The 70,695-nt window shown below is 32.5% G+C and overlaps 7 protein-coding genes and 1 long non-coding RNA gene across 17 annotated transcripts; 7 read left to right on the top strand and 1 right to left on the bottom strand.

Annotated features, from left to right (window-relative positions):
* Positions 1-2,981: 2,981 nt before the first annotated feature.
* Positions 2,982-10,086, top strand: LOC105178203 (transcription repressor KAN1). Of its 5 annotated transcripts, XM_011101621.3 has the most exons (7): positions 3,928-4,108; positions 4,243-4,503; positions 4,668-4,744; positions 5,360-5,405; positions 5,603-5,768; positions 8,541-8,643; positions 9,840-10,086. In XM_011101621.3, the coding sequence occupies exons 1-7, from the start codon at positions 4,060-4,062 to the stop codon at positions 9,960-9,962; spliced, it is 825 nt and encodes a 274-aa protein (XP_011099923.1). In that variant the 5' UTR covers positions 3,928-4,059; the 3' UTR covers positions 9,963-10,086. The 5 variants fall into 5 exon arrangements, with proteins under 5 accessions (XP_011099921.1, XP_020554564.1, XP_011099922.1 ...); XM_011101619.3 differs by having other exon boundaries at positions 2,982-4,503; positions 8,544-8,643; XM_020698905.2 differs by having other exon boundaries at positions 2,982-4,491.
* Positions 10,087-15,403: 5,317 nt separating this feature from the next.
* Positions 15,404-20,854, top strand: LOC105178201 (transmembrane 9 superfamily member 3). 2 transcript variants are annotated; one of them, XM_088885071.1, is made up of 8 exons: positions 15,405-15,752; positions 16,587-16,627; positions 16,705-17,290; positions 17,374-17,511; positions 17,645-17,801; positions 18,611-19,095; positions 20,238-20,480; positions 20,590-20,854. In XM_088885071.1, exons 1-7 carry the CDS (start codon positions 15,601-15,603, stop codon positions 20,455-20,457), a joined length of 1,779 nt encoding a protein of 592 aa, XP_088741197.1. In that variant the 5' UTR covers positions 15,405-15,600; the 3' UTR covers positions 20,458-20,480; positions 20,590-20,854. The 2 variants fall into 2 exon arrangements, with proteins under 2 accessions (XP_088741198.1, XP_088741197.1); XM_088885072.1 differs by having other exon boundaries at positions 15,404-15,752; positions 20,238-20,854.
* A 3,306-nt stretch (positions 20,855-24,160) lies between these two features.
* On the top strand, positions 24,161-29,874 carry LOC105178202 (transmembrane 9 superfamily member 3). 3 transcript variants are annotated; one of them, XM_011101615.3, is made up of 8 exons: positions 24,161-24,633; positions 25,724-25,764; positions 25,842-26,427; positions 26,511-26,648; positions 26,782-26,938; positions 27,714-28,198; positions 29,262-29,508; positions 29,584-29,874. In XM_011101615.3, the coding sequence occupies exons 1-7, from the start codon at positions 24,482-24,484 to the stop codon at positions 29,479-29,481; spliced, it is 1,779 nt and encodes a 592-aa protein (XP_011099917.1). In that variant the 5' UTR covers positions 24,161-24,481; the 3' UTR covers positions 29,482-29,508; positions 29,584-29,874. The 3 variants fall into 3 exon arrangements, with proteins under 3 accessions (XP_011099917.1, XP_011099918.1, XP_011099919.1); XM_011101616.3 differs by having other exon boundaries at positions 29,587-29,874; XM_011101617.3 differs by having other exon boundaries at positions 29,618-29,874.
* A 3,141-nt stretch (positions 29,875-33,015) lies between these two features.
* On the bottom strand, positions 33,016-42,447 carry LOC105178200 (glutamate decarboxylase). The gene is made up of 7 exons (XM_011101613.3): positions 42,319-42,447; positions 40,312-40,516; positions 36,829-37,244; positions 36,366-36,619; positions 35,648-35,700; positions 34,053-34,551; positions 33,016-33,285 (listed from the first exon to the last, which is right to left on the bottom strand). Exons 1-6 carry the CDS (start codon positions 42,402-42,404, stop codon positions 34,075-34,077), a joined length of 1,491 nt encoding a protein of 496 aa, XP_011099915.3. The 5' UTR covers positions 42,405-42,447; the 3' UTR covers positions 33,016-33,285; positions 34,053-34,074.
* A 2,916-nt stretch (positions 42,448-45,363) lies between these two features.
* Positions 45,364-48,790, top strand: LOC105178399 (uncharacterized). Its single transcript, XM_088885355.1, has 8 exons — positions 45,364-45,459; positions 45,650-46,183; positions 46,276-46,825; positions 46,919-47,324; positions 47,370-47,670; positions 47,759-48,083; positions 48,216-48,477; positions 48,568-48,790. Exons 1-8 carry the CDS (start codon positions 45,364-45,366, stop codon positions 48,788-48,790), a joined length of 2,697 nt encoding a protein of 898 aa, XP_088741481.1.
* A 2,540-nt stretch (positions 48,791-51,330) lies between these two features.
* On the top strand, positions 51,331-54,476 carry LOC105178199 (plant intracellular Ras-group-related LRR protein 4). The gene is made up of 5 exons (XM_011101610.3): positions 51,331-51,637; positions 51,969-52,685; positions 52,777-53,690; positions 53,801-53,984; positions 54,176-54,476. The coding sequence occupies exons 2-4, from the start codon at positions 52,052-52,054 to the stop codon at positions 53,945-53,947; spliced, it is 1,695 nt and encodes a 564-aa protein (XP_011099912.1). The 5' UTR covers positions 51,331-51,637; positions 51,969-52,051; the 3' UTR covers positions 53,948-53,984; positions 54,176-54,476.
* Positions 54,477-58,923: 4,447 nt separating this feature from the next.
* On the top strand, positions 58,924-60,674 carry LOC148786962 (uncharacterized). Of its 3 annotated transcripts, none has more exons than XR_016067497.1 (3): positions 58,924-59,079; positions 59,594-59,660; positions 60,437-60,674. It is a non-coding gene; the product is annotated as an uncharacterized LOC148786962 (long non-coding RNA). The 3 variants fall into 3 exon arrangements; XR_016067495.1 differs by having other exon boundaries at positions 58,924-59,072; XR_016067496.1 differs by having other exon boundaries at positions 58,924-59,072; positions 60,467-60,674.
* A 5,379-nt stretch (positions 60,675-66,053) lies between these two features.
* On the top strand, positions 66,054-70,440 carry LOC105178198 (uncharacterized). The gene is made up of 4 exons (XM_011101608.3): positions 66,054-66,505; positions 66,954-67,742; positions 69,346-69,393; positions 69,477-70,440. The coding sequence occupies exons 1-4, from the start codon at positions 66,317-66,319 to the stop codon at positions 69,795-69,797; spliced, it is 1,347 nt and encodes a 448-aa protein (XP_011099910.2). The 5' UTR covers positions 66,054-66,316; the 3' UTR covers positions 69,798-70,440.
* Positions 70,441-70,695: the final 255 nt, after the last annotated feature.

Here is a 70,695-nt window from a genome sequence, read left to right on the forward strand (position 1 = left end):
ATTTAATTAGTTACAAAGAATTGATTGATGCATGAATATAATCAATGAAACATATATGAATTCATTTATTTTCAATACATATGTACTAAATTTGTTAAATTTAAAAAGTCTCTCTTTTAATTAATAAAATATTAATTTATCGATAAATTAATATCTCTTTAAATTAATAAAAATTCATGGTCCCAAGATTATTAATTTATAGAGGTTTTACTGTATATGCCACCCTCTATATATGGGGTCCTTGTTTTAATTCCACCCCCATTATATATAATAAATGCAATTAAGCTGCATTTCGATCCAATCGTAAATTGACTTTCACGATTTAATCCCGTAACTTTAAAAATAGTCAATTTTGGTCCGTTTTGCCTTGAAAAATGCATGTGTTGGGCACATGGCCTCTAAAATTTTAGCTTTCCAACTATATGTTTAAACTTGCAAAATCAAAATTGCCATCCTCTTTCCCAATTACCTAGTGACGAGATAAACACTGTTGTTATCCAGTTAATATATATTTTTGTGACAACTTTAAAATTATCAATTGATGTGTTATTACTAACACCATAACTTTTGTAGTCACAACATTAACCATAAGTAAAAATGACATATTTTTTTTCATAGATAATATCATGTTAAATAATTATTAACCGTGATAAAAGAAAAAGTAAATTTTCAAATTAGTTTTACTTGAATCGTAGTAGATAGAATTGATTTACCATGATTTTTAAGTAGTAGTAATTTATAATATAAGTAAAAAATTACTATATATATATACATATATATATATATGGTAGTGTTCTAAGTATGAAGAGTGTTAAGGATCCCCATTACTAAAATAATAGAATTATACCCTTCGATTCAGCCTAGGGTTTTGAAACTAAAGGCCCAAAACATGAACTTGAATGAGGGTTTCATGTGGAGGAAGACATAATAAAACCTAAGATGCCAGACAAAGTTGTTGAAAGATTGGAAGGGAATATTTTGGAGTATGAAAGGGGAATTTAGAAGATAATGTGGGAATAGTCACATGCTAAATCTATTACATGTGCAGCACTGGCAAACAAACACACCCTTATAATTTGTAGGTCTCTCACTCAAGTCAATGGTCTACTTTGTACCCTATCTTCTTACATTAGTGTACTTAGGTATCAAATATAATACGTATATATATATATAGCTAATTATGACCTTCAATATTATAATGTGTGTGCACTAATGATGTCCTAATTTAATGATTAAAAATTACATCTCATAAATAAGTTTGAGTTTTATCAAACATGTAATATTTATCTTATTTAAACGTGAATTTATTGTAATAAATATTTGTCTCATTTAATGCGTGTTTATTATAATATTAATTTATTTTAATATGAGTTTATGGACAAAAAATAACATGTTGTGATATGTGCCCTTGTGGATGCTTAATAAATATAATTTCGTATTGACAATTATAGGTTTTGTGAAGAAATAATTTGGCAATTTAGTTTACAAATTAATCAATTTTCACAGATTGAGAACCTTTTTGTCAAAATTTTCAAAACTCTAAATTTTATCCTTTCACACAATATAGGTGGGGAAATTGTGTAAATTTCGCATTTTTGGCGATATGTGGACTGAATATGCTGTTTTATTTATTGTAATCCTCAACTATATATAAATTTCAAATAAAAAAGAAGAAAAACCACATCTATTATTTACGAAATCAAAAGTGCATTTTTCTTGAAGTAATTTAAATTATATCGCCAACAAGGTCCAACTCAGCCGATAAAGTTGAGGCTCTATGACTTTAAGGCCGTGAATTTGAACCCACCAACATGTGGGGATGTTGTTCAACTTCAATAGTAGTTGATTGTTCTATTTTAATAATAATTATTGACCAGATATAGTTATATGATATCGGAACTGAAAAAAAAAAAAAAACATTTATGGGAGTCAAAAGCATGTGATTTTGCAACACAATGCAGCAGTGGTCTGCTCATTTTAAGATGAATGTGGGATTTCTTTAATGTCCTTGCAAACTCAAGTTAAGAAACATACAGAGAAAAAAGAAATGATGTGTGTTCGTGTGAGTGTATATTTTTCTGTCTGTATGTCTATCCTTGTACGGGCAGGAGAGAGAAAGAAGACAGAGAGAGAGCGAAGCGGGCGGGGGGAAAAGGAATCAGATAAGTGTAGGGTTACTTTCTGTTTCAAGATTTTATATCCCGTCGTCTACGGGGAAAGAAGGAAATAATGCAAAAGTGACAATCTATCTTTTTATGCTTTAATAATTTCTTTCTTGTTTTATTAACCCCTTTTTTCTCTGTGTTCTATTTACGGGGAAAAGTGCAATTTTTTGTCTATTTATTGACAACGAAAGATAATAATTTAAAATATTAGTACATTAAGAACACACTTATTGTCTAGAATTATTAATTTGACCAAAAAAATATCCCAAATTTGTAGTCGTCGAGCAACTCGTGCATTGCGTTTGTGGGCTGAATTCGTAAATTTTTGGCGATAAAAGTTCACAATCTGCCCTTTTTTTATTTAAATTACTGTCATTTATCACTAAAATGAATTTTAAGTGGATCAAAAAGTGCCATCCATCATACTTCACTGTTAAAAATATAACATTTAATTATGATTAATTATTATGATTTATAATAAATAATCATAGTCAATAGTTATGGGTTACGATCACACAACTATTGTTTACCGTAATTTTTGCAAAAAAGGCTAAAATATTAATTTTTATTATAGGTATTAACTAATTTTACATCAATTTTATTTAATTATGATTGATAATAATTGCCCCACGATTTTTACCGATACTAATTAATATTTTAGTCAATAGTTCTACACGATTTTTATTGATATTAATTAATATTATAGTCAATAGTAATTTTTTTTTTTTTTTTTTTTTGAGATGCTTGTTGGATGAAAATTTACAATATTTTATTAATTATTCATTAGCTTGTGTTTGACTGGCGAAGGAGAGGCCTGGTTCTAGTGTCATTTTCGGAGATATACTCTCGAGGAATTACACGAGACACCAAATCCCTCAACCCACACACTCCTCCCTCTTCTCCTTTCCTGGGATTCCTCATCTTTTCCTCTGATTTCTGCTCACTTTTTTCTCAATTTCAAGAGGGCGTCAACGCTCGTTCTTTCTGGGTTCTATCCTTTAGCTTTGAAGTTACGAGTCCATTGTCTTTTCACAACTTTTACACCATAATCTCTGTTAGAGAATGTAATCCCTTCCACAAATCTCAAAGAACCAACAAAGAAAACTGAGGGTTTGTGTGTGGATTCTCTCCAAGTACCTGTTGTCTGACATCAATTTGGATTTGGTGGTGAAAAAGATAAAGGGGAGAGAGAGAGAGAGCTCTTCCACTCTTTTGCTTTACTTCACTTCTCTCTCAGACACTATTATTCATCCATCTTTAGCCTTTATAGAATACCTAGGTCTCTCTTTCAAGATTTTACTGTACTGACTCCTCATAGGAGTTTAAGCTCTTACTACAAAAATCTTCTCTTGTTTGGAAGATTTGTCAATCTCTGTTCCCTTTTCCTGTCCGTGTGTTTTTGAACATTTGACTTTAGTTTCAAGATTACAAAATCTAAAAGAGAAAAGTCATCAAGAAAATCACGAGGAAAGAAAAATGCCCTTAGATGGGGTTTTCATAGAGCCCTCCTCAAAGCCAGTACCCGATCTTTCTCTCCACATTAGTCCACCCAACTGTAATTCCTCCTCACCAATCTGCAACACGGCGAGTGAAGTGGCGTCGGGCATCCATCGTTCTACGAATTCAGCCAAGCCCAGGAGCTGCAACTCCTTGATTGAGCTCTCCTTGGCTAATCCAGCGAACGACGAAATCCGGCTCCAACAGAGCTTCGGTGGAGGAAGAGCTCATCAAGAAGAGCAGCCACATAGCTATTATCATCATATCTGCCACTCCAACAGCCAACTGAATCAGATAAATCATGGGGTTTCCCTACTAGATGTATCCGATGGCTTGAGTCCTATAAAGAGTTTTCCAGTTTATCCGAATCGGCCGTTTCCTTTCCTGCCTGTGGACCATGCCAAGGATCCAAAGATGTGCTTCTACCAAACGCCCTACCCCTCTTGGTCATCCACTCTATCTTCTCCTTCTTCTTTATGTTCCTCTCTTTCCTCTCCTTCTCATCAGTATTATTCCGGTAGTTTGGATCATCATATACCATTTTTAAATCCGGGGCCTAACGCCTCATCCCCGACGGCAGCTTACAGGGTACCGAGTGGCGGTAGTGCTGGTGGTGGTGGCAGGTTTAATGGGCTCTCCTCGTATCAGCTGCAGCATCATCACACTCATCATCAGTATGGTATGGGCCATTCTCTTGAGGCGTCTCATCATGGGATTATGAGATCAAGATCTCTTCCGAAGCTGCCGGCAAAGCGCAGCATGAGGGCTCCCAGAATGAGATGGACGAGCACCCTTCACGCCCGGTTTGTTCATGCAGTTGAGCTTCTTGGTGGGCATGAAAGTAATTAAAATACGATCTTTCTCCATTTTCTTCTGGCTTAATTAAAATCTGTGTTTAGCCCCCATTGTTCTTAACTAGGTTTTTCCCCTTCCAGGTATGATTCTTTCTTTATGGTTTGATTTGCACACACAGTTGTTTTACTTGTGACTGGTCTCCAATTTCAGGGGCTACTCCAAAGTCAGTACTGGAACTCATGGATGTCAAAGATCTCACTCTTGCTCATGTCAAGAGCCATTTACAGGTAGAGCAAATTGATCACACTTAATTATTTACTCTCAAACAAGAGAGAGAGATCTGAATTTATGACGTCTGGTTGTTTTGTGTGGGGTTGGGGGGAGGGGGAGAGACTCTCCGTCTATTCCTCCGGCACAGTAGCCGATGAATGCAGAGTGAGTGAATGGTGGATTAAAGAATGGGGGAGAAGTCTTGGGCTGACAGTCTGATGAGAGAGAGAGAGAGAATTGAAGGAGAGGAATGATAAAAAAGAGACAAAGGCGAAGTCATGATATCCCAATAATACAGCTCATTACTACCTTATCAGACATCAACCTCGTGATTAATAATGAAACCAAGACATTTTACTCAGAAGCCCAGAACAAAGTCTTACTGTACTTTCAGTAGGAGCTCCACACTCATCCTATACATACACATATACATGCATCTATATATAGAGAGAGAGAGAGGAAGAGAGAGAAATATATCCCCAGTTCATCACATATACACATAACACATACATAGAGATAGAAAGGAGGAGACTGAAATTTTAATTAATGGTTGCTAGCTAGTAGTTCTTTTGCTATCATCAATGACTTTTAATTCTCATAAATTGTCTGTATATATATCCTTCCCAATGCAGATGTATCGAACTGTTAAAACCACTGACAAGCCTGCAGCTTCCTCAGGTATATATATATATATATAATTCCGTTAATTGCCAGCATTTTATCCTTTAAACTGCAGAAAAAATTCTCTTAACAAACCCATTTCATTAATTAATTGAATCAACTGTACATTCTTCCAAATAGGTCAATGGCATAGATCAATGCTTGCATACAATCATTTTGATGGTTTATTTGTTTATTTTTACTGATTCTCAAAGGGCATTCAGATGGATCTGCTGATGATGACCTCTCCACAATAGGCAGTGGTGGTGATGGGGCTAGGCTGCAGCTATTCATAGACCACAGAGGGCCGTCCGATGGATCTTCGCCACAGGATGCTGACTACCCCTCCTCCGCCACCACATTGTGGAGCAACTCTTCCAGGTATTTATATATATAGATAGGGTTTCAAGTAAATTATATATTGAAACTCAAGAAATTAGCCTCTCTGAAAAAATAAATTACCTCAATCTGTTTTTTAAAATAGAACAATTTATGCACCTCCTCGTACGATTTCGTGTAACACACGCACTCTTTTTTATATTATTTGTTTTAAATTTTAATTATAAAATTATAAATACTATTTCATGTAACACGGTGAAGGGTGCAGCGGTGGGGAGGTGAAAGGGTGAGGGGGAAGGTGGGGGCAATATATACTTGTAAGGAGATAAATTGCTTTATTTTAAAAAATATGAGAAGACAATTTGATATTTTTTTTATAAGATGGTATATTGTACATACCTCATATCACAACGGGGTAGCTTGCATTTTTCCTATATAATATATGCATGTGCTAAAATGTTCTCCTTTCTAATGTTTTAATTTTTTAAATAAAATAATCATTTAACATGGTATTTATTCAACATAATCAAACAAGATAAAGTCCTGGATTCAAACGCCGTTTTCACCTATTTAGTAAAAAAATACCTGCTGATGAAGAGACATGTTAATTAAGATATTAAAATATTAAATGATTCTCCTTTTTAATACTTTCGAAACTTTTGAATTAAATGATCATTTAACAATATAGCTAAAACAAAAATATATACATTTGTGTATGTAGATTTGACTAGATAGATTAAGATATATATATATATATATTTCATGGAAGATTTTCAGCTGAGGAGGCTGGTAGCTTTTGAAGTTTGATGGTATTGGTATTCTTAAAAAAGGACAGAAAAATACAATCAGAGGCTGAATTAAGATAAGAAAATAAAGCAGTACTGCTGCGCTTTTTTACTTTGTCCTAATTGGAATTGTTTCTTTAACACTGTTCATAAAGTATTCAATTCTTCAAACCTTTGTTCTTATTCTCTTCACACCCATATATATATTGGACTAGAACATGATCAGTATCTTGACTTCAGTGCTCTTGTTTTCTTAAAGTGCTACAAGTTTTGTCTGTTCTTGATATTTTATTTAGTTATTCTGATATAGGACATTCTTTGGACGGATTAAAGGTAATTTTCGTCCCATAATTTTAGGTCATTCTCTTTTTAGTTCCCTAAGTTACTAGAGTTTCATTTTAGTCCCGTAAAACTGAAAAAATCTCAATTTTGGTACAAATTTGATCGAAAAGTTGAGTCACTCGTCAGAAAAAGTCAGATGCCAAGCATGTGACTTTTTAAATTGAGTTTGCATTGTGATTGGCTGAAAAAGATGATGTGGTGAAGACATGACCTAAAGTTAGGGGACTAAAACGAGAATGACCTGAAGTTAGGAGACAAAAATTGCCTTTAAGCCTTTTATTTTCAGCCAATCACAATGCAAGCCCCAATTTAAAAAGTTACATGCCTGGCATGTGAATTTTTCCGGCTAGTGACTCAACTTTCCGACCAAATTTGTACCAAAATTAAGATTTTTTCAGTTTTACGGAACCAAAATAAAACCCTAATAACTTAGAAGACTAAAATAAAAATGGCCTAAAGTTAAGGGATGAAAATTACCTTTAAGCCCTAATTGGACAACATTCTTGTGCAAGGGAGTTCATGCATTGTTTGTTTGATTGTACGAGGGTTAATGTAAGAGTTATAGATGTTTATTACAAAATAATATTGCAATCTGTATCATGTTTAATACATTAATAAAAGATCCAAGTTAATAATAATAGTTCATGAGATATTTGAGATGCAATACTATGTACTAGAAGATATGGAGATTGTAATTTAGTTTTATAAATATGGGTAATGTTGCTTTTAGTTTTGTATGAATTCATTCTGATAATTTTGTCCCATAATTTCAAAACTTTCCGTCATTCGGGTCAAAAATGACTGGTATTTGCTCGAATGGCTGAAAAAATTGCCCTTAAGTAAGCTAGTCACATGTACTTTTCTGGCTATTTCAATTTAGCAAATTCCAACCATTTTTTGTCTTCGATGTGTGAAATTTTAGAATAACAGGATAAAATTGCTAAAATGAATTTGTACAAAACTAAAATTGTCACCCATTATACTTATAGAACTAAAATTGTAAGTTTTTCTTAGAAGAAAATGTGACTTTTTATCCTTCTCCAGTCAATTTGGTCGAAAATTAGCATGTGACTCGCACATGACCCAACTAAATTGCAATTTCAGTCTTGTATCTTAAGGGGGTTTGGCATTTTCAATTCTATAACGTAGAGAGTTGGTATGTTTGGTCCTGCGTGAATTTATAATTTGTAGGACTAAAATTGCAAGTAAATTGCCATTTGACCATAAAAGAACTAAACTTGTCAAATTTATAAAGTTATATGACTAAATTACAAAAATTAATTCGTATAAGACTAAAAGTACCCCTCTAAATTACATGACTAAAATTGTAATTTTTTCTTTATTTAGCAGATGTATATATATATATATCCCCATTTCAGGAATGGTGTTTCTGGTGGTTCTGTGAATTGTGGTTACTTTTCTTATTGACTTGATATACAATCTCCTATTAGTTATTACAAGAAATGTAAAACATCACAAATTAGTTCTGATACATTTGTTATATAATTGGTCAGTATTACTTTTTTTAAAATATACACAAATCACATGAAAATTGCATTACACTTGCAGCCATAATCAGTTCAGGTATAAAAAATTCAATTTGAATTAAAAATTTCCCAGAATAGTTTGAATTGTTGTGTTGTCCTGATGAGCATTAATGAATTCTGTTAATTATGTTTGTTTTCAGTAGCCGAGAAGGTTGGTCACAAACAAATGCTGCTGGTGAATCGCATGGACTCGTAAGATCATCGTCCTTTCCATCACCCTCCAATTCGGGTCGCCTGATACAGGTACAGATCGATCTCCCTTTTTATTTATTTAGTTTGTGCAGTGATCAATCCACTTCAATTCATTATTTTGGAAACACAACATTATTTATACCCCTCAACCTTAATGTTATTGTGTGTGTGTGTATATATATATATATGTATGATTTAAATATATTTTTGGTTCTATAATTTTGACATTGTGATACTTTTATTCTTTATCTTTTTAGAAATGCAAAGTAGTCCTGTAACTTTTTTACTTTCGCGATTTTGGTCATTTCGGTGTCGAATTTTGCAAAAATTATCGCAATAAATCACATGCGTCTCACGTGGTTCATTTGACTTGGGGCTTTTGTAATTCTGATTGGTTCGCTTTTATCAATATGGACTAAGAATTATTAAAAAATGACGTGACACGTGATTTATTCCGATAATTTTTGTAAAATTTGTTACAGAAAAGACCAAAATTGTGAAATGTCAAAAAACTACAGGACTCTTTGCAACCCTTAGAAAGAAAAAAGGATAAAAATATCAAAATCACAAGAGGCACATTATTTATTACGGTAATTTTTGTAAAATTCAGTACCGAAAAGACCAAAATCGCAAAATATCAAAAAATTACAGGATTAATTTACAACCCTAAAAAGATAAAAAATAAAAATATCAAAGTACCAAAATTACAAGATCAAAAATATATTTAAGCCTAGATAGTGTCCTTAAAAATAGTAATATTGTCCACGATAATTGAATTTTTTTTTGTTTTGATCTTCATATTCTTTTCACTCGTAGAATCTCAATATATATTAAGCATTGTCATAAATGCATAAACATTGCATTTTGTCGTCTCATAAGTTAGGGTCAGTATATTTCTAGTCCCATAGTTTATGAAAAAATTTAAAATTAGTCGCTAGTTTAAAAGATTCTCACATTGAATCCTCATTTCAACTTTCATAAAAATTTGACGGCAAATTATGCATAGCACATCATGTATCAATTTTCGATCCAAGCTAAAAAAATTAACGGCCTCATGACTTGCATTCGTATTTTGCCTTAGTTTTAACTTATGAGGCGAAAAATACAATTTTTCCTTATAAACGCTTAAATGCACCTTTGGGTGCCTAAACTAGTCAGTATCTAGTCAAATTTTGTGAAGCATTGCTGGATCAAATATGTGCATGCATCTTCCTTCAGCCTAGCTCATACCTTGCGACAAATTGCAGGAAAGTGAAATTTCACATTCAAAGAGCTGCACGGTGTCCGATCCTGAAAATTACAAAATCCCGAGCTTGGAGTTCACATTGGGATTGAGCAGACAGGAGTGGGGTGAAAAGGAGCAGAACTAGCTTTATTAGCTCATATGAACAGTAATCTCCGCGTTGGGATAGAACTATATGTGTTCTGCTCTATTTAGGTCTTCTTTTACTTTATTTATAATATATTATATATATATATCATTTCATATCTATCTTTTTTTTCAGGGTTTAATGCAATTTACCTTTCTATATATTATAAATGAGCAAATTATTTCTTTACGAAAAAATAATATCAATTTACCCTACTGTATTGTTCTGTCTCTAAATTTTGGTCTCTGATACCCTGTTTTCTTGTAGTGACCTCTCAATCTAAGGAGGTAAATTACTTTATTTTGAAAAACGAAGAGGGTAAATTATTGAATTTTTAAAAATACAGAAAGGTATATTGCTATTTTGTTTTTTCATATGAGATAATTTTACTTATTTACAATATCACAAAGATTGTTTGGATTTACCCTTTTTTTCTCACCTGGGTTGATAACATTCATAAATATTTTTTTTTTTTTTTTTTGTGTTGCTCCATTTTGGGGGAGCCTAGATCAGGGTGGTAAGGTTTATGGTGGAAAAAATATAAATTTAGTCCTGTCATTTAAAGGATAAATTACTTTGTGCTAGAACAATGCTTTCCTGAGTAAACCTAAGGGACACTTTCATTTAGAGTGCGACCATCCTCATTGACCGCAATTGTTATGCCACTTTGTCAATCATATGATACACAAATATTCTCCCAGGCAACATAAATAAATAAGTCGGCAGATTCACCACAAAGGAAAGATCTGGTAAGAAAGAATACCATAATAGGATAAGTGAGGTACATATCAAACAGTTTGGAAAGCAATATTCCTTAATACCCAAGGAAATAGGTACATATGTACTTCTTCTGACATAACTATTTAAAAAAAAAAAAACAAACAAACAAACTACAGAGGATGAAACACAAACCAATTTGTGATGTAAATCAAATCTCGATTGCTAGAATTGGTTTGTGATCTGGCCCACAACATAAAGTTTTCAAAAAACGTCCTTAGTGTTTGACACCCCAGAATGATTTTGCATCTCCTAATAGTTAGTTCACAACTTCACATGAAAGAAGCTTTGTAGTACTTTAAGGCAGACCAAGTTGACGAACTGCAATGGTGTTTCTGCCAATTCAAAGTTTACAACCAGCAACAGAAGGAAAAACCTTTAACACAAAATAATTTTAGTCGAGCATGACAAACATATCCTTAATATGATTTGATACGTTCCATTTATGTTAGTCATATAAATTGAACAAACAAAAATAATTATTGTTCAAAGGGACACCAGTTTGGTTGACAATAGGCAAACTAATGCATGCCAAGAGATAACATATAACTGCCCATAACAGGGGTAGAAGCACTTACGGAGTGAGGGTGAGGGTCGGATATTTTGGGCCCTAACCCAATCTGTTTGCAGGTTAAACTTTTAGAGTTATTTAAAATTTTTAGGTATCGGGTCGGTTCAAGTAGGGGGTTCCTACCCGATCGCATACCTAATCCTTAAAAGAAAAATTAAGTAACATATGTTTAAACTTTAAGTCTTTAACTAGGATAGTTTTTTCTACTTTCATCGCCTCCCAATCTTCCACTTCTCCTCATTCCTTCGAATCTTCTTCTTCCCTTCAAAAATCCCTTTTCAAATCTTCTTTTATTTTCCTCTTCTTCACAATTTGTATTTATATAAAACCTAAGATGTCATAAAAAAAAGATAAAATAAAGTTATCAACTCAAAGGTTAGTGTTTAAAGTTTGATTTTCTTATGTTTTTAGTTTTCTTTGTTTTATTTTCACATTACATTGTTTAGTTTAGTAATTGAAAGTTAAGTTTGTTAGTTTTTACTTCTCTTTGTTACCTACAACTAAATGATTAAAATAGTATATTGAAATATTCATAATTTATAAATCTAAAACTAAAATTTTAATAGATTAAAAGCAATAAAATAAATAAAAGAAAAATAAGAGATGTTACGTTACTTATTGTTTGGAATAAATTAAAAAAATAAAAAATAAATAAATGCCCGATTTAATTGTATACCTATCGAGTACCTCAAAAAGTTCGGTTAGGAGTTGGATAGCTTAAATAGCTACCTGAAATTTGGGTATCTTACCCAAAATACCCGAAGTAGGGTTGGTTGTCGGGTCGGGTAATGGGGGTTCAGATAATTAGGGGTGGGTATCGGGTTGGGTAGTGCGGATTCGGATAGTTAGGGTCAGGTACCCAAAATTTCGAGTAGTTGGGCGAAAGACTGGGCTTCACCTAGTTTCTAAATGAGGTTTTTCTTGATCAAGCCAGCTCTTAACAATTTTTTTTAAAGAAGGTTAAAGAAAAATCCTTGACTAGTTGTTTTACATATTTCTATCATACCAATTTCTTTTATGGTATAATGGTCAATATAATTTTTAGTGCTTATATTTAATTTTTTTTTGTAATATTGATGTTAAAAGACATTGACGTATGAATATGTAATTTATTTATGTAAAATAAGCCATGCTTTAAAAAAGTATGTGCCACATCATGTGTCAGCTCCAAGGCACCTTTGCGCCGTGACACGCTATGCGCCTTTGACAACTATGCATCAATCAACTAAATAAAAATTTAAATGTGAAATAAACTAAATAAAACTAAAAACATAAGATAATCAAACATTAAATACAACCCTTGTGAGTTTGGTAACTTTAATTCACCTTGTTCTTGTGAAATTTTAGGGTTTTAACAAATATCAATTGTGGCAGAAGAGGAAAATAAAAGAAAATTTGAAGATGGATTTGTTTTGAGAGGTAAGAAGAAGAAGATTTGAAGGAATGAGAAGGAGAAAGACGAAGATTTGGAGGAGGTGGGAGTAGGAAAAATAAAACCTAGTGAAAGACTCCACTTTTAAACATATTCTACATAATTTTGTTATTTTAAAGATTAGGTACCTGATTTGGTAGTTTGGGCTAGGATCCCCTACTCGAACCTAACCTGATTTTTAAATTCTGGGTACCCCAATTGTTTTCTAATTTTAAGGGTTGAACGACCTACGACCTTTGGAGATCGGACTTTATCATAGGGAGTATTCGTAATGATATCAAACTTTAAAAGATGTAGCTGTAATTTATCTTGAAATAGAATAAGGATAAATAACATCGACATCCCTTAAAACTAAATTTAATTATACAAATATTTTATATCTTTCGTAAAAGTTACAAGTATACTTCATGAAATGTAATTTATAATAACACCCACTGAGAGGCAAAAATTTATGCAAACAAGAAAAATTACATTGGCACCCTATAAGGGTATAATTACAATTTTGATCAAAACAAAAAAGTACTTGTGTAATTAAATCTAGGGATAGTTACACTTCACTTTCCAAAAGTTTGATATAATTACACGTAAACCCCCTTTAATTTGAAATATTAGATAAAGTACTCCTGAAGTTTGCATCCGTCTAACAAATATGTTTATTCGTTAGTTAAAATTCATTGAATTTGTTGATATTAACAAAATACCAAAACTGAATAAAAATTGATATTTATCCTCGATTAACTTACTATTGACTTATTGCATGTCAAACAACTATTGTTTTAGTAAACTACCCTTATAATAGTGAAAATATACCTCCTTACATACATGAATGTATAAAGATATATAAGAGTAATCAGGTCATAAAAAAAATTATTTGACTTGCAATAAATCAATATTATATCTACCGAGAGTAAACACAATTTTTATTTTTTTTTGTGAATATCAGTAAATTCGGTAAAATTTTGACTAACGGTAAAACTTATTTGTTAGATGTAAGCAAACATAAAAAATATTAAATATAATCTTTTTGAATCACTGTTCTATATATAATTTAACAAATTTTGGAGGGAAGAAAATGTAATTATCCCTTAAATCTAATTTAGGAAATGCTAATGTAATTTATCCATAAAATAAAGTGATTATGAATCAACAATTTCTTCTTTTTTAACTCAAATCCAACTTTTTTCAAATTCTTAGTAGTTTTGTGAGTGCTTTTAAATTATGATTGGTGAAACAGAACTACTTTTGTCCTTCAAAAGAATTTCATAACCCCGAACTACCCTTCACGTATTGGGCGTTTCACCGTCACGATGCCGACACTGCCGGCAGCATCAAACCTCATTCTTGGATGTTTCACCAAACCATCACCACTGCATCGGCATTGCCACCACCACTACTTATAAGTTACACATATTTACTTATACTAAATTTTGTAAATAGATATGTATAGAAATGTGTGTATACAAATGCATATCTCTACGTGTGCTATATTATGGAAAAAAAAATTACGAAAATACCTGATATTTTAGATTTACTCCCAACCTAACTTTGAAAAGAATAAAAGAAAATACGTAAGGGTGGACGAGTTTATCGGGGTTTCTGTCCCTTCTCTATTGATCACAAATCAAAATCAATGTCCAATAGGGAGTATTAATTTCCTAATATCACCTAGAAAAATATAAATAATGAGTATTACTCCCTTACAATAGATAGAAAAAATATAAATAAAGAGTATTACTCCCTTATAATTTTGATCCAAGAAAGCATAAATAAGGAGTACTACTGCATTACCAAAAGAATATCTAAACCTAAAGTTAAAAGAAGGACAATAGAGTTGGGGACGATGGTTCAACATGTCGAAAAGTGTCTGCCATATTACAGAATACACCGACTCAACAGTCATCTGCAGCAGATTGCCAAATAAAATTAAAAGAAGGACGAAAGAGTTGGGACCGATGATCCAACATGTTAAAAATATATGCCAAATCACATAATACACCAGCCCAAAATAATCACCTCAAGCAGACTGTCAAACCATTTCTGCAAACATAACATGTTAAGGAGGACACCTCCTTTAACTAGGTAAATGTCAAGCAAGTCATGTAGTTGATGCAGAAAGAGTTAAGTTTCAATTTCCATACATGTTCCCGTTAGTTCTTACGAGATTATTTTCGGGCAATCTTCATCACACTCTGTACTAGGTTTTCGATGTGACTTTTAGGGAAGTCCTCTTACTTTGGGCCAGGCAAGCACTATTCAACTTAAGGTACTATCGACAAAACAAAAGAATTGGTAAGTAATTATAATTAATTTTAAAATTACATAATTAGGAGTGTAATTGTCATATTTAAAATTTTGGAACGGCAGTGTCACTATACATTATTTGTGAGGGTGGGTAGTTTTTTTTTTATATAGTATATATTAAGTATATTATGAAAATAAAATTGAGGGTGAGACAATAGTTTCTAATATAACATATTTTTTCATATTAAGATATACACAAAAATAATAAAAAAGAATTTTAGATTTGTTTGTTAAGTTTTATTTTTAGTTAAAGTGGCCAGCTTCCAGGTGTGTAGTCTTAATCCTATGCGGCCCGGCCTATATCCGTTGCCAAGTCCCCATTCAATGTCAACTGTTCGTACCCCACTCTCTCCTAACCGCGCGTGGCCACAGTTAAAATCTTCCCTTCGAAATTCATTTCTTCTAAATGAGATCCAGATCTGAGTTTCTTCATTCTCTCTTTTTCTATGCCTGATATTTCTTACCTTGCTCTCTGAAATCTCTCTTCTCAGCACTGTTATACAGTTCTACTGAATTAAGCCCATCTACACAGTAAGTGTGCGGTTTGTGAAGAAGAAATGGCGAGGGGAGGAGGAGGATGGCATGTAGTGGTTTTGCTGCTGGTGTGCACCGCAATTCGGGTGAGATCGGATGCATCTGATCACAAATACAAGATCGGAGATGCGGTGCCGCTGTATGCAAATAAGGTCGGGCCGTTTCACAACCCTAGGTAAATGTTTCTTTTTGTTTTTTTTTTTTGTTAATGGTGATTAATTCTTCCGAAGTGCTGATTATACATGTTTACATTTTGATTGAGAGTTTTGCGTATGTAAATTGGTTATTGTTTTTGTGTGTTATGGATTTGGTTGCTATTGTTGTCTTGTTAAGGATTAATGATTCAGATGGGCTTTGTAAGCCTTGAGAATGAGAGAAGATCCTCATTTACTACTTTTGCGATGGGCATTATTGAGGAAGAATTCAAGATTGGGCACAGTGGGGTTTTGTACTTGTTCTTAACATGGTGGAAACTGGTAGCTACTGCAAAACGAGTCTTTGGGTGGATATTTATAATGGATGTGGTTGAATCTAATTATTGTAAGGTGGTTCTTGCAACGATTTAATTTAACCATTTTTCAACCCAATATGTCCTTATACCTGCCAGAAAAATCTTCTTGCAGAAGTCTTGCAATGCTGGATCTTAAGAAATATATATATGACTTGAGAAATCATCATAGGTGAAAGAGTGCCAGTGAATGGTAGGGAATGTAATACAAGGCGTATTCTAAATGGGCATGGATATATTCTTGCATAGATGAATGCATTCCTGACAAAATGTTTTGCCAGAAAAGTGGTAACTGCCAATTTGTCACAATGCCATATTGTTGAGTGAGGTTGATGGGAGGTGTTGAATTGCTTTATTTTGAGTAACAATACAAATCTAATTCACTCATTAGTAGGACTGGCTAGTGACATGTTTTTTTTTCCCTTTTACCGAGAGTTGTAGGATTAGAACCTTTTATTTCTTTTGTAATGCTTACACTCTCTTATTTGTGCTTGATTCCAGTGAAACATACCGGTACTTTGATCTTCCCTTCTGTTCCCCAGGTATTTCATCTTCTCACTTTTGTTTCTTCTTTGGTCAAGTCCATCCTTTTGCTTTTGTTAACATGTCTTGTTTACAGGTGATGTGAAAGATAAAAGTGAAGCTCTTGGCGAAGTGCTAAATGGAGATCGTTTGGTCAGTGCACCGTACAAGCTTGACTTCTTAGTTGATAAAGAGTCTGAAGTCATCTGCAAAAAGAAACTGTCAGTGAAAGAAGTTGCTGAGTTTAGAAGTGCTGTTGCAAAGGACTACTATTTTCAAATGTACTATGATGACTTGCCCATATGGGGTTTCCTGGGGAAGGTCGACAAGGAAGGCAAAACTGATCCGAGCGAGTACAAATATTACCTATTTAAGCATCTCCATTTTGAAATATTTTATAACAAGGACCGTGTGATTGAGATCAATGCACGCACTGACCCCAATGCTCTGGTGGATCTTACTGAGGATAAGGAGGTTGATGTTGACTTCATGTACTCTGCCAAATGGAAGGAGACTAACATAGCATTTGAGAAGAGGATGGAGAAGTACTCTCATTCTTCTTCACTTCCTCGCCACCTAGAGATCCATTGGTTTTCAATTATCAACTCATGTGTGACTGTTCTCCTTCTTACTGGATTTCTTGCTACAATTTTGATGAGAGTGCTCAAAAATGATTTTGTGAAGTAAGGTTCTGTCCTTTCTTGAATATTCAACAGTATGATGATATGCTAAGATCTCCACTAATATTGTTTCTGTTTTGCAAAAGATATGCCCATGATGAGGAGGCAGCAGATGACCAGGAAGAAACTGGATGGAAATACATTCATGGTGATGTTTTTAGGTTCCCGAAGCACAAGTCTTTGTTTGCTGCTGCCCTTGGAAGCGGCACACAGCTCTTTACCCTGTAAGTAGGTCTTGGAGGTTTAGTTGTCTTATTTTATGTTTTTTGAGCAAGTTCTATCATTAGTTGTTGGATTATAGAAGATTTGTTTATGTATTGGGAAGTACTTAACAGCATTGAAATTTTCAATTTCCAGGGCGACTTTCATATTCTTACTCGCTCTTGTTGGTGTATTTTATCCATACAACCGAGGAGCTCTTTTTACCGCACTGGTGGTGATATATGCTCTTACATCTGGCATCGCAGGCTACACGGCAGCCTCTTTCTATTGCCAGTTAGAGGGAACGAATTGGGTAATAAATTTGAACTTGGCACCATTTCTGTAGCTTTATCTAAAATTGACTTGTAGTGCATGGTCTTCACTAATAGTTTCAATCGATTTCCTGTGAAAACCCCTTTTGTGGCTTCACTCTCAGTGAATCTTGTTTAACATTTAAGTAGACAACCAGATACCTTTTTCTCTCTTTTTTCCAATTTCTCTGTCTCAATGTTATCTTCTTTGAAAGAATTCATCACACTTGGTTATGTGGATGCTATTTGGTCAAAGAAGCTGAGGATGCAAATATGTTGCAGGGACTTCGCTTATGCTGGAGCATATTTAGTTTTAAGAAGTCACTAATTTGTTTGTTGCTTTCTCACTTAGCTGTTTCCTTACACTAAACTTTTTTCTTTAGTCATTATCCTGATACAATGCCTAGATGGTGATTTGTTGATACTCTCTGGTCAATGAAGCTTAGGGGATTAATTTTCTCCTGTTTTCGCTTGAAAAATTGGCATGTCATTTTTATGTATCAACAGTTTGGTTAGATTGTTAAACTAACTGCTGCTTTAAATCAGATTACAGTTTACTAATAAGACCCAGTGTTGTATAGAACTGCAACTTATTTCAGTGCGTTTAGTGTCAGAATTAATTGAAGACCTTTTTTAAATTTTTCATGTTATTCTATCTTGAAAAGATTGAAAATGTTTTTAGCAGCGGTTAAATTGCTGACTTTCTTAGTTTTTTAGATGGGAATAAATTAAAGGGATAGTTAGAAAATTCTTGTTTGTATGCAATATATCTTTGCCTGCTTCGTGTCTGACATTTACTCGTTTTGAACAGGTCCGGAATTTATTGTTGACTGGTGGCCTGTTCTGTGGGCCACTTTTTCTCACCTTTTGCTTCCTTAACACTGTTGCCATTGCTTACCATGCTACTGCAGCTCTTCCATTTGGTACCATTGTGGTAATATTTCTGATATGGGCTCTTGTGACATCACCATTATTAGTGTTGGGAGGAATTGCAGGGAAGAACAGCAAGGCAGAGTTTCAAGCTCCTTGTCGTACCACAAAATACCCTAGAGAGATTCCACCTCTACCTTGGTACCGTGGAACCCTGCCTCAGATGGCTATGGCTGGATTTTTGCCATTTAGTGCCATCTATATTGAACTTTACTATATATTTGCTAGTGTCTGGGGGCACAGGATATACACCATCTACAGTATTTTGTTCATAGTCTTCATTATCCTCCTGATTGTCACTGCATTTATTACTGTGGCGTTGACATATTTCCAACTTGCTGCTGAAGATCATGAATGGTGGTGGAGGTATGTTACGATGCTGCATTGCTTGATTGATATGCTAAATGCATGCTTTTTTTGCTCTATTTATCATAGGCTTGTGTCAATCTCAAAGTTTTGCATTTATTTGCTTGCCTTTTCCTTTTAGTGTGAGTTTTTGTTTCCTCCGGCTGGTGGTTGGTGTTATTACCCGTTTAGATTATGGAAGTGGTTTTAGTTCTCTACATATTTACATGCAGGTTCATTCTACTAAAAAACTGAGCTACGTGTTTTAAGTCTTTTGACTCTTAACTTTACTTGCTATGTTTCTTGTCATTTCTTCACTTTGTCTGATCTGGATCTAGATCTTCTGTTGCCATCTGGTGGCATTATGCTGAATTTGCCCATCTGGAGTGGCATTACGCAAATTTTCTTTTGTAGATTTCAGCACAAAACTGCTAACCATGTTTCAGATGAAATGAAATAAAAATATGAGCTAAATGGGAATTGTGGACCAATTTGTTTGACACCTGATCACTTATCTGCTTTAAGTCAATTTATCCTATGGTGCATTGTGATAGAAAAACTGCACAATTGACTTTTTCAAGTAATGCTAAGACAATCTTATTCTCCGTCCTAGCCCCATAACTCAATCAGGGGGTGGTATGTTCATGTCTGCTTAGTTTTTTTAGTTCTGTTGGAATTGTGATTTGAGTATTCTTCCTTGTGCATTAGTTTGGAGATGTGTTGGGAAGCATGTCTCGCAAACTGTAATCAGATCATGCATTAGCTATTTGTTAGCTCAAGTTGTGTGGCCATAAAATTGAATGAAATATATCGGACCACTACAGTTCTTTAATTTGCTCCTGCCTTAAAGTGCTGTGGAGCTGTTAGTTTCTGTCATGTGAACAAACTATTTTGGGAGATATAAAGTCATGAATGTCAAAACACTGATGGCTCTTTTGTAAACTTATGCTGAGGCCCCCTGGTCAGAAACTAATTGGAACAATGGCGTTTTGATTTTGCATCAGAAATAGTTATCTGCATCATTATCTATGATTGGGTTTTGTAGAATTATTTGATTGATATAAATACAACTTTTCTATTCCCATTTGCACATGGCGAATGTATCTATCCCACTGTGACCTGTGCCTCACTTGTCCTCATTTGGTTTTCTCTGATCTTATCAGATCTTTCCTTTGTGGTGGATCTACCGGCTTGTTTATTTATGGCTACTGCCTGTATTACTACTATGCACGGTCGGATATGTCGGGCTTCATGCAAACCTCATTTTTCTTTGGTTACATGGCTTGTGTATGCTATGCTTTCTTCCTAATGCTTGGGGCTGTAGGCTTCCGTGCTGCTCTGTTCTTTGTCCGTCACATATATCGCTCCATAAAGTGCGAGTGATTACTCTTCTCGAACTTTGGCTGGTATGTTTCCTTCATGTGGAGAAAAGATTTCCTTATTGTAACCTATTATAGTCTTACTTTTCTAGTTTAAAAGAACAATGCTTGAAAGATGTACAATTGATGTTTACAGAAATATGTTGCGTAAGTGGAAGTTTGTATCATATGGTCGACAAGTGGCAGCACAATTGGGTTAATGAGGATCTATTATGGCAGCATTCTGAATGAAAATCTCCAGTAGTTTACTCTCAGAAGCATTTTCTGAGCACAAAGTTTTATCGTCTAGTGTAGGGTTTTTGCTATTTCCTATTAGTTTATATATGTAGAAAGATTTTTGTATCTCACAATATGGAAGAGGTGGATTCTTAGCACTTTAATGGCATCTCTCAGTTAACATCTCTCTTTCTTTACTTGCATTTTCTGTTAGATGCTAAAAGAACAAAATTTGAGAGGTGTAAGTTAGGCTAATAAGGGTTGAAGGCTTAATATATGTAGACTTTTAGATTTAACGATACAATACTTTATGGTATAACCATAGTATACTTGTGATTGGAGTGAAACACATGGGATGCAGCGGAATCAAGCAAATGAATTAGATTGAATTTTCTTGTGTGTTGTGCTGTATATATTTTCAAGCAGTTATGTTCTGAAAAATAATGTTTCACATGTCAATACTTGCTTTACATTCTGCTACTATATTAGTTCTGCTGTTGGTATTTGGTTTTTTGGGATGATAGATCAAAATCTACTAGTAGCTTGGCTACAGGACATCTTTCGTCAATTTTTGGCTAGTTACTAGGATTGGTAATTTGATTGTTTCAGAAGACAAGGTGTAAAAGAAACATGGTCTGAGAAAGCCTGCATGGTTGTGAGAGGGGTGAAGTTATTATGTTCAGTGTAAAATCTTGTTCCTCCTCTATTTTGCTGTCAATTACTCAAAGCCCTAGTGAAAGTGTTTACTCATTCATATTACAAACTTATCTTTGAAATTTTCATTAGGTCATCGTGCCAAGATTCATTTCTGTCAAGAGTAGAATGATCCCACCTTGCGCTTTACTATCTTGACCAGACTATATCTGTCCACACCTGTTATGGTGGGATTTTTTTCTCTTGTAGCATAAAAAGTAGGATCTGCCAGATTTTCCAGGTACCTGTCTCAATGCTTAGCTTAAACTATTGTCATCAATTGCTGTCCTTAAATCTGTGAGACCTTCATTTCGGCATCTTCAATGTTCTTGAGAGAGTGTTGATTAGAAAGTTTTACCCTAGATCGTGTAAACTGATAGTAGTAAAAAGCCTAGTTTCCGAAAGTGCAGCATTTTTGCTCGAAGTTTAAAAACAAGTAACCTTTTGAATCCTAATACGCGAGGCCTTGTCTCGGTGACAGTCGAGGATACATAACAATCTGTTGAGTTCCTGGGAGAAGTTTATCGGTCAGGGTTGTGAGTATGTAGAGAAGTTCAATAGTGTTTCAGGTTCTTCCACCTTTTTAATAGAAGACATCTTTTACTTCTTTGGTCAAACTCTCTAAGTGAATAGAGAAAGGTTTGATGCCTATATATTGACAAATCATCAGTAGGTACCAATTCTACGACATGAAGCCAATTGGCGATTTATGGTTTCTTAAAGCTATCACTTACCTTTTAAGCCCAAGATTCACACTTGAAAGAGAAAATTGCTATTTTAGTATGAAGTGGCAATTTTAGTTCTATAGGAATTCATTTTGGCAATTTCTTTTTGTAGTTTTAAAAATTCACACTTGAAGGACGAAAATGGTCAAAATTTGTCAGGTATATTTGATTAAGCTGGTCGCGTGCATTTTATTAGCTATTTTATAAAATTTTTATTATTTTTGCCTTCAATATGCGAAATTTTCAAAAAGTTGCTGAATAAAATTGTAAAAATAAATTCGGGATTAAAATTGTAATTTTTCCACTTAAAAAACTTAAATTTCACAATTGTTTTCATCTACGACAAAAAATTTGTAGAAATAAGATCAGTATCCGATATCTTACACTCGTAAACGTCAATCATATTTTATTTACAGAAAGTATATATGAATGAGAAAATGATTATATATTTTATACTATACTAGTCCCGTTATTTCTTTTGTTTTAATATTTTTTGCTATTTATATACTTATATATAATATTAGTGGGTATAAATTATGGTATTAAATGTAAATTTTTAAATAATTTTGCATATATCTAATTCTATATAAAAAATATAAAAAACAAAAAAAATTAAATGAATGTATTATTTGTATTATGTAATTCATTTTAGATAAAAAATAAAAAGACTGTGGTAAAGTGTTTAAATTTAAAAGGATTAATTATATTTTGTCATTCATACTATGACTGTTTTTACATTTTAACATCTAAACTGTTTTTTGTGTCAACTTACCATCTTAACTTTACAAAATTTTGCACTTTGTCATTTATAACTATTTTTTCACCAAATTTTTTGTAAAAAACATCAGATGCAATACATATGTGATATTTAAGAGTTATGTGATGTGATATTTTTCATATATGTACAACATGCGATATTTTTTAGGAAAAAAATCAGCAAAAAAATAGTTATATATGGTAAAGTGCAAATTTCGCAAAGTTGAGACGGTAAGCTAACTAAAAAAAAAAACTAAGTTGTCAAAATATAAAAACGGACATAGTTTGAATAGCAAAATATGATTTACCCAATTTAAAATGATATTACTTATTGAAAAAAATTAAAAGTTAGTTGAATGTACTACTAGTATTATACAATTCATTTTAAATAAAACGACTATGTTATAGTACATATATATAAATTAAAAAATTGATTGGATGTATTTCTATTATATAAAAAAAATTTATATTAACTTAAAATTATTTTACTTAATGATGTTATTTACTAAAAAAGTAAAATATTATTTGATGTATTCTTTGGATTATATAACTCATTTAAAATAAAAAACTATGTTAAAGTACCTAAACTTAAAATGATATTACTTATTAAAAAAAATAAAAAAATAGTTGAATGAATACTTTGTCTTATGCAATTTATTTTAGATCGAAAAATATGTTACAATATCTAAATCTAAACTGATATTACTTATTAAAAAAATAAAAAATTTACTGAATGTATTTATTGTATTATATAGTTCATCATAGATTATAAGATGACATTACTTATAGTAAAAATAAAAAATTAGTGGAATTTATTTTTTGGTATGATATAATTAATTTTAGATGAAAAACAATGTTAAAGTGCCTGAATTTAATAATTATATTACTTGTTGACAAAATAAAAAATTAAATGAAAGCATTGCTTATATTATATAATTTGTCATATATCGAAAAACTATATATGTTAAAATCCACAAATTTAAAATAATATTACTTATTGGGAAAATCTAAAAATTAGATAAACATATGTTTTGTATTATTTTAATTCATTTTAGATAAAAAAATTATATTAAATTATCTATATTACTTATTCAAAAAATAAAAATTAAATGTACTCTTCGTATTATTTAATTTAACTTTTCAATATGAAAATACCTAAATCAAATTTATTAATATTATTTTTTTTATTAGGTAATTAAAACACTTATATAAGATAGAAAATAAAAAATCAAGCCAAAAAATAGTTTTTTTTTTTTTAATTTCATCTTTTACTTCACTAATTAGTTCATTAACTCATTCATTACTTCTCTCAGATCTCACTTCTCTCTCTCTCTCTCACACCGTAAACGTAAAGCAACGCCACCTCCCACCAGAACCCTACCAAGAACATACATTAAGCAATTGGTATTCAACGGTATATTATGGTTGGGGCGGGGCGAGGGGCAGGGTGTTCCTTCCAAATTCATCTACTAAATCAGATCCAGATCTGAGCTTCTTAATTCTCTCTCTCTCTCTCTCTCTCTCTGCCTGATATCTATTCCCTTACTCTCTGAAATCGCTCGCTTCTCAGCACTGTTAGACAGTTCTACTGAATTATAAGCCCATCTACACAGTAATTGTGCGGTTTGTGAAGAAGAAATGGCGAGGGGAGGAGGAGGGTGGCATGTAATGGTTTTGCTGCTGGTGTGCACCGCAATTCGGGTGAGATCGGATGCATCTGATCACAAATACAAGATCGGAGATGCGGTGCCGCTGTATGCAAATAAGGTCGGGCCGTTTCACAACCCTAGGTAATTTTTTTTTTTGTTTTTTGTTAATGGTGATTAGTTCTTCCGAAGTGCTGATTATACATGTTTAAATTTTGATCGAGAGTTTTGCTTATGTAAATTGGTTATTGTTTTTGTGTGTTATGGATTTGGTTGCTATTGTTGTCTTGTTGAGGATTAATGATTCAACTGGGTTTTGTGAGCCTTGAGAATGAGAGAAGATCCTCATTTACTACTTTTACGGTGGGCAGTATTGAAGAAGAATTCAAGATTGGGAACTGTGGGGTTTTGTACTTGATTTTACATGGTGGAAACTGGTAGCTACTGCAAAATGAGTCTTTGGCTGAAGAAGACAAACATCACGATGGATATTTGTAATGGATGTGGTTGCATCTAATTCTTGTATCATGGTACTTGCAACAGTTTAATTTGACCATTTCTCATCCCAATATGTCCTTATTCCTGCGCAGAAATGTCATATCTTAAAGCTGTCATATTTAGTCCAGTTTCATTGCTCTAATAGTTCCAAGTTGGTTTTCTCATTAAAGAGAGAAATAAGCGATGAACTACAGACAGAGTAGTTAATCTGTGCTCCAGCAATGAAGTTCTGTTCTTGCCAAGACATATTTCTGTAGAGCCATGGTTATCTATTTCCTTCGTTAATTACCATTCTTTATCATCTTTTTGGAGGGTTCCATTCAGTCAAATACATTGAGAATCTTCTTGCAGAAGTCTTGCAATGCTGGATCATAGGAAATATATATTTGACTTGAGAAATCATCATAGGTGAAAGAATGCCAGTGAATGGTAGGGAATGTAATACAAGGCGTATTCTAAATGGGCATGGATATATTCCTGCATATATGAATGCATTCCTGACAAAATGTTTTGCCAGAAAAGTGGTAACTGCCAATTTGTCACAATGCCATATTGTTGAGTGAGGTTGATGGGAGGTGGTGAATTGCTTTATTTTGAGTAACAATACAAATCTAATTCACTCATTAGTAGGACTGGCTAGTGACATGTTTGTTTTCCCTTTTACCGAGAGTTGTAGGATTAGAACCTTTTATTTCTTTTGTAATGCTTATACTCTCTTATTTGTGCTTGATCCCAGTGAAACATACCGGTACTTTGATCTCCCCTTCTGTTCCCCAGGTATTTCATCTTCTCACTTTTGTTTCTTCTTTGGTCAAGTCCATCCTTTTGCTTTTGTTAACATGTCTTGTTTACAGGTGATGTGAAAGATAAAAGTGAAGCTCTTGGCGAAGTGCTAAATGGAGATCGTTTGGTCAGTGCACCGTACAAGCTTGACTTCTTAGTTGATAAAGAGTCTGAAGTCATCTGCAAAAAGAAACTGTCAGTGAAAGAAGTTGCTGAGTTTAGAAGTGCTGTTGCAAAGGACTACTATTTTCAAATGTACTATGATGACTTGCCCATATGGGGTTTCCTGGGGAAGGTTGACAAGGAAGGCAAAACTGATCCGAGCGAGTACAAATATTACCTATTTAAGCATCTCCATTTTGAAATATTTTATAACAAGGACCGTGTGATTGAGATCAATGCACGCACTGACCCCAATGCTCTGGTGGATCTTACTGAGGATAAGGAGGTTGATGTTGACTTCATGTACTCTGCCAAATGGAAGGAGACTAACATAGCATTTGAGAAGAGGATGGAGAAGTACTCTCATTCTTCTTCACTTCCTCGCCACCTAGAGATCCATTGGTTTTCAATTATCAACTCATGTGTGACTGTTCTCCTTCTTACTGGATTTCTTGCTACAATTTTGATGAGAGTGCTCAAAAATGATTTTGTGAAGTAAGGATCTGTCCTTTCTTCAATATTCAACAGTATGATGATATGCTAAGATCTCCACTAATATTGATTTTGTTTTGCAAAAGATATGCCCATGATGAGGAGGCAGCAGATGACCAGGAAGAAACTGGATGGAAATACATTCATGGTGATGTTTTTAGGTTCCCGAAGCACAAGTCTTTGTTTGCTGCTGCCCTTGGAAGCGGCACACAGCTCTTTACCCTGTAAGTAGGTCTTGGAGGTTTAGTTGTCTTATTTTATGTTTTTTGAGCAAGTTCTATCATTAGTTGTTGGATTAGGGAAGATTTGTTTATGTATTGGGAAGTACTTAACAGCATTGAAATTTTCAATTTCCAGGGCGACTTTCATATTCTTACTCGCTCTTGTTGGTGTATTTTATCCATACAACCGAGGAGCTCTTTTTACCGCACTGGTGGTGATATATGCTCTTACATCTGGCATCGCAGGCTACACGGCAGCCTCTTTCTATGGCCAGTTAGAGGGAACAAATTGGGTAATAAATATGAACTTGGCACCATTTCTGTAGCTTCATCTAAAATTGATTTTTAGGTCCATGGCCTTTGTAGTAGGTTCAATCAATTTCCTGTGAGAACCTCTTTTGTGGCTTCACTCCCAGTGAATCTTGTTTAACATTTAAGTAAACAATCAGATATTTCTTTGTCTCCTTTTCCATTTTCTCTGTTTCAATGTAATCTTCTTTGACAGAATTCATCACCCTTGGTTGTGTGGGTGCTATATGAAGCTGAGGATTCATATATGTTGCAGGGACTTTGCTTATGCTGGAGCATATTTAGTTCTAAGAAATCACTAAGTTGTTTGTTGCTTTGTCAGTTAGCTGTTTCCTACACTATACCTTTTTCTTTAGTCTTTATCCTGATACAATGCCTAGATGGTGATTTGTGGATATTCTCTGGTCAATGAAGCTTGGAGGATTAATTTTCTGCTGTTTTGGCTTGAAGATTGGCATGTTAGATTGTTAAACTAACTGCTGCTTGAAATCAGATTACAGTTTGCTAATGGAAGACCCAGTTTTATATATAAATGCAACTTATTTGAGTGTGTTTTTAATGTCAGAAATTATTGAAGTCTTCTTTTAAAATTTTTCCATGTTATTCTATCTTGAAAAGATTGCAAATGTGTTTAGCTTCCGTTAAATTGCTCACTTAGTTTTTTAGATGGAAATAAATTAAAGGGCTAGTTAGAAATTCTTGGTTGTATGCAATATATCTTTGGCTGCTACGTTTCTGACATTTACTCGGTTTTAACAGGTCCGGAATTTATTGTTGACCGGTGGTTTGTTCTGTGGGCCACTTTTTCTTACCTTTTGCTTCCTTAACACTGTTGCCATTGCTTACCATGCTACTGCAGCTCTTCCATTTGGTACCATTGTGGTGATATTTCTAATATGGGCTCTCGTAACATCACCATTATTAGTGTTGGGAGGAATTGCAGGGAAAAACAGCAAGGCAGAGTTTCAAGCTCCTTGTCGTACCACAAAGTACCCTAGAGAGATTCCACCTCTACCTTGGTACCGTGGAACCCTGCCTCAGATGGCTATGGCTGGCTTTTTGCCATTTAGTGCCATCTATATTGAACTTTACTACATATTTGCTAGTGTCTGGGGGCACAGGATATACACCATTTACAGTATTTTGTTCATAGTCTTCATTATCCTCCTCATCGTCACTGCATTTATTACTGTGGCGTTGACATATTTCCAACTTGCTGCTGAAGATCATGAATGGTGGTGGAGGTATGTTACAATGCTCCATTACTAGATTGATATGCTAAATGCATGTTTTAGTGAGAGTTTTTGTTTCCTCAGGGTGGTGGTGGTGGTGTTATTACCCATTTTGATTATGGAATTGGTTTTAGTTCTCTCCATATTTTCACATGCAAGTTCATTCTACTAAAGAACTGAGCTACGAGTTTTGAGTCTTTTCACTCTTAACTTCACTTGCTATGTTCTTGTCATTTCTTCACTTTGTCTGTCGTGGGTCTAGATCTTCTGTTGCCATCTGGTGGCATTAACCTCAATTTGCCCATCTGGAGTGGTTTCTCAATTTACTCTCATAGATTTCAGAACAAAAACTGTTAACTATGTTTCAGATGAAATGAATTAAAAATATGAGCTAAATGGGAATTGTGGACCAATTTGTTGGACACCTGATCACTTATCTGCTTTATGTCAATTTATCCTATGGTGCACTGTAATAGAAAAACTGCATAATTGACTTTTTCAAGTAATGCTAACATAATCTTATTCTCCGCCCTAGCCCCATAAGGTGGTGATAAGTGGATTTCTACTTAGTTTTTTTAGTTATGTCGGGTTGCTATTTGTGTATTCTTCCTCATGCATTAGCTTGGACATGTGTTGAGAAGCATGTCCAGACTGTATTTTAATCACATCATGCATTAGCTATTTGTTAGCTCAAGTTGTGTGGCCATAAAATTGAATGAAATATATCAGACCACTGCAATTCTTTAATTCGCTCCTCCCTTAAAGTGTTTTGGAGCTGTTAGTTTCTGTCATGTAAACAAACTATTTTCGGAGGTATAAAGTCCTTCTGGAGTGTCCAACACTATGGTCTTACTTTAAAATGAGGTCCCCTGGTCAGAAACCAATTGGAACAAGTGGGTTTTGATTTTGCATCACACATAGTTCTCTGCTTCATTCTCTATAATTGGGTTTTGTAAAATTATTTGATTAATATAAATACATTTCTTCTATTTCCATTAGCACATGACGAATGTATTAGTCCAACTGTTTACCTGTGCCTCACTTGTCCTCATTTGGTTTTCTCTCATCTTATCAGATCTTTCCTTTGTGGTGGATCTACCGGCTTGTTTATTTATGGCTACTGCCTGTATTACTACTATGCACGGTCGGATATGTCGGGCTTCATGCAGACGTCATTTTTCTTTGGTTACATGGCTTGTGTATGCTATGCTTTCTTCCTAATGCTTGGGGCTGTAGGCTTCCGTGCTGCTCTGTTCTTTGTCCGTCACATATATCGCTCGATAAAGTGCGAGTGAATCATTACTCTTCTCTAACTTTGGCTGGTATGTTTCCTTCATGTGGTGGAAAGATTTCCGTATTGCAACCTATTATAGTCTTACTTTTCTAGTTTGAAACAGCAGTGCTTGAAGGATGTACAATTGATGTTTACAGAAATATGTTGCGTAAGAGGAAGTTTGTATCATATGGTCGAGAAGTGGCAGCACAATTGGATCAATGAGGATTGATTATGGCAGCATTCTGAATGAAAATCTCCAGTAGTTTACTCTCAGATGCAATTTCTGAGCACAAAGTTTTATCGTTCTGTGTAGGTTTTTTGCTATTTTCTATTAGTTTATAATTTTTGAAAAGATTTTTGTATCTCACAATATGGAAGAGGTGGAGTCATAGCACTTTGATGGCATCTCTCAGTTAACATCTCTTTCTTTACTTGCATATTCTCTTAGATGCTAAAAAATAAAAAGTTGAGAGGTGGGTTAGGCTAATAAGGGTTGAAGGCATAATATATGTAGACTTTTAGATTTAACGATACAATACTTTTTGGTATAACCATCCATAGTATACTTGAGATTGGAATGAAACACAAGGGATGCATGCAGCAAATGAATTAGATTGAATTTTCTTGTGTGTTGTGTTGTATATATTTTCCAAGAAAAATAATGTCTCACATGTCTTTACACTCTGCTACTATATTAGTTCTGTTGTCGGTTTTTGTTTTTTTGGGTTGATAGATCAAAATCTATTACAGGACATCTTTTGTCAATGTTTCGGCTAGTTACTAGCATCAGGAAGACTAGGTGTAAAAGAAACATGGGGTGAGAAAGCCTGCATGCCACTAGTGGAAATTTTTTTAGGTTAATTCTGGAAGAAGTGAATTAATTTAAACAAGGAAACTATTGATTGGATTATTTATTTTTTTAATTTTTTAAAATATTATTTATAGTAAATAATACAACTTAAAATAGTCAATATAATTTATTGGTATTTTGATATATAATTAGTATATATTGTAAATAAAATAAAATTTATTAAAGTATATTTCAATTAATAACAATTTAATTTAGTTAATAATATATAGTTATTATAAGTGACTTTTATATTTCATAAGAATGTTTAATTTAAAAATTAATTTTAGTATATTAAATTTGTATTGTGTTTTGTAAATTTAGAATTTTTATTCTTAAAAATCTTATATACTATTTAGGTTTTTCTATATTTAAATTAATATATTTTATAAATAAATATAATTTGTTATAATATATTTGAACTTAATAAATATTTTAAATTAATTCAATATATAATATAATATATTTAAATAAAATAATATAAATTAATCAATTTAAAATGTATTCAAATATGAAGGAAATGGGCAAAATGAATGCACTTAAAGTAATCCCCAAAAGGCCAAAATGAAGCTCATTCGCATAAAAGGCAAGCGTCAGCCACTCTCGATTTGTTTCTAATGAGAGGTTTTTTTTTACTGTATTTTATAAAATTAACACATGGAGATTTTACACTATTTAACCAAAACACAAGGGGTGTTATGAAATTTACCTTTTGATTAAATCAAATCCGATACATGATTTAAAGCTCAAGCCCAAAAAATGAATGCAAAATTAATAAGTAGTTGAAACTCCTCCGTGAGATGAACATCATGGCCACATGTGGAGATGTGTGAAATAATGGTTGGAGGTTACGCACTAAATGTGCATGAATGTGTAAAAGTTTCCTTGGAGTGATTTAGAGGGTGTTTGACTAAGCTTATAAGTTCTGAAAATCATCTTATAAAATGTTAGAGAGTTTATAAGCTCTAATAAAGTGTGATTAATTTTTTTTAAAAGAGTTTATAAGATCTCAAAATAAGATGCTCTTTATAGAAAAGTTAATTTTCCCAACTTTTTTTTATAAAATTGTATAAGTTATATAAAATTAATATGTTGTAAGATAAAAATAACCCTATCCATACACTCACGCATTCTACTCCCTCCCTCTCTCTCTCTCTCTCTCTCACACACACACACACACTCACACTTTCTCATTCTAGGATTAAATTTTTTTTTTTACTATTTAATTTTGCTAACATTTGGAAAAGAAAAAATACTTAATTATTTAATAATAAATTATTATAGTCAAATAAAAATAATATTGGTTTTGATATTATATTTACTGAAAATTAAAGACATTATAAATTATACAACTAGAAATCAATAATCATTGCATTAATAAAAAAAATACAAACTATATATCTAAATTAATATTCGACTAGCATGAAGGTACATATATATTATTTTATCAAAAGTTTAGGTAATAATCCGTCATTTTTTATTGTAAAAAGATTATCTACTAAAATTTTATTTTAAATTAAACTAATGTGCACTATTTATAAAAGCGTTTTAAAAAAATTAAAGTAAAATATGCCAAGAAATAACAAGTTATTTGATTTTAATAGTATCATGCCCATTTTTGTCATTTTACCAATAAAAGATCTTATTATGCCAAAAACATCTTATAAGCTTTAATATTTATTTTATCCAAACACTTTAAAATTTTATTTTTAAAATAATATCCAATATCTTATAAGCTCCTAAAATATTTTATAAAATGTAGGAACTTATAAAATATTTTAAAAAAGCTCAGCCAAACACCCACTTAGTGTGATTTGTTTGTTTATTTTGGATTATTTCTTCCCTTGTTTAATTTCTATCTTGTAATAGAATTAAATACTTTCTAATAATATAGTGTGCACAAATTAGAGGGGTTCTAATTTGGATCTTAAAATGAATAAGAAAAGGAACGAAAAGGAACAATGTTTGTTGCCTTTCTAGAACTGAAAACGTGATAATTCAATTTAAATTAATGTATCTTTATTTTTTTTCTCTAGCCGCTTGTGCAAATATCTTTTATTTCCAGAAATGATATGTTTGTAAGCACCGAACGCTTGGGAATTCATAGGGAACACCCCTTTGAAACTGAATTTAATTTTTTTCTTCCGCCGTGCTCCTGAGTTGTAGTCATTCTTTCAAACAAAACCAACAGACCAGTCGAACAACCTATGTAGTTGGATCGCGCATTGAATGAAAGCTATGAGGCAAACTTCTGAGGATGGGGTCTAAAAGATTCTAAGTTGAGGAAAGCTATTTTTGCATATTCTTCTCGAACTAAGTTCAAGTTAAGAACGAAAGAAAACTAATACACAAATCTATAAAGTGTCATTCGGGTTTTGTTTCTTTTACAGATCTATATTTACCTAGTAGTGAAATATATCTACTAACAACGCTGCGTTGTGGACTAGCTTTAAAGGGATTCTAACTTGAATCTTCCAAGTAGATGAACCGACGTAGGTCTGGAATCAAGGAGAGTAGCCAAAGAAGAAATCAAAAAAGTATTTTTCGTGGTTAAATTTATTCTCTTCTTGTGTATTATTCTTTACCCACTTAAACGCTTAATTTATTATTATATTTTTCAATTACATCGAACGCCCAACAATAATCAAAGAGAAATTTCACCGTTTTAATTTCCCTTGCCGTTTTCACAATTTCGCCACGTTTTTGGGCCAATCCACTCCCTTTCAAAACCTATAAGCCACAGTCCTCCACACACAAGAGTGGAATCGTCTGCCGGGATTTTATCGTTCATGAGGTACACAGCTTGCCAGCCTATCTACAAAAGGAGTTTATGCTACTAATTTCCAATATTTTCTCTTTATGTTCTTTTTTTGTCTATTTGCTGCAAAATAAAACAGAAAGATGGGAAATGAAGCTTGTTTTTTCCCCTCCTGCATCAGCCCTTTTACAGCGTGCAGCAGTTTCCCCATGTGGTAGCTGCCAAGAAAACACAAGTTAATAATTGTCGTTAACATTTGAGGAAAAATTATTTTTGGGACTAACAGTGTAATAAATATTTTTAAAATGGTACGAAAATAGAAATTTTATACAGCGTGGAACCAAAATTGAAAACACGAGCAATTTAGCCTTATATAAATTATAATATGTAAAAGTGAATCTTCACTATAGACTGCAAAAACAATATATATGTTGTAGATTTGATTAACATCTTATACAAATTGTAAATTAATTTCGATAAAAATTAAATAATTAATTCGTGTTAGATAAAATTCAACGGTGTGAAAGAAACAAGAGAAAACTAAATTCTGCACGTACAATACACTGCTCATGTGGAGTGGGTGTTTTTCACTATTTTAGAAAATATAAAGAGTCAAATTGAACTTTTATTTACACAAAAGGACTTCTTGCCCAATTATATACATTCACAAGGTTAAATGCAATTCACCTTCCTTGCTATACGAAATGAACAAATAAACTTTTATGAAAAAAATAGCATATTGCCCCCTGTATTTCAAAAAATAAAACAAATTACCCTTTACAAATTTGCTTTATTTTCAAAAACACAGAGGATAATTTGCTATTTTATTTTTGTTCGAAAATTTTTTACTCATGTCTCGTATCACGGGGGTAAATTGCATTTTTCCAATTCGCCCCTAAATTTGCACTGCTCATTATCCTCTATACCTAACCAAAAATCATGTGCAATGCAAGCTCAATTTACACTCAAACCTGCATTCACCCACCTGATTAAATCAATCAATTGGCTTAGCAGACGCCATTGGTCTTCTTCTTCCTGTCAGCAACTAGCTTCCTCCATGCAGTAGTAATCTCCCTCTGCACCTCCATCACATCCTTCTTAACCACAGCAGGGTTGTGTTCCTGAATCTCGGTGAGCTTCTCAGAAATCCGAGCAGGAAGCGAGTCCAGCTCGTGAAGAACTTTCCCTACGTCGATAACAAGTCTCTCAGCAAGAGTCCTTGAAAAGTCCTCCCGGACAACGACACGCAAAACAGTCACATGCTGTGCGTCAGGCGGCATGGTGTATGCAGGGACAATCCACCCAAAGCGTCGGAGCATATCCGAGATCTCAAACTCGTTGTGCCGACTATGGTCCTTGAGGCTGAACGCCACCAACGGTACCCCATTGTCTTTGGACACTATGTTGAACCGCCCCGTCTGTTCCAGGCCTTGTTTTAGCAGCGTTGCGTTTTCTTGGCAGTTTTCCATGATGTTACGATATCCCTACAGCGTCCACTCGACATTATACAGCTAGTGGGTAAAAAATTACATAATCATCCCATAAAATTGGTCGGTTTTACTTATAGTCCCACATCTTATAATATTTTTTGTTTTAGTCCCCGTCTCTGTCCCCACTTTTGTAAAGTATAGCATGTTTGGTCCTTTTTCTTTCTATTCATTAAAGATTAAATGAGGTAATCGCTTCACATACACGTGGTCGTTAAATCTACGTTCTGGAAAAAAAATAATTTGGGAGATCTTTTTTCATCCAAATAAGAAGTTGGGTAGTTAAAGCAAAGATTTTTAGGATATGGGATCAAAAGTGATACAATTTTCTTCGAGATGCAGATATAACAGCTACGTGAGCGTGTGATATCGCTATCCCCGTTAATTCTTTTTACCAAAAAAAAACGAAAAAGGACTAAATGTATTTTTTCTGTAGAAATCAACATGTTGCATCTTATAAAAGTAAGGGCTAAAATTAAAATCTTGTAAAATGAGGGATTAAATGTAAAACATACTTATCTTATAAAATTAAAAGTGCAATTTCGCCATAGTTATAGTGTATGTAGTGTACTTGGTATTATCTGTACTATCATAAAGCAAAAGGGGTCTTATATATACAAAAGGATAGTTCTCATACCACTCACACTAAATTTTTTAAATACCCAAAATGCCCTTTCATTGACAGAACCTATTTAACGTCCCAACTCATACTGAATTAACTATTCAATCCCGTCCATTGAGAAAATTAATTCCATGCAATTTACTGCACTCACAAACTAAATTTACTCAATTTTGTTTAATTTTATTATAATTAAATTTACAAATAATATATCCGTATTTATTTTGCATGTAAATATAATCATCGCTGCTATAATATATATTGTACAAACTTTCATTTTTTAATTTATTGACAATTAATGCACCAAGAAAGTTAACAATAGCTTTTGCACGTGAGGTTGTAAGACAATGATAAACTTTAATATACAGGTATAACACGAGTCTTAATAAAATAAAAATACTAATAAAATTATGCGCGCAGATATTACGTGACGGGATGTCTAGTCATATATATGTGAACTTGTTAGTGCCTTACCTCATAACCTAAGCGGATAAGTTGATAGTACTGAGCAATTACTTGACTAGAACCTGCAACATCAATAAATACATCTCAATTGTATAATATTGATCCATGCAACAATTAATATATACGTAATTATGTGTACTTGCACGTGGTTATGATGATCCAACTCATTTTGTTGAGTGTGGAATTCTTGACTTCTAATACGTACCAATTCTAAGAACATGAAGCCAAGTGCCTAGTTATGGTTACTTAAAAAGCTATCACTTACCTTTTAAGCTCAAGATTCACACTTCACAGAAAATTACAATTTTGGTTTGGGGTGGCAATTTTACTTATGTAGGAATTTATTTTGATGATTTTTTTTTTTGTAATTTTAAAAAATTTCATATATGGAGGATAAAAATGATCAAAATTTGGTAAAATTGCCACCGTAAAAAAAATCTGATTAAGCTGGTTACGTGCACTTTATTGACTATTTTAGCGAATTATAATCATTTTTATTCTCAATGTGAGAAGTTTTAAAAATTACAGGACAACTGCAATAATAAAATTCAGATAGGATAATAAATTGCAATTTGGGTTTAATGCAATTTAACCCTTGTAATATTATAAATAAGCAAATTATTCTCTTATAAAAAAATAACAATATTTACCCCTCACCCTTTTTAAAAGGGGGGGGGGGGTGAAATGATGCATTAGTATGTATGAATGAGAAAATAGTTATATATACCTTTAGAGAAGTTGAGGGTGAAAGTGGGCTGATCAGCCCCAAGGTAGTTAATGTGGAAGATGAGTTCTTCAGGCAAGTCCTCTTTACTCCTCCAGATGACCCACCCGATGCCCGCGTACACCAGCCCGTACTTGTGCCCGCTCACATTGATACTCTTCACCAGCGGCAACCTGAAATCCCACTCCAATTCCGGGTACAAAAATGGTGCGATGAACCCGCCGCTTGCTGCGTCCACATGAATTGGTGTGTCCCATCTGTATGCAAATTCAAAAGCATTAGTCGCGTTTTAGTTATTTCACAAAGGAGTTTTCGAAAATAATTTTAGTATTGCACGAATTAATTTTAAAATATTTGCACATTGAGGACACAACGGCTGGGATATTGCTGGAAAGTGCACGTGACTAGCTTAATCGGGTGCACTCTTCAGCAAATTCCGTCTATTTTCGTCATCATGCATGCTTACCCTGTTTCTTGATTCTTTTGTACCAAGAGGTCATTGAGGCGCTTAACGTCTTCAAATTCGCCGTTGAGGGTGGAACCCAAGATAGCAGCAACACAGATGGTGTTCTCATCCACCATCTCGACAGCCTTCTCCGGGTCCATCACATAGTACCCGTCGCGGAGTTTCACCTCCTTCAGCTCGACTTCAAAGTAACGAGCGAACTTCTCCCAGCACACTTGAACATTGGCGCCGGTGACGATGTTGGGCGTGTCGCATGGTTTGCCCGCCTCTTTCATCTTGTTCTGCCATCTCCTCTTGAACGCCAAACCGGCAAGCATTATGGCCTCTGATGATCCAACTGTTCCAACCCCAACTGCTGCCTCTCCATCTCCAAGTGGGGCATTGAACAGATGTGCGATCATGTTAACACACCGGTTCTGCATTCGAAGCCATCAACCATTTACAACTTTAAGAAACCTCAATTTTAATAATGTCTATATATTAATTGTTGACAATTGGGGTTTTCGATAAAAGAATAAAATTTTATTTTGAGTGTTTTTTGTAACTTTAGAAAACAAAAATAAAACGAATTATTTATTTTAAGCTAAACAAACATGTTATTATTACGTCTACAAGATTTCAAAGTTTTCGTTATTTACACAAGATAATTACATCATATTCAAGATAAAAAAAATATTTTCCGGTCTAAATATGACTAATTTGGTAATTTTAAAAAATTAAGGGACTAAAGTGAAAAATCAAACTAAATAGACCATTTTACACTCTAAAAAGCCAGAATTCAGCCGCATTTTCACTGAAACATTGTCAGAGAGATTAAATTGAAACAAAAACTAAAGTTTAAGGACGATAAAGTTAAGAAATGAACTTAAAGGACTAAAATAATTTTAAATGTAAATCTCAAGGATGAATTACATTATTTTTCCAAATATTATCGTCATCCGTAATTTAAAACTTTTAGGTCCTATTAAAGTTAGAGTGGATTGAGGCGAATCTCGAGTTCGATAAAATTCACCCTTAAATCATCTTATTTTCATCCCTAATTTCAACATTTTGACAAGAAAAATATATTCTTTATCTATACTAATATAAACCTCTACACTCACAAATAGTAGTTAATGATACCGCTGCATTAATTTTTAAATATGACCATTATACCCCTAATTAGATAATCTTAAAGTTCAATTTCACTTACTTTTTATATACAAAAGTAACTACATATCATTTTAGCATCACTACACCAATTTTTTTGTTGTGTCAACAATAACTTCAGTTGATTTTTTTATTTATTTTTAGATATAATTTATTGGTTTATATATTTTATTTTAATTTATAATATCTATACTAATATAGAAAAGAAAAGTCCTCTGTACTCATAAACAGCGATTGGTTGCCACACCAATTTTTAAATATGACCATCATACCCTTACTTAGATAATCTTATAGATCAACTTTAAATACTCTATTTTTTTTTATACAAAAGTAACTCCATATCATTTTAATATCACTACACCAGTTCTTCTGTTTGTGTTAATAATAACTTAAGTTGATTTTTTTTATATTTCTTTTTAAATATAATTTGTTGGTTTATATACTTTATTTTTATTTATAATATATTTTAAATATAAAAAACTATTTATTATATGCATGTGAAGATAACAAGCCACACGGCGATATTTTATTATATACACGCAAGAACGACGTACCACGATGGCTAGTTATTAAAGAAGAGCACACTTTTTGTGCCCTCCCGAATTATGGTCTGTCATTTATTTTAAAATTTTTAATTTAATTGATTATTTTTAGCTTTTTTATTTACCATGGTCTTCTATAATTACCTTTTGATAGTTATCTTCTTTTTCTTTTCTACTGTTTTATTGATCCAAAAGTTACGTATTATCAATAATTCTTTTATAAGTTAAAATACTTATATTAACTTATTACCTAATATATATTTTTCCGTACTTTGTACTCTATAAAATTAACTAACATATTTATTTCAATATTTTATCTTAAATAATTTTTAAAAAATTTACACATATATAAAATATGCCATCTTTACTATTAATAATAACGGGAAAAAGAAAAAAAGGTGTAAATTTTACTTAAAAAAATATATTATAAATTTTACTTATTTTTTACAAAACTAGCTGTTATGGTATGTTGTTCTCACGTCCATATAATAAGTAATTATTTACGCGTTAAAATATATTATAAATAAGAATAAGATATATAAACGAACACTCACATTTTAAAAATAAAATAAAATAAAACTAATTTAGAAATATTATTGATACAAAAGGAATTTGGTGTGGATGAAAATTTTCATATTAGTATAGATATATAGTATAAAACATATAAGATGAGAAGAGAATTTGAATAGGGGTGGTTGAAAGTAATGACATTTTTGGTAATTTGAAAAATTGATGTCACGGTGTAAATAACCGTCATTTGTGAGTGAAAATAGAGTTTTATTTTTTATACAGTATAGATATATGTTCTTGAGATTATAAACTACACAACCCTATTTAAAGGCAAAAAGTTACACAAAAAACACACATCCTGATATACATTACACTAACACTTCGAGGAATGTATTTGTAATTTTCAACGGACATATGAGATTTGTGTGTTTTGACCTAAATTCAATGGGTGTCAATCGGGATGCAGTGTTATTTCGTGAACCCTGATAAAATGCCTTTTTCTCCCCATGTCTCGAAATGGAAAGTTTTAATTTTGTAATTATTAGGGGTGTCAATTTTAACTTTTACGAATGTATTTTGACAATTTTCGATCATGTAATTTTAAAATTTTCACACTTTTAGGATAAAAGATGACCGAAATTTGCACGTGACTTAATTGCTTAATGGGATACGAGCATGACCAGCTTATTCCAACATATAGCGTCTATATGTTAATTAGAATAAAAAATAGGATGAATTACAATGATCTCCCTTGAAATTTGACATAATTATGAATATCCCCTTTTTGTTTGAAAAATTATCAATACCCCTCTAATTTTATCTGCCATATAACAATTAGCTCATTCCGTTAGTCTCTTTTAGGTTTTCATTCATTTTGTTGCGGTGAACTGACCAAAAGCCTTTGTGAACTAAGAATTATAACTTTATTTACTTTCTAAATTTTTTTTATTGATTAAATGGATATTTTTTTTATAATTTTTCAAAAATTCTCATTGACTTCATCCAATTCTTTCTACAAATTTTTTAATTTTTTATAAAAGAAAAAAATATAATAAAAACATAGTTAACAATTTCATATTTTCGTCCAAAGATCACACAATTTCATCAAACATCAGGAGCGTGTTTATAATTTTTCAAATAATAAGAAGGTATTTACAATTATACTAAATTTCAGAAAAAATTGTTATAATTCATCCTAAAAAATATAATAGGATTTGGACTAAAAAATCAAATCCAATCAGGAACAGTAATATGAATTAATGGAGAAACGGAGGGGACTTGCCTGTAGCTCAGTGGTGACGGGGTATTCATCCATGTCAACGTAGTTCTTGTTAATGGCAGCCATTATGAGCTTGTCGCACTCGGGTTCCATCCATGTCGTCACAAAAGAAGCCAGGTTCAGCCTCGGATTCCCATCCAGCATTAGCTCATCGTTTATGATCTGGTATGCTGCTTCCTTCGGAATCGACTGCTCCGCCATCTTAAACCTACATTCATCAATCACAAAATATATTATGTATTAAACTACCGCATCATCTAAAAATTTAAATCATTAAAAAAAAAATCAGGATTAAATGTGATTTACCCATTGTAAAATTAGACAAATTTAGAAATATTCATATGAAAAAAAATAAAAATACAAAAAAAAATTCTGATGTAGAAACCACCCTGGATTGGGCGGCAGTTGGGGATGGCAATAGGGCTGAAGCAGTCGGGACCCCAGCCCGAACCCACCCCAGTCGTACTATTCTTAGCGGGTTCGGGTTCAATTTGGATCCAATGAATAGGAACCCGATTGGGTCTGCGGTGAATCTCGAGTTTTATTCTGTACATGCTCCGAAGCCATCCCGTTATTTTTTTTGTTTTAATACTTTTTACTATTTGTATTTATATATAATATTAGTGGAATGTAAATTCTTAAACAATTTTGTATGTATCCAACTTTATATATATAAGAAATGCAAAATATGTACGTTTAGTTGAATGTATTACTTGTATTATGTAATTTATTTTAGATAAAAGACTGTGTTAGAGTACCTAAATTAAAAAATAATATTACTTATTGACAAAATAAAAATCTAGTTGAATGTATTATTTATATTTATATAATTTATTTTAGATCAAAAATTATATTCAATTTCAAATGATATTACTTATTGATAGAAATTAAAAAAAGTAGATGAATGTATTATTTCTATTATATAAATCATTGCCTATCAAAAATTATGTTAAAATACCTAAATTTAAAATGATATTACTTATTGAAAAAGTAAACATTTTATTTGAATGTATTGTTTGTATTATAGAACTTATTTTAGATAAAAAAACTATGTTGAAGTACCTAAATTTAAATTGATATTACTTATTGAGAAAATAAAAAATTAAATGAATGCATTGTTTATATTATACAATTAAATGTATATGGAAAACTATATATATTAAAATCCATAAATCTAAAATGATATTGGTTATTGAGAGAATTTAAAAATTACATGAATATATTTTGTTGTATTATTTAAATTATTAGATGAAAAAACCATGTCAAGATATCTACATCTAAAATGATATTTTTTATTCAAAAAAAAAAAAAATAGTTGAATGTAGTTGTTGTATTATTTAATTTAACTTTTCAATATGTAAATAACTATATCAAATTCATTAATATTATTTTTATTAAGTAATTTGAAACACTTATATAAGATACAAAATTAAAAATCAAGCTACAATACAGTTTTGTTTTAATTTCATCTTTAACTTCACTAATTAGTTCATTAACTCATTCATTGATTCTCTCAGATCTCACTTCTCTCTCTTAAGCCAAAAATGATTTATTATATACACGCAGAAACGACGTACAAAAATGACTATTATTATAAAAAGCAAAGCAGGGGCGGGGGCAAGGTGTGCCTTGCTCGAATAGGTCTCAAATCCAGGCAAACACGTTCCAAACCCGTCCTGTTGCGACCCCTAGAAGCAATATGCATCATTTTCAAATCATGGGAGTTTTTGGTATCTTTTATATATATATATATATATATATATGTATTCAATTAATTCTAATTTCACATCAGGGTAAGTTGTACCTAACCCAAAAGAATTATAAACCCGTAAAAAATTTCTTTCATGAATCGGGTGGCAATAAGATCATTCAACACCAAATTTTTTTTATTCCACCCAACTTGAATATCATATCAGACGATCCACTCATTCAGGAGTTTAAATAATCAGAAAACAGAATTATTTAATATATATTAATACTTTAACACGACAATCTTTAAGTGGAAATTACCTGGGAAGAACGGCCCGAACATATCGAGAAGCAAAAGTGGAGTGGACGGAGACGTCGGTTTCGGAGGTGGTCTTGGAGAGAACCATGGTGTCTGCACAGACTATTGCAAAGGATAAAACAGAATAGGGAGCAACAGTGTTTGATTAATTGTCAATGCTGCAGGTTAGTTCAACTTATATAGTGTGGGTTGGGGGAAAATAGAAAAAACTGTTTTTTTTTTTTTTTTTCAAGAAAATGATAATAGTATTTACTATTAAATTGAATGTATTAAAATAAGTTGGAAAAATGTAGGAAATGGTAAAAGAGTGGATGGCTTCCAATATTATCGGCATATCAATCGATACTGTTTTTCAGGTACATAAAGTTGCAGAATCGATGATAATATTTATATGTATTATTTACATTAAATATGGTGTTTAGAGAAATTATTAAAGTATATGGGAAAAAAATGCATTATAGGATGTTAACAAATTCAAAAAAAATTAATGAAACTATAAAAGAAATACAAATTACGACTTATTGTATGTTAAGAAGTTATAGAATAAAATTTAAAAAAATATTACTCTCAAACTTTAATTTGTAGGAAAAGAATAAGGCTAAATATTTTAGTTAGTCTTTTAAATTTGTATTTAAAATTATTTCAGTCCCTTAAGTTATTTTTTAATTTTAGTGTCCATAAATTTTAATTTTTTTTATCTCAATTTAATTTTTTTGACCATTTTTCGATGAAGACATGACTGTATTTTAATTTTTGGGAGGGTAAAATGATCACTTTAAGTTTGTTTTTCTCATCTTAGTTTATTTAGTTTGTAAAATTATAAAATTAGTCATTTTTTTTAAAAAAAAATTGTTTTTTCCTAATATTTTTTATAAATCACTTAAGGTGATTTTTCATTACAAGATATGAGAAATTTGTAGAAAGGTTAACACATATTCTTCGGGGTAAATTACAATGCCTTTCTTGAAATTTGGTATAATTATGAATATTCCTTTGTTGTTTGAAAAATTGCAAATACCCTCATTAAATGAAAGATAATTATATAGCCTCTAGATGATGAAGTAGACATTACTATTTTACCCTTGTTGAATTTTTTAAAAAAATAAAAAAGTATTTAAAAGATATAAAAAAATTAAGGGTGGGTAAAATAAATAATTATTAATTCATAAAAATATTTTCAAAAATTATAAAATACATATAAAATTGTAATATATAATTTAAAAGGGTATTTTGGCCGATTCACCATAAAAATTGGATGAAAACCCAATGGAATGGGCTCATTGTTAGAGAGATGTTGAAATAATAGATATTTATAATTTTTCAAACAACAATAAGGTATTTATAATTATGCCAAATCTTCGGATAGGTAGTTATAATTTACCCTATTCTTTATGTAGAAAATACTAAGGAAAAAAATTATTTATCCTTAGATGCATCGAACAATGATTTATTTTATCCGAAATTACAAAAAGCCACGTGGTTATAGATGTGCATAATTTACACAAGATAAAAATATATATATATATTTTCAGGCATAAAAATTTAGAAAAAAATTATAATAACCTTTTAAAATAAATATTATACATATATTTATATAATTAAAAAAAATCTAATTAAAAAGAACATTCTGTCAATTTTTTGTTCGAAACCTAGACAGTTATTGATAACTATTGCTAAGGTTTTAACTTTTTTAAACATTTAATAAAGAGACTTTTTTGTATTTTCAGTATAGTACGGGGGTGAATATGAAATTTACGTGAGAAATAAAGAGAAAGTTCGGTAGTTTCCCTCCATACTCCATAGACTGGATCACCAGTAGAATGCATGGAATGAACGAAGAGTCCCAAATCCAATGTAAGCGATTTGTATTCCGACTCTTCATTTCCATTGACATCACTCCCCATGAAGGAACCCCCTTACGTATTTCTCCCTTTGAGCTCTCCCAGGCTTTCGATATTTGTATTGCCACAATCAACAGAGAGCGATAAATTTTGGGTGCGTGAGTCTGTCGGAAATGGAGAAGGGCGTGCTGTGATCTTGCAAGAAGACTGTAGTAAGTTAGTTGCTACATTTGGGAGCCATACTTGACTGACTTCTCTTTAACTTGTCCCCTGTTATTTTTCATATTTTCCCGGAGTTCTGTTCTCGATTTTGTCCGAAAACGTCTTCAGGAAAGCTTTTCCTTTGATTTGTGGAGCAGGTTTGTGTTTCCCTGTTCTCAAATGAAAAAGGAAAAAGAGGAAAAATATGAAGTTTTGAGATACCCGTTGGGTTTTGTATGCGCTTCTGTTTGTGCAGGGAAGAAGATAAAAGAGGAAAAAGAATATACAGTAAAACCTCTATAAATTAATAATCTTGGGACCATGAATTTTTATTAATTTAGAGAGATATTAATTTATTGATAAATTAATATTTTATTAATTAAAAGAGAGACTTTTTAAATTTAACAAATTTAGTACATATGTATTGAAAATAAATGAATTCATATATGTTTCATTGATTATATTCATGCATCAATCAATTCTTTGTAACTAATTAAATGTATTCATGTTGTATACAATTAACTATTATATTCATAGACGCATGTATCAATTTATTGGAATTACTTAAATATACATGTTTACATTAATTCGTTGCACTTAAATAACTATTATAGCCAATTAAATATATTCATGGATGATGATGAAATGTATACTATATAAATCTCAATATGAAATAAAATAAATTATGACACCTAACCATGTCTTTTCTTTTAAAAGGCATCGCAAAATCATCCTTGAATGATCAAATGCGTAAAACATTACAAACTTCATATTTTAGTAAATTACCATAATATTTATAATTGTAATATTTATGAATTATTAATTTAGAGTTTTAATGGGACCTAATATTTATAAAGGAATTTTTTGAAAATTATTATCTTATTATCTTATCGAATTTGATGATTTTTTACAAAGGCCCAAGTCGGGACCGGAAGATTTTATTATTTTAGAGAGTTTATTAATTTATAGAGTATTAATTTATAGAGGTTTTACTGTATGATTTCGATGAAAAGAAAAGAAGATAAAGCTGAAGGGTTCATTGATTTGGTTTTTTCTTGGTCCTTGGCTGATGTAATGAACAAAGATCTTTACAAGGATAAGGTTTGATGAATCTGACTGTTCATTTAAGTTGCATTAATAATATTTCCAAACTTAGTTCAGTTAGTACTTTTTCATTTAATCACTGGTTAATGGTATTCTGTATCCTTTTTCTGCAAGCCATTTAAAAAAAAAGCTATGCAGTATTGATGCCTTTTCGTCTGTATGTTTTGAACAATTTGTCTGCTGCCAGGTGAGTCGAATCCCAAAGACTTTCTCATCAGCAGAACATTATCTGAAGTCATTTGTCAACCCACTTATTGAAGAAACACATGCTGATCTGCGGTCCAATATGATAACTTTGCATTCTGCTCCTGCTTGTGAAATATTTGATGTCAAAATTGTAGACTTTGGGCTTCTTAAGTACTGGATTACTGTGAGATCGAAGAAGAGTGGTGATAAACCGGGGGAGTATGAACCTGAGTCTGGGGATTTAATTGCATTGACGGACATGAGACCAAGGTGTATCGATGATCTGAATGGACCTAAAAGGCCATATGTTGTTGCTTTAGTTCATGGCATGGATGATGACTCTGTTTGTATCAGGATCCTATCTTCAAAACCCATCATTTTCAAGAAAGCTGACTATAAAGAGAACGAAACCAGGGAGAGACTCTTTGCTGTGTATCTTACGAATTTGACAACAAACCATCGAATATGGGACGCGTTGCATCTACGTGGAGGAAACAGGAACATCATCAACTCTGTGCTTAGGTTTGATCCATCTGTAAGATTATATTTCTCTGTGCTACAAGATGTTAAATTATCTCCAATATTAACACTGTGTAATTCTTACTGCATCTTTTCTATATTATGCAGATGGAAGGGAATTGTAATCTTTGCTCCAGCACTGATGTGTCAATGTCAATAGAAGCAATTAACTCAATTGGCCTTGATGATTCCCAAAAAGTTGCTATCTTGAATTGCATTGCGTTGACCAAATGTCGTCATCAAAACAGTGTGAAGCTAATATGGGGTCCCCCTGGAACTGGAAAAACAAGAACAATAGCTTCATTAATATCCGCCCTGTTAAGATTGAAGTGCAGGACACTGACTTGTGCTCCCACTAATGTTGCTGTGGTAGGAGTCACAAAGCGCTTCTTGAGTTGTCTAGCTGGTACATTAGAGCACGACACTTATGGATTAGGAGATGTAGTTTTGTTTGGAAATGGGAAGAGAATGAAAATTGATGAGCATGAAGACCTTTATGATGTATTTCTTGATCATCGTATTTCTGTCCTAGCTCGTTGTTTTGCCCCACTATCTGGGTGGAGAGGTACTCTAGACAAGATGATGCGCCTACTTGAAGACCCTGGAGGGCAGTATTTACTGTTCTTGGAACAACAGAAAGAGGAGAACACGGATGACAGTCATAGAGATGGAAATCATGATGAGGATGAAGACGAGAAAAATGACAACGGAAATGAATTGGCTGGGCAAGATGGATTAAGTGGCTCGCAAGGCAAAGACGATCTTATAAAGAATGAGAATTTCAAAAAAAATATCAAGAAGGATGTTTGGAAGAAGTTAATAATTGAAAGAACAAAGGGAAACAAGAAGGAAAAATTAAATAAAAAGGTTTCTTTACAAGAACGAAGAAAATCCAAGTGTGAAGGAGGGAAGGACTCTAGTAAGAACAAGCATTCCGATTCAAGCAACACAAAGAGCATGCCTTGGACATTTGAGGAGTTTTTTACAAAGAAATTCTTTGCTATTGAAGAGCATCTCATCCTTTGTATAGAAGGACTGTGTGCCCATATGCCTACTTCATACCTTCCTTTGGAAGTGGTGAACGACATGATTAAAGTCCTTGATCAACTCCAAGAGTTTGAAAGTTTCCTGCGTAATGTTGATATCACAGATGAAGGGTGGTTAAAGCAAGCTTTAACTGGAAAGGAAGAAATTTTATGTAGGAGCAGACTACTGTGCTTGGAAGTACTGAAACTCCTTGGTCAAAAGTTCTCAGTCCCAAAATTCTTTGAGCCCTACCTGATCAAGAACTTCTGTCTGAAAAATGCATACTTAATTTTTTGCACCGTTTCTAGCTCCGCGAAATTGCACACAGAAGGAATGACACCATTTGAATTGGTGATAATTGATGAAGCTGCACAGCTAAAAGAATGTGAATCCTCTATTCCTTTGCAGCTTCCTGGACTCCGCCATGCTGTACTTGTTGGTGATGAGAAACAACTTCCCGCAATGGTTATAAGCAAGGTTTGTAATCAACTCTAGGTTGTCCATTGTTTGATGATGTTTGAGAGCAGTTTATTTCTGTCATTGACATTTTGTTTTGCATTGACAGGTTTGTGAGAAAGCTGGATTTGGCAGGAGTCTATTTGAGAGGCTTGTGAAATTAGGATGCAGAAAGCACCTTCTGAACATTCAGTATAGAATGCATCCATTCATTAGTTTATTTCCAAATATGGAGTTTTACGGAGGCCAAATTAGAGATGGGAAAAATGTCAAAGAAAGAGCTTATGAGAGGCGCTTCCTAAAAGAAAAATTCTTTGGCTCCTATTCTTTCATTAACATAACTAATGGGAGAGAAGAGTTTGATACTAAGTCTAGTAGGAAAAACATTGCGGAGGTCTCTGTGATTGCTGAGATAGTATCAAAACTGAATAAAGGTATTCATGCTATTTTTAATCTGCAGAATTCTCAAATATTCATGAAATTTTCACACTTTATTCCCAGCTTTCACTCTCTCTTTGTTGATTATCAATATATTTGGGTTCTCATTGAACTCACTTCTTTCATAGAAGCTATTAACTCCAAGACAAAGGTCCGGGTTGGTTGCATATCGCCATACAAAGCTCAGGTCTCCGCAATTCAGGAATCACTTGGAAATACTTACAGCACTGATGCAAATGATACATTTTCAGTAAATGTCCGTTCTGTTGATGGTTTTCAAGGTGGTGAAGAAGACATAATAATGATCTCCACGGTCCGGTGCAATGGGAATGGCTCCGTTGGATTTCTTGATAATCGTCAAAGGGCCAACGTAGCTTTGACCCGAGCAAGGTAGTTAGTTATCTATATTAGCAAATACATTTACAGAATTTTGTTAAGACAAGATATGGTTAAATTTACTGGATCTATTCTATTGTACAGGTACTGCCTTTGGATATTAGGCAATGCCTCGACCTTGTTAAACAGCGGTTCGGTGTGGAAAAAACTAGTCATGGATGCCAAAACTCGGGGCTGTTTTTATAATGCTTATGAGGATAATAACTTGTCTCTGGCAGCTACCAGGCCCTTAATTGAGGTTAGCCAGCTGAATTCCTTGTTTCATATGGACTCTACACTGTTCAAAGTGGCAATGTGGAAGATATGATGCCCTTATAATACAGATTCCTCTATTTCTTCACCAATTTCTTGCTTTCGCTCTTTACCAAAATTTGTGATTTAACTTTCATTTAGCTATTCTAATAATCTTATTATGTTGGCTTATATTTTTTTCCTCTTCTTTACTTAATTTGTTGGCTTACATATTAAAGTCTTAATATTGTTTTCATTTTCAGAAATATTAGACATGAAAATTGAAGAGGAAATACCCTCAACCCCCCACCCCAAACGCCTTGATGCTTTACGCCTTTTGTATCTTGATCAATGTATAAGGCAAAAGCTATGGATAGTTTTCAGACAGCAGTGCCACTGTATCTTTACTTAAACTGCTGTTTTCGGTTTTTAAGAATGGTTAACCGGACACTGTATCTTTACTTAAACTGCTGTTTTCGGTTTTTAAGAATGGTTAACCGGATTTTTGGTCCGATTTGGTTAACTGAACTGAACACTCCTGATTTGATGTAGGGATTGATGCTTCCTCTAACATGGCCACTTGATACAACGTCCGGAAGTGCTTATTCTAGTGACAGTCTGCGTGGTGAGCTGTCTAGCCGACTAGCAGCAATCAGTTTAAGGGATGAGCCGAGACCAATCACCTCACAAGGTATAACTAATGACTGGTTTCTTGAAATATGTGTTGTGAACTTTGTTTAAAGAGGATAGAATTAGGCGTAGCATTTCGACGGCCAGCCAAATCGACGCATTCAGCTTATGGTCATAACCATTATTCTGACAGTATCAGACCAGTCATGGAAACATCATAAGAAAATGCACTCTTACTTTCTTACATATTAGGATGTAAAGATTTCTGACTGGAAAAACTGATCCCTTAACTCTTTTCTAGTATCTCTTTCTCACGGGAACAAAGGGAGAAACACGAATTTCAGCAAACGTCATCGGAGGCAGAGCAGTCAGAACAGGAAGTACAACAGCTAGACGAAGACTATCTCTCTTCAGGTCCATCTCATTGGGATTTTGAGCACAAACTCCTCTTTGTAGAATGCATGCCGGCAAAACTGTCTGGCTATGTTCCTTTCGGTTTCGATGTTGTGATGGACTAAACTATTTTACAGTTGTTGAAGAAGGGACCATCTTTTCTATCACACACCTCATCATTCATGAAATATCTGCAGTGCCTCAAAACACAGCATATACTGTTCAACATTATATTTTACAGCCACACATGAGTCTTTTCCAGGTTCTGTTTCTTTAAACAGAAGAGGGAGACTGCTTTCTTTGTATCATATTTCTAGTTTACTGCACTGAGGAATTTGAGGACTTTGAGTGCATAATGCATACAGATGGAATCAAAAGATTACTTCAACTATATATAGGTGATGGACTTGTGAGATTTGGATTATTTTTTCTATAGCTTTTTTTGTTCATGATGATTCCGAGGGAAAATTGTATTTTATGTCCGATAAGTTAGCGTTTTTTTTTTTTTTTATTTTGGTCTTATTGTTTTTTTGGCTCACGACATGTTATATGTCGTAACTCCAAAATATTTATAATTTTACGTCTAAGTCTTAATTTCATTAATTTTTTTTACATAAATAATTTTAGTTCACCTCAAAACTTAAAGGAGCTCGTGCATTTTGTTTTTATTACAAATATAACGAAATTAAAGTTTGAGAATAAAATTTCAGACCTTTTGAAGTTGTTGGATGCAACGTGGTGAGTTCAAAACAAATGAGACCAAAATTGTAAAAAGACTCACTTGTGGGACGTAAAGTGCAGTTTTTCCTATAAATTGGTTGTCCTCAAATTCTAGTCCTTTTTGTTTTAGATTATTCTATCGATTGATATTTTAATTTTTTTGGTTATAAATTTCAATAATTAGTAATTAATATATCAATCATTAATATCAAATATTTATAATTATTGCAGTAGATAAAGAATTATTAAAATGGAACAACAAGAAGACTCTTTGACAGCTACAAAGATGAAGCAAGGAGAGAAAAGAATTCATGTTGCAACTGTGATCAAGTGTGTGTGTGGTTGGGCATAGATGCAGGAGCTTATCAAGAAGACATGACAATCTTGGGCAATGCAATGCCTGGAAAGACACCAAGCTTATGGGAGGAATATACAACTGCTCACAATCTGCACAAGAGTTGGGGTGCTTTTTGGAGTATAACATTATTAGTGGGAGGTAAATCGCAATTAATCATGATAATTTAGATAAATTCTAATAAAGTAGATTATATTTTTAGAAAATTGGGATATTGCAAATGAACAAATTATCCCTCTATGAAAGAATAATAATAATATATCCCATGTACTTTTTAAAACGAAGCAATTTGTCTTCCTATCTAAAGAGGTAAATTGCTTAACTTTAAGAACAATAATGAGAGTAAATTGTTGTATTTTCTTAAAAAAATACAGAAAAATAAATTATTTAATTATTTTTTATAAAAATATCTGTATCTCCACTCCAAATATCATTAAATTGGCGAAGGTTGATCAAAATGTAAATAATAAAAGAGTTTTGTACAGAAGTAGGAGGGTTGAAAGGGTGTCGACCCAGTGCGTACAGCTGGAAAGCCCATTTCCGGAAACTGAAAATTGCAGGAAGAGTATAAATAAAGACAAGGAAGCGCTGAGTAGATCTATTGATAGACCATATCAACGTCTTTGTCTTGGATCAAGAAAACCTCAATTATCCACCAATTTTCTCCCTTCATTCTTCTTTTTTCTTACCACGCTTCAATCGGTATCATTGACATCTTTTCGAAAGATGAGCAAATTACTGCAGTGTTGCATAGTTGAGAAGTATGAAGGATAGTCCCACCGTGAAAGTTGGCTCATATTTCATGCATCATTTTGTTAGAGTTCTGTAAGTACATCTTTCATACCTCTAAAATGTGTACTGTCTCTATTATTGTTACTGTTTTTGGCTTTTTCAAAGCTGTTTGGATAATATTTTTTTTTTTCTCGATTTGGGAGAAAAAGGAGGAATTTCTTAAAATATTAATTCAGTCATTGTTGAATTTTCATCTGAAATTGATGGTTCTAGAAGCTGTTGAATCTAAGAGAGTTGAGTTATGACTATCCTTTTTTGTTTCTGCTTCTGGTTTTGCTTTGAGAAAGTTAATTTGGGCAGCTTTTCGCTTACTTTTGTTGGTCAAAACCTCTAAATTGATGTGGCCTTGCTTCTCTTTGGGCAGTTCTTGTGTATTGGTATTTTTATATGGTTGATTCTGCGGGTTTTTGAGAAATACCAGGAAGGGAAAATTTGAAGAGATTGGTGATGGAGTCGTCGGCTATGACAACGGACGATGTGGTTGAAGAGATAATGAGACTACACAGGTCGTTACCGGCCCGCCCGGGAATCGATGAAGTTGAAGCTGCGAGAACTTTGATCCGGAATGTGGAGAGGGAAGATCAGTTGAGACTTGAGGGGATTGCGAAGCAAAGCAAGGGAAAAGATGTCCCAGAAGAATTGTTCAAGATTTTGCAAGAGATGCAGCGGAGTACGATCCACTTCCAGAGCAAGGAGCAAAAGAGGGAGGCTCTGAAACTGTTGGATCTCGAAAGCGTTCACTTGGTGTTTGATGATTTGGTTCAGAGAGCTTCCAAATGCTTGCCTGGCTATTCAGGTTCGCCGGACTCAGAATCCATTAAACCTTCCTACAGCTCATCGAACAGTTTGACTTCTACAGTGACCACCAGCGCTACTACCACGTCATCCTCGTCTTCCAGTTTCTATAATGAGAAGGAGATTTTGAAGGCTTCAGAAGCCTTGTTTACCAAGGATGATACGTATGTGAAGAAGCCAAAGACGGCCTTTCATGTGGATGTGGTAGGGGTAGGGACTCGATCTGGAGATGTTTTCACTGTTCCGCAGATTGTAGATCCCACACTTAAACAAGTTACTGCTCCAGGTGAGTCCGCAATCATTTGATTGTTTATTTTGTTGATGTGTGCTTGTCATGAATTTTTGTTTGTGATATTGGAAAAAAATGGTTTTTGCAGGGCAAGATGGTGAGAAACTAAGTTTAATAAAATTGGCAAGTCTCATTGAAGCATCGGCTAAGAAAGGAACGCAAAAGCTTAGTCTCCAAGGAAAACTATCAGATCAAATTGAATGGCTTCCCGATTCAATAGGGAAACTCTCGAGTTTGATCACTTTGGACTTATCAGAAAATAGGATTGCAGTGTTACCAGAGGCTATAGGAGGACTTTCCTCATTAGAAAAGTTGGATTTACATGGAAATAGAATCACTGAATTGCCAGAATCAATTGGCGATCTTCTTAACTTGCTTCATCTTGATCTGCGAGGAAACCAGTTGAAATCATTGCCCCGTACCATTGCTAGGTTAGTTTGTCTTCAAGAGCTTGATTTGAGCTCAAATGGACTCTCTGTGCTTCCAGATACTATTGGATCACTTGTCAGTCTCAAGAAATTGAATGTTGAAACTAATGACATTGAGGAAATCCCTCATACAATCGGTCAATGTGCTTCACTCAAGGAGCTTCATGCAGACTATAACCGTCTTAAAGCACTCCCTGAAGCAGTAGGGCGGATAGGATCTCTGGAGATTCTTACAGTGCGTTACAATAACATTAGACAGTTGCCTACCACAATGGCATCTTTGTCATGCTTAAGGGAGCTCGATGTCAGTTTCAATGAGCTTGAATCTGTCCCTGAGAGTTTGTGCTTTGCTACAACACTTGTAAAGCTGAACATAAGCAACAATTTTGCTGACTTGCAGTCTCTGCCCAGGTCCATAGGAAACCTTGAAATGCTAGAGGAGTTGGATATGAGCAATAACCAAATAAGAGTCCTACCGGACTCTTTTAGAATGCTAAATCGCCTCCGAGTCTTAAATGTTGAGGGTAATCCTCTGGCTGTGCCCCCCAGAAATGTAATTGAGCAGGGACCTCAGGTGATCTGACTAATTTGCTGCTGTTGCATCTATAACTGCGAATCTCTTTCTATCGTCCTTTCTGTTTTCCTTTGAATTTCTGAATGCTAAATAAGATTTTTTTACCTCAGGCTGTTGTTCAATACATGGCTGATCTAGTTACCCAGAGGGCAATCAAGTCTCAGCCAGTGAAGCAAAAGAAATCTTGGGCTCGGATATGCTTCTTTAGAAAATCCAACAAACGCAAACGCGATGCTGTGAACTATGCCAAAGCCTAATATAGAGTATTCAGAATATTTGACAAAAACTTCTTGGGTAAAGTCATTTCTTCTCTCGGTGGCCAATTTCTTCCTTCACTTTATATTTTCCGCATTGGGCTTTTGAATTCCCCATGACCATATTGTTCCAAACCTCTAAAGTAGACTTGGTTAACAGTCATATACTCAGAATTACTGTTCAGTTATTATCGTGAGGGTCAATTTACATGCTTTCTTTTATATATACAGGAATTTGGCAATAATTGATTGGATGAGGTTTTATATTTTGCCAAATTCGCAAGTCTCGACAAAGAAAGTTTCTGCCCAGATATGGCTCTGATCCTTTCTCAACATATTGTATCTTCCTCATTTTATCTTTATTTCTATTTTTTTGCTAGCTACTGATGTTCATCTGCATTCAAATTGATATCTAAATCGAGCTGTACAATTAAGTACAACCGGCTAAAACAGAAAGGAAGATGTATTTACCACTGTTACCATTGTTGAAATTGCTATGAGCTTATTTTACTATGTTATCATTCATGGAATCCATCTTTATCTCATTACTTTCATGCAGTCAAATATCATAGCTTAATGGAATCTTGTCCCTAGTTCAGAATGAATCTTGTTATGCTGTTGATGCCGAATTGGCTTTTTATGCTGTGGGTTTTCCTTCCTCCAATTATGGACATACAAGTTCTAGAACCTCCTAAAAACTACTCTGCTTGAAGACTGTTACGTTTGCTTTTCCACGAACTACCTAGTGACAGTGGTTTATTTATACTCACCATCAATCAACCCCTATATAAAAAGAAAGGTTCCACTTGCAACGATGGGAATGTTAATATATTAATATTGAATAGTTTTTCTTTCGAACAACTTAAACTTTTAGATGAGGTATTCATTTAATAGTGACATTGAAATTAATCTTTATGGAAAGTTCAATTTCATTTAATTTTACTAGTACAGCCTTAGCGCCACAACTGACTGCAGTTATGTGATGAAAACAAGGATGATATGCATTAAAAACTTCTTGGCCCGGATGCAATGACAGTTGGTCTCTTGCTGGCGTTTGTATTTGATTCTGGCAACAGTTTTGTTAGAACTGGCGTCTCGAACGCATCATGTTTAGCTGTTAAAGTGGGACCATAACTAGATTATTGCCAGCTTTTTATAATCTTGTACTTACAGCTTTACATGATCAGATAATATTTCCTTTCTTTTGTGGGACTGCCCACGTGGTCAGGAGTGGAAGTGTTCTGGAATGGTTCGACAGCATCTCGAGACATACGTATTTGTGTAAAATGCGTTGTAAAAGCAGTTGCATGTGTCGTAGGTTTTATTATGATGGATTGATGTTAAGAGTTTTCTGGGCGGTTTCCCACTCCCCCGTGGAATCTGAAGTGGCCTCGAACTTACCTTCGAATTATGTATTATTAATTTTATGTTTGATGCGATCGGTTTTGATGGTATCAAAGTGTACCTTGTGACTCTCAATAATTGCATGATTATATGATAAGATTGAAACGTGAACTTGATAACATTCAGACAGCCAATACCTAGATAGTATAATCATTGAAACATTATGCCTCGGTTAGTATAATTATAAAAAGAGATAATTACGATATTCTTCTATGAGGTTTAACGTATTTATACGTAAATTTTCTATTGTTTGAAAAATTAAATCTAATACTTTTAAGATTTACTTTTGTCTAATAAATTAGTTCCTCCGTTAGTTAAATTTTTCGAATTTGTTGATATTAACAATAAAATAAAAAAAAATTTAATTAATCCTCATTGATTTATTGCAGGTCAAATAGACTTATTTTTATGACCAAATTATCTTCATACGTCTTTACGCGTTAATACGTATGAGGTGGTATATTTTCACTGTTATAAGGGTAGGTTAGTCCGTAAAAAGTTGTTCGCTCTATAATAAGTCAGTAATCAGTCAATCAAAGATAAATATTAATTTTCATTCATTTTTTGTTAATATCAGCAAATTTTGACTAACGGATGGACTTATTTGTTATAAAAGCAAATCTCATGAGTGCTAGATGTAATTTTTCGACTACAGAGGGTCCACGTGTTACAACAAATTTTAGGGGAGGGGAATGTAATTATCCTTTATAAAAAAGGATAATTATAATCCCAATTTAATGTAATTATACTTTTTGTATTTGGAAATTACATTTAATATTTCTAAAGTTTGATTCCATTTAACAAATAGGTCCATCCATTAATTAAAATTCACTGAATTTGTTGACTTTAACAAAAAAGCTTAATGATAATTGATATTTATCTTTGACTGACTTATTACTGATTGATTGTAGGTAAATAATTTTTTTTCGACTAAACTATCCTTGTAATGGTAAAAATATACTTCCTCACATTCATTAACGTCTGAAGACGAATAGGGGTAATTCGTTCATAATTTTTTTTATTTGATATGAGCCAAATCAATAATAAGTCAATCAAAGATAAATATAAATTTTATTTCCTATTCTTGTTAATATCAGCAAATGTAATGAACTTTAACTAAAGAATGATTTATTTGTTAGACGTAAACAAATATTAGGAGTAGTAAATATAATTTTTTAAACTACAAAAGATATACGCGTAACACCAAATTTCAGAGAAGGAGAGTATAACACTAGTACAATATGGATTTTTTTATGCTATTTTATGTGTCTCTACGATTATAAAAATTGCGTTCAATACATATAGAGGCAATTTACATAATTACATAGGTACATAAAATAACCTCAAAAAAATCTATATTATTACTAGTGTAATGATCCCTTATAAAAACCCTCATGTTTGCCAAATTGTCAATTTTTCTTGGTTAAACAAAAACCAAAAACGAAAAACAAAGAAAGTGGAATATGGTCATAAAATGTGAGTGTGTGGATGGAAATATGGCTCTCCAAGAATTTTCAATTTAAGCAAGTCCGCATTAGTTCTCAAAAGCATCTTCATCTAAAGTTGGAAGGATGAAACAATGTTTTGAAGGTTCTAAAATAGATGGAATAATTAAATGTTAATTAACCTTTGCATTTGTAATATGGGCTCTTGATATTGAGGTATATGAAGGTCATTAGTGTCATGAAAAGATTGGTTTGTAAAAGACACGCTTTATGGTTATGCAAAAAAAAATTTCTTTAAACGTCATGGACTACTCTAATACGCGATACACTCATTTTATTCCTCCAAAATTAAGAAGGAATTCTGATCCTTGTCGTTTGTGTAGGTCGAGTCGTGCACCTCATTTCCTGAAGATCAGTCGAAATAGATCTTAAACTACTTGGAAATGTGGATTCTGAGAACAGAGAAACTCGTTAGAGAACTCCCAGCTAATGTAGTAGAATGAGCAATAAATGCAACTTATCATAAATGCTTTCAAACAACATTATTTATAAATCCATATGTCTGTACATAGTAGGTCCACGTGTCGATATCGCGTAGAAGACTTATTGGAAGATCCGACGGTTGATCTTCCAGGTCTCATATTCGGGTCAGATTAGGCGGGTTGGTCCAACTACCCGATCCCACAAAAAGTGCGCGAATCCTGTGTCATTTTTATTATTTTCCTTTTTTGAGAGGGTATTTTCATTCAATTATCTTATGTGGACGTATCACCCGTATCATGGACTACTCTAATCCAGGATAGACTCATTTTATTCCTCCTAAATTAAGAAGGAATTCATTCTATTGGAAGGAGCACAATTAATTCCAAGGAATGAATTAATTAAAGACAAGTATAAATTTAATTTGATGGAATTAATGATCACTTAATGAGATCAAGTCAAACCCCAAATGAACATGAAATTTTTATCCAAGTGAGAGGTTTTATTTGATTAGCCTAATTAAGAGAAAATACGAAAAGAAAAAATGCAATAGTATAAAATCATTACCATTCATAACTTTATGTAATTTCCTAAATTTGAATATTTAATAACTAAAATTAAAAAAAGTAGTTTCAAGATTATTTGGTCTATTAGGGGTTGTCAAGTTTATATTACGATAATTATAGAATTATTTTATGAACAATTAGTTCATAAATAGAATTGAACAGGGTTATACCAAATAATATTATAATTTAATATTTATTTTTTATTTAATTATTAGTTTTTTTTAGTAGCAAAGTTCTTTAGAGTTAATATATATATATTTTTTTTCTGTAAATTAATCTTGTTTGTGCTTTAGAATTACAATGGGTGTATGAATGTAGAAAAGTAGCACATCATATATCTCCAGGTATGAATGTTAAAATAGATAATTAGAAAGCCTAATTAGATAGGCTGTCTGTAGTTTATAGTAACTTTTTTGGTGGTAATATTGAATAAAGATAAATAAAGATTTATATTTGGCCAACTTTTATCATGTATTTTAAATTGCGTTATAAACTGTTATAATTGCGTATCACAGACAAAGCCCTTAGATGACAAATAATCAATGAAATTTGGTTTGTATATGATATGGTAACCATGAAATCAATTTTCGATGATTGGTTTGAAACGTTTCAAGTTGAGAATTCTGAAAAAGAGCATCGATTGTTCTATTGAGACTTGTATTAATGAACGTATTTACATGATAGGTGTCACGTTTCATTGACGATGGACATATGATGTCTATACATTATTAGTCGGTAGTTGACAAAGAGTTGTCATGTGACGCCCCAAAAATTGTAATATATAATTGGAAGATTAATTGGTAAATTTTTATGAAATTTAATTAATTAGTAAATAAATTATGTTCTATAATTGGAATATAATAAAATTTGAACGGATTAAATTGGAGCTCGTTATAATATTTTGGGGCAACTTATATTAATTAAGAAAATTCAGAAAGGACGTAATTGGTATTTTGAAAAAAATTTAATTAAATAAAATAATAATAATAATAATAATAATAATAATATATATAAATTAGTAATAAGATATATATGTCCTTATATATATATATATACATATATAAAGAGTAGAGAAAGAATTGAGAGTGGGTTGTGGCCCACCTCCCACCACCGCCTCACCCTCTCTTTCCTTTTCTTTTCTTTTCTTTTGTTGTTGTTCATGCTGTACACACACAAACATACACACACACCACACACACACACTTCGGCAAGAAGAAAGAGAAAGAAACAGAGGTACGAGGTATAATTTTAATTTTTATTAATTTATATAATTATATTATTTAATTAATCCGTTTATTAAATGTTGTTTATACTAAGCGATGTACTATTTAATTGGAGTATTTTACAAGTTTGGCTATTTAAAATAGTGTCGAATTAAATATATTTAATCGAATTAGATATAAAAATGATATCATTGGTTAATTAGATTATTAAATTTATTAGATTTGAATGTTGCTATAGCCAATTTATACAATTCCATCAGAATTATTAACCAAACACGCAATTATATGTATTATTGTTCAATTAAAGAGTATAATAGCGAGAAATTGATAGAAAATTCATAGAAATATTTCGAAAATTATATTTAATAAATGGTATGTTAATAAAGAGGAAAAATGAAGATTTGTATTTCGATAGAAATGAAATATTAAAGAATTATTAGAAATTGTACAAATGATAGTCAATATTATATTTAAAAGAAATTACGATATTCTCAATATATTAACTGTATGTGGTTTAATAACTCATTATAGGATACGGGGGTAAAGTCAAAGACCGAACCACTACCTATTGGATAGATAAAAGTGTTGTAAGGTCGAGGTAAGTAAATAATTAGTATTATCTATATATGTCCCCTTTATTTGTGGTATTACTGTTATATGATTTTTGGTTCATGCTGACTTTGATTTATCTGAAAATATATATGAGTGGTGAATGATGTAATTTGATTGACGATAATGTGTACATGGAATGAGAAAATACGTTGAAATATTATGTTTGTTGTTTGATCTGTTGTGGATGTCTGAAAATGAGAATATATGGATATACTGTTTTACGTTACTAGTTGCTTACAAGAATGGTGATATGTGGAAATAAGGGAGTGGTGGAAATTGAATATAATTGTGGTGTGGATACCCCTTGATGTGTTGAAAAGCCTATAAGGCGAAATGAAATGAAAAGAGCTTTGATGTGATATGAAAAGAGCTTTGATGCGATATGAAAGAGCTATGTGCGAAAAGAAAATGCTATGTGCGAAATGAAACAGCTATGTGCGAAAAGAAAATGCTATGTGCGAAAAGAAAATGCTATGTGCGAAATGAGATTGATGAGCCGGCTGTCAAGGGGATTCACTTAAATTTAATAATGGTGAGATTGAGTTGGCGGAAAAAACACAACATCACCTTTTTGGTAAGCAAACTAGAAAAAATGGAGTTTGATTGATTGTCTTGTTATGGGATAGCTATGTGGTGTAATAAAGATGATTGTGTGGAAGCAAATTGACTATATATTTCATGCATGTTGTCTACTTATCCTATTTGGGTTGTGTTTGATATACATATATAGATAGGGCTGGTTATTTACTTAATGAGTGGCAGGGTCATTCCCCTGCTGACATTTTTTCTCAGGAATAGACTTTGAGGTGTTTGACTGTTGAAAAATAGGTCCACACGCTATACTCAGGCAGGTCGGGCCAGTATGCAGTTTTCTCCTCTTTGTCACTTAGATTACAAATCACATTTTGTCTGTACAGAGAAAATATAAGTGTACGAATTACCTGTGACGAATCACTTTGTGATGTGTGATATGTATATATATAATGTTGTGGGTTGATAATACCTATTATGACGTGTTGGGATTACGTATGCAAATTGATTAGTTGATTATGTGCAAATTTATATATATGAACACAGGGATTACTATAAGTATGAGGTTTAGCGTAGATATAGCCCTTGTAGCGAAAGGGGGTGCTACATGTCAAGCCGACTAAACTGACTTATGAGAAGTTATCATATGGAAGCCCAAGTGACGTGATTTGTATGACTTGAACTCCTTGATACCGATAATATTGGAATTAATCCTGAGACATGAGGATCCACAGTAGCCTCCTGCATGAGACGACTATATCTTCGTCTTGGCAAAAGATGACTATATTTCCACGTGGTCAATATAAGTCTATTTCAATGTAGTCGAAACACGTAGAGTGGCCAATGAGTTTCAAGGTAGGATCCATCACCTATCATGAGATATTAGTGATCTCTTGTGTTCTCTAAGTTGTGTTTAGCTTCGTTAAGTTTGTGGTCACGATAGTTAATCAAATAGGAAAGGAGTTTCCTCTATTGATTTAGGGAGTAACACGAATTAGAGTTTATATACAATTGTCTGGTCCAAAATGGGAATCGATATATATAAATTTTTGCCCTAACTACGGCCAGGAGATGACATATGGATGGATTGTATCTATATACACTCGGGAACCAACAGGTTCAACTTATCTTCACATGTTCTCTAGTACTATAAATCGCTGTCAGATGCCCACCCATGATAATGCATAGTCTTGAATTAAATATTAATCAAGAGTAATTAATTAAATATAATTTGATTAATCTAGTGTAAAGTATTTGCCAATTAAATTATATAGTGACACAAGCCCAAGTCTAACTGAAGATGGACCTATGGAGTCACACACAAATCATATGAATATAGTAGAATTAATTACAAATTAATTTCAAAAGAAATAAATTAATTTGAAGTATTCAAATTAATTATATTTGGTTAAGATTGCAGTCTCATGAACAAGTTCTAAATCATGGGTTCAAGTTTCACTAAACGCGTGAATACATGTAAGTTATTGTAATTTATTTTTGTTATTAGTCATATTAATATATTAATTAAATCGATGTAATTTACTATTATTTTTAGAAAAAAATTGGAACGAGTAACCCATCAAATTTGATAAAAGTAGATTAACTTTGAATTTTCATGAATAGAAAATAATTGATATAACTAATTAATTAAAAAAATTGTTATTTATTAAAGAAATAAGTGTAAGCAATAGTATTTCTGTCATTCCACATTTTGTCTACCACATTAGTTTTTCTAAAATTTAGAATCTTAAAATAGAGCAGTAGTTACAGAAACACACTCGATGTGTATGTATAATTTAAGCTTTTATTATTCATATTTAATTATATAAAAAATAACACAAATGAAATAAATAACTAATCATAACTAATACTACTTTCAATTTTTATTAATTTTAAATGTGTATGAACATTAAAAATTTATTGATAGAAAAACTTAAAATAGATGGCCACTTTGTATACATATTAAGACAAAATTACAATTTTCTATTCGAACTAGGCTCGTTTTTATACTTTGCAACCAATTTTTTTTTTAATGTCAACTTACCGTCTCAACTTTGTGAATTTGCACTTTGTCATATATGACTTTTTTTTGTTGATTATTCTGCCAGAAAAAAATTATATGCTGTGCATATGTGAAAAAGTATCATATCACATAACCGCTAAATATCACATGTGCACTGCATGTATGTTTCTTTTTTTCATAAAAAACTTGATTGGGAAGTAGTTATATATGACAAAAAGTGCAAAATTTTGTAAAGTTGATATGATAAGTTTACATAAAGAAAAGTTAAATATCAAAATTTAAAGTGTCATTTTCAAGATGTTCTTTTGTTTATCCCTCCTATGTCCCTTTTAAGGCACCCGAGCATACCTTTTCTTACACTAACCCCACCAAAAACAAGAAAGGGGGGGGGGGGGGGGGGGAACCACTTTGCTCCCTTTACTATGCCCTATTCTTACTTTATTTATTCTATTCTCAATTGTGTAATTTTGGGTAGCTGATGAGTTCTAATTTAATTGGTAAATTTGAGACTTTATAGTTTCGGATGTTATGGGTTTAAATCTTATTATATGTATAAGATGTTGTTCTACTGCATAGGAGGTGTTGTCTACTGTAATAGTAATGTTGTTTAGATTTTATTTATCTGATAGGATTGATTGTGATTGAGTTATTTTAATTAATAATAGTTCATTACGTAATCTCCTATAATATATAAATGCTTCAATTACATTCTTACCTCCAAAATTAATCTTCTATAGTTAGCAATTTGGTTCATTGAATTTTATAAAATAAATTAGTTATATTACACCAAAATTTTAATTTAAAATGTAATCATTTAAATAGTAAATATTTTTTTTCCCAAAACTCAGAACTAATTAGATGGATTTAATAGTTGGGAGATTTATTTCTAAGAAATTCACAAAAATGACTAAAGATAAAAAGAAGGGTTAATTACATTTTGCTATTCGAACTATGACTGTTTTTACAATTTGGCATCTAAACTTTTTTTTGTGTCGACTTATCATCTCAACTTTACAAAATTCTGCACTATCTTATTTATAACTGTTTTCAATTGAGTTTTTTGTCACCACATGCAACGCACATGTTATATTTAAGGGTTATGTGATGTAATATTTTTTATATATACATAGCTTGTAAGTTTTTTCGGTAAAAAAATCAACAAAAAAAGCGGTCATATATTGACAAAGTGTAAATTTCGCAAAGTTGTGATGGTAAATTAATTCAAAAAAAGGATTTGATGACGATGTATAAAAATGGACACAATTCTATAAAGAAACATGGAAGTTTTTATTCAAGAAATATATATATATATATATATACATATTTGTAAATATTTGTTGTATGCAACACAAATTGTATTTGTTCAAAAAAAGCTTTGGATAATTTTTATAAGATAATTATTTAACTATTATGATTCTATCTGTATAATAATTATGTTATTATTATAATTCTGAAAAAAATTTAAACTGAAAGTTTTCGAGTAATCTTATAGATATGTAGGTGGTATAAAAGCTCCATATTTAAAAGGGTAAATTATAAGACTAGATGGAGTGATCGAGAGCGTCTCAGAAAAGTGCTTTTCAACTTCTGGTTTAAAAAAAAAAAAGTACTTTTGAAGTGTTTGGAATGCCTATTTCTACTTCTGAAATGACTAAAAAAATCACTTTTAGACCAAAACTAGAAAATACCTTGGAGGGTGCTTTTAACTGCTTTGGCTTTTTTGTAAATAAATATAACTTTATTTTTGATTACTTTACTCTTATTATAATAATCTTAATTCAACTTTACAGTTTTTAATTTATTTTTAAAGTTGATATCGGAGTTTTTAAATAATTTAAAGTTTAACAATAATTAAATTTACACTTTCACATATTTAATATTTTAAGTTTTTATATTTTATGTGCTATATCATCTAATTGTTTTATTTTATTATCATATTATTATTTGATTAATTAATAAAAATATATATATATATTTTGCAATCATGCAAGTGTAACTATTGTGTATGAATCAATTTATTACTTAGTGGGAGTATTATTAAATTAAACATATTTTTTAATATTTTAAAAAATTTAAATATGAAATACTAATTGAATTTTTTTTTATGATTTTTTATGAAAAAATAAATTATTAGTGACAAAAAGAACAAGTAAAATAATAAGTAGAATAACGACATTTATTTAACACATAGGGACAAAATAGTCTTTCAGCAATTGAGTTTATTTTAGAATAGAAGTGATTTTTCTCTAACGCTATCTAATTTAATTTTTATCTGATTTTTATTATTTTTTTTACAAATACTATCCACTTTTGATTTTGCTCAAACTTTTAAATTTTTTCACAAAAGTCACTTCTCTAACAATATAAGTTTTCGCAAACACTCCCGCTTTTAAACAAAAAGTTAGAAACACTTTGAGAGGTTCTTATAGCTGCTTTCACTTTTCTGTAAATAAATTCAACTTATTTTTAACTACTTTATTTTTATTATAATAGTCTTAATTCAACTTTATCATTTTTAATTTATTTTTAAAATTATATATTTAAAGTTGATATTGAAGTTTTTAAATAGTTTGAATAATTTAGCAAAAATCAAATTTATACTTTCACATATTTAATATTTTAAATTATTTTATTTCGTTCATATATTATTATTTGATTAATTAATAAAATACTTTTCTTTAATAATCATGCAAGTTTAATTATTGTATATGAATCAACAATTGTATTGCTTAGTGGGAGTCTTATAAAATTAAACACATTTATTAATATTTAAAAAAATAAATATGAAATATACTAATAGAAATAAAATTTATTATATTTTATGAAAAAGTAATTGTTACTGACAAATAATAAGTGAAAATAGTAAGCAAAAAATTGTAGTTTTTTAACATATAGGGACAAACGATCTTTAATCAATTAAGTGTATTTTAGAAGTGATTTTTATCCAAACACTATCCAATTTAACTTGTATCTACTTTTACTTTTGTTACAAATACTATTCACTTTTAATTGTGCTACAACTTCATTGTTTGCTACAAAAGCGGAAATTTTTGCAAGCACTTTATAAATTTTAAATATTTTTATACATGATACGAGGAAAATAGGAAAAAAAATATTAATTTTTAAAATTTTAATGATATAGCCATTTTTTTCGTTTTGTATTAGAAAATAAATAAATTAAATATGCTAAATAATTTGATGTTATTAAAAATTTAAAAACTTATGAATAAAAATATTCATTAAACAAGAATATAATTATTCTTTATATAATGATCTTTTCTTAAAAATTATGTATGAGTATAATAAATAAAAATAAAGTATATAATTTTATAATTTTTTAATCGGTATACGTTTATTTTTTCAAGACAAAAATAAGGGAAAAGTATTATTTTAGCCCATTAAGTATGCCTAATTTTAATTTTAATCCGTTAACTATGTCCATTTTTGTTTAGGTCCAGTAACTTACGAAATTGCTTACTTTTAGTCATTTGGCAGATTTTTGGACAATTTTACCCCTATGCAACATTTGAAAGACAGTTTTAGTCCATATGCACTTATAGGGTAAAATTATCCGAAAATCTGCCAGAGGACTCAAAGTAACCAATTTCGTAAGTTACTGGACCTAAACAAAATGGACATAATTATCAGACTAAAATTAAAATTAAGCATATTTAACAGACTAAAATAATACTTTTCCCCAAAAATAAAATCCAACCCTTCCCATATCCCCTTCTGACTCAACCAAACAAAGCCTTGGGAAAAGAGGAGCAGAGCAAGAGGGAAAAGTGGAGAGAGTCTTGTGTTGAAAGCCACATCTCACCGCACTCTGTCCCTAATTAAAAATAGTAAATACAATATATTCACTAATAATAACAATAAATATAGTAATTGTTCTTCCACTTCCTCCTCCATTGCAGTTTTTTCCTCTCAATCTCAACACCTTCCCTAACAACCCACGAGAAATCTGAGGATAACAATTTAGGCAGAAATTGGGATTTCAAAAGGATCGCGGTTTCTGAATTGGATAATAAATAACGGATCGCTGATTGTGAGTTGCAATACGAATTGTTTTTGAAATTGCGATCATTATGTCGAACTGCCCATCATCGTCGTCGGGATCGGAGGAAGAGGATGAGGGAATGGACTCGTACAGAAAAGGAGGGTACCACGCCGTCAGAGTTGGCGATTCATTCGCGGCTGGTCGATACATCGCTCAGCAGAAACTGGGCTGGGGTCAGTTCTCCACTGTTTGGCTCGCCTACGATACTCAGTCATCCGTATGTATTTCTCCTAGATGCTGTCGTTTTTAGTTTCTCTTTTGTTGCAGTTGAGATTTTCGCATTTTGCTTTCTGTGTCTGCCTTTGTAGATGTTTTGAATTCCTGTTTGTATTTCTCTATGTTTGACTGATCTTCTGTCAGTCTTTGGGCATTTTCTTGTTTGCGACTCTAATAATGTTGTTTATGTGCCTTCATTTGCTTCGTATGTCCAAGTTAAAAGAAATAATGGTATTTTGATATGGCTGTATACTTTGATCATCGTTGATGCATCAACGCTTACTCTATCCACATTTATCTATGAATTTCTGTGTTTGAAGATGCTTGAGTGCTTGATGTAGATTTTTAAGTTGACACTCTTTTATATCAATGCAACTACTATGACATGTTAAGTCCAATCTCAGTGTGCTTCTTAACTTTTCTTGTTTGTGGCTTGTTTGATTTCATAGAAATATGTTGCGTTGAAGATCCAAAAAAGTGCACCACAATTTGCTCAAGCTGCACTTCATGAAATTGAAATCCTTTGTGCTATTGCTGATGGTGATCCCTCGAATGAGAAGTCTGTTGTACGATTAGTGGACCACTTCAAGCATGTAGGCCCAAATGGTCAGCATTTGTGCATGGTCCTGGAATTTCTTGGTGATAGTTTGCTTCGTCTGATCAAGTACAATCGGTATAAAGGACTTCAATTGGACAAAGTTAGAGAGATTTGCAAATGCATTTTGACTGCACTAGATTACCTGCATGAGAAGCTAGGCATTATACATACTGACCTAAAACCTGAAAACATTCTTCTATGTAACACAATTAATCCTTCAAAAGATCCAATTAGGTCAGGAATGACACCCATCCTTGAAAGGCCTGAGGGGAACCCGAATGGGGGAGTCTCCATGAGTAGCATTGAGAAGAAATTGAAACAAAGGGCAAGAAGAGCAATTGCGAGGATATCAGAGAGGAGAGCTTCTATGGGAGGGGTAGGCGTGGTTCCAAAGCCTGCTAGATGCTTGGATGGGATTGACTTGAGATGCAAAGTAGTTGATTTTGGAAATGCATGTTGGGCTGATCGACCAATTGCTGAAGAAATTCAAACAAGACAATACAGAGCTCCAGAAGTTATACTTCAATCTGGCTATTCTTTTGCTGCTGATATGTGGTCATTTGCTTGTACTGCATTTGAACTTGCAACAGGTGAGATGATGTTTGCGCCAAAGAATGGACAAGGCTTCAGTGAGGATGAGGTAGTGATTTACCGTTGATTTTATGTTTGTGCTTTATAGCATGATTAAGCAACTTTAATAAGCTTCTCTTTCTATTTCTCTTGCGTAAAGGTATAGTTACAGCACCCTTGCTTAAAGTTTAGTCTAATTATAGGTAGACCCTGTCAAGCTTGGAAAATTACATCTACCTCTAGCACTAATAGACATTAAAAACCTCAAGTTTTTTAATGAAATGAGCTTTTAGCCATGCATGACCTCCTCTAAGGTTTCTCATTATAACCATTTGAAGCTTTTCCGTTTACTATCAGACCCCTATGGTTTAACATCTATCCTAATAATAGAATAATATATCTTAAATATTTAAATTAACTTTTTGGGGTAGACCAAGCAATATACCGAAACTGAAAATCAATTACATAAATTATATTCGGATCTTAGTATCAATTTCAGTCATTATCTTTTCTCTTCTAAATTTTCACTTGCATGTATTTTGCTCAAGTTAACTCCTAAAAGTGTGTTTCTTTGACATAAGCAGTTAATTGGTTCTCCACATGATTGTGATAACCACATAAATAAGCTCATAAAATTTTCAATTATAAAAAAGAGAGATAAATTGATATAAATATAAACTGTGATTGGTATGCAATTAATTTGTTAAATATTTAAAAATTTTTAGTTGAAGTAATAATAATATACTTACTAATACTATGGAATTTAATTTTAAATATCAAAAGTTAGAAATACTAAATTTTAAGGTAAGTCAGTATCAGATAGATTTCAAGTGAATTTTTGTAAATTTTCAAACTTTAGAGATATTTCTACGAATTTGCATTAATAATTATTATGATGCCTTTGGCATCAACAGGTGAGATTGTATTAAGACTATTATTAGTATCAGGGAAGGTATATGTAAATTTAAAAACATAGGTGTTGTTATCTGTATTGGATAGAACTCAAGAGGGAAACATGTAAATTTAAAAAAACATAGGGGTTGTGTCTGTATTGGATAGAACTCAAGAGAGGCTTATGTAACTATCAAATTGTTTCAATTAGTCAACTAGAGGTAAAAATGAGTTTAAGTTCAACTACTAAGACTAGTGTTAGAAGATAACAAATATAAAGAATATGTAATTTTTTTTAAACTTGAAGGGTCTATATTTAGTTGGATCAACCTCAAAGGAGGGCATTGTAAAGCATCCATTTGCATAAATTGTGAGGTTACTAGCAGTTATTTCCTAATCTTTTCAGCATATTGTTGGGGATACTGGTGGCCCCTTGGTTTCTGCTACTGCCCACTCTTGATGTTCATCACTTAACACTTTTATGAAATGTGTTCAATTTGAAACCAGTTACTTTTAAGGGCACCTATGTGGTTCATTAAGATATTTCGGATAATTTGGTGATTGATTTTGCGAGTTGTCCCCTCCTAGTGCCAGATTTAGAGACAACTAGAATATATGGCCCTTAAGTAATAGAAATAAGCATCTTAGGAGTTTCAAGTCTTGTAGTTTAGATAGTAGAAGGATCATCAATGAGCAATCCTAGTTCTCCTCTGTTTCAATAGATAGCTAGTTTGCATAGAAGTGGTATCAGTTGATTTGTCATGACAGATGTGTTTTCGTAGGATCACCTTGCTTTGATGATGGAGCTCCTTGGAAAGATGCCACGGAAGGTACATATGTATTACTCATTTGTCTATATTGCTCAAACTATATGCGAAGTTGCTAACTATAAGTTTGAATGCTTGAATGGAAGGTTGCCACAGGTGGAGCTCGATCTAAAGATTACTTTGATAGATATGGGGACCTGAAGAGAATTCGAAGGCTGAAGTATGGGTCTCTTGATCGACTACTTGTTGATAAATACAAGTTTTCTGACGCTGATGCTCGTGAATTTGCTGGTTTTCTCCGTCCCATATTTGATTTTGAACCCGAGAAGCGACCAACTGCCAAGCAATGCCTACAACACCCATGGCTCAATACTGTTAATCAGGCGCATGGTGAGTTAAAAAGTGAATCTAGTGATGAAAAGGTGAATGTTGGAATGACCAACCTCCAAATTAAGTTACGCAAGTGATTAGGACAAGAACAAGTTTTGTGCATGTTTTGGATTTTGTTTGTGGTTGACTAGCTAAGATTAATGAAATGATAACACATGAAGAAATTGACTGAGAAACTGATATCAAGTGCCAAATGATAGCGTAGTTTTAAGTATGTCACTAGATAGCTGCTGCATCCATATTGACACTCGGACACAAATTCATCCCACTTCCCTTGGTTTTTATGCGGATCATCTGAGAAAAGGAAGCTCGACATGTCTTGACTGCATGGTGCAAGGAGGCATATCATAAGCTTCGGTTCTCATGGAATTCTTGTCAGATGGATAATTTGGGTTCCGGAGTGGGAGACTTTTACAGAAGCAAGTCATTGTTGCAAATCATCTAAGAAAGATGTTCTTCAAATGTTTCTATCAAGAAATCAGAAAATTCAAGCTCAAGTCAATGGGCAATGACATTTTGGTAGCTGATTATTCTGATAGGACTGGTAAAGAGTAGCTGACACTCTAGCTTACTTTGGCCGAAGGACTATAATACTACTGGCACTGTGTGATAATTTTTTCTTGTATAACAATTTTTGAACTGTGTAATTTTGTGTGGCTTTGTGATTTTATTTTCTTATCTTTTTGGTTACCATCTGAAATGATATAATCGATTCCTTAAGCATTGTTTTCACATTATAGGCAAGGTTTTCATAGTGATAAAATTAACAGTACTGTCCAGATTTCTTTACGGATGTTTCCTCGTTTGATGTAGAAGAGTTTTTTAGTAGATCCATTACCTCCCTTGTACCCAAGAACTTGTTTGTATTAATGTAATGCTTCCTAGTTTTCGTTTTAAAAGATAAGGTGTTCAATAAAATCGTTGTACTCTCAACTAATCGGTTCAATTCAAATTGCACTGCAATTCAAGGCCTTG

The sequence above is a fragment of the Sesamum indicum genome, linkage group LG9 (genome assembly GCF_026168435.1).
Source record: "Sesamum indicum cultivar Baizhima isolate 11 linkage group LG9, ASM2616843v1, whole genome shotgun sequence".
Lineage (NCBI taxonomy): Eukaryota > Viridiplantae > Streptophyta > Magnoliopsida > Lamiales > Pedaliaceae > Sesamum > Sesamum indicum.

Bases quoted from the DNA above. Each gene is read 5' to 3' on its own strand.
- LOC105178203 (XM_011101618.3), top strand. From the start codon at position 3,642: ATGCCCTTAGATGGGGTTTTCATAGAGCCCTCCTCAAAGCCAGTACCC. The intron at 5,406-5,602 runs GTATATATATAT...TGATTCTCAAAG, and splicing joins CAAGCCTGCAGCTTCCTCAG to GGCATTCAGATGGATCTGCT. The intron at 8,644-9,839 runs GTACAGATCGAT...GACAAATTGCAG, and splicing joins ATTCGGGTCGCCTGATACAG to GAAAGTGAAATTTCACATTC.
- LOC105178201 (XM_088885072.1), top strand. From the start codon at position 15,601: ATGGCGAGGGGAGGAGGAGGATGGCATGTAGTGGTTTTGCTGCTGGTG. The intron at 15,753-16,586 runs GTAAATGTTTCT...GCTTGATTCCAG, and splicing joins GGGCCGTTTCACAACCCTAG to TGAAACATACCGGTACTTTG. The intron at 17,291-17,373 runs GTAAGGTTCTGT...GTTTTGCAAAAG, and splicing joins CTCAAAAATGATTTTGTGAA to ATATGCCCATGATGAGGAGG.
- LOC105178202 (XM_011101615.3), top strand. From the start codon at position 24,482: ATGGCGAGGGGAGGAGGAGGGTGGCATGTAATGGTTTTGCTGCTGGTG. The intron at 26,649-26,781 runs GTAAGTAGGTCT...TTCAATTTCCAG, and splicing joins GGCACACAGCTCTTTACCCT to GGCGACTTTCATATTCTTAC. The intron at 28,199-29,261 runs GTATGTTACAAT...TCATCTTATCAG, and splicing joins GATCATGAATGGTGGTGGAG to ATCTTTCCTTTGTGGTGGAT.
- LOC105178200 (XM_011101613.3), bottom strand. From the start codon at position 42,404: ATGGTTCTCTCCAAGACCACCTCCGAAACCGACGTCTCCGTCCACTCC. The intron at 40,517-42,318 runs GTAATTTCCACT...TGATGAATGTAG, and splicing joins GTTCGGGCCGTTCTTCCCAG to GTTTAAGATGGCGGAGCAGT. The intron at 35,701-36,365 runs GTATATATAACT...TTGATGTTGCAG, and splicing joins CACCCTCAACTTCTCTAAAG to GTTCTAGTCAAGTAATTGCT.
- LOC105178399 (XM_088885355.1), top strand. From the start codon at position 45,364: ATGAAAAGAAAAGAAGATAAAGCTGAAGGGTTCATTGATTTGGTTTTT. The intron at 46,826-46,918 runs GTCATAGAGATG...GTGGCTCGCAAG, and splicing joins AGAGGAGAACACGGATGACA to GCAAAGACGATCTTATAAAG. The intron at 47,325-47,369 runs GTGGTTAAAGCA...AATTTTATGTAG, and splicing joins GTTGATATCACAGATGAAGG to GAGCAGACTACTGTGCTTGG.
- LOC105178199 (XM_011101610.3), top strand. From the start codon at position 52,052: ATGGAGTCGTCGGCTATGACAACGGACGATGTGGTTGAAGAGATAATG. The intron at 52,686-52,776 runs GTGAGTCCGCAA...TGGTTTTTGCAG, and splicing joins TAAACAAGTTACTGCTCCAG to GGCAAGATGGTGAGAAACTA. The intron at 53,691-53,800 runs GTGATCTGACTA...TTTTTACCTCAG, and splicing joins TAATTGAGCAGGGACCTCAG to GCTGTTGTTCAATACATGGC.
- LOC105178198 (XM_011101608.3), top strand. From the start codon at position 66,317: ATGTCGAACTGCCCATCATCGTCGTCGGGATCGGAGGAAGAGGATGAG. The intron at 67,743-69,345 runs GTAGTGATTTAC...GTGTTTTCGTAG, and splicing joins AAGGCTTCAGTGAGGATGAG to GATCACCTTGCTTTGATGAT. The intron at 69,394-69,476 runs GTACATATGTAT...CTTGAATGGAAG, and splicing joins TTGGAAAGATGCCACGGAAG to GTTGCCACAGGTGGAGCTCG.